Here is a 71,793-nt window from a genome sequence, read left to right as displayed (position 1 = left end):
TACTGCTGTCTACCTTATCAATCGTCTGCCTAGTAAAGTTATTCAACACAAGACACCCTCTGAAATCTTGTTTAAAACAACCCCAGACTACTCTTTTCTTCGTACTTTTGGATGTGCTGTCTGGCCAAATCTTCGTCCCTATAATCAACACAAACTTCAGTTCCGTTCCAAACAGTGTGCCTTCCTTGGTTATAGTGGCCTTCACAAAGGTTACAAATGCTTAGATATCTCCACTGGTCGTCTGTATATCTCTCGTGATGTCACCTTTGATGAGTCTGTTTTCCCTTTTTCCCAGCTTCGCCCAAATGCAGGAGCCTTGCTTAAGGCTGAACTTCTCCTTTTGCCCTCTGTTTTGCGCAACCCCTCAATTTTGGATCAGGAGAATGAACTGCGGCATGATCATATGTCTGTTTCTGCTAATTTTTCTCTTGATGACAGTATGCAGGAGGTTTCTGTTGCAGGAAATCCGGGCCGCAATCCCGGAGTAGATGCACCTGAACATTCTCTGGAGATTCCGATTGGATCAGCGTCGGGATCCGTGCCCTCGCAGCCCGAACCACACGACTCCGCGTCGTCGGGTGTGCCCTCCTCTCCAAGCCAGCCACGTGGTGCCTCCTCCACCGTGGGTTCGCCCGCGCCGGGGTCCCCGCTCCTCTCCCGTGCGGAGGTGGCCGGCAGTCCGTCGTCTAGCGCCGATTCCGCCCGGTGAGGATCCCGAGGCTGGCACTGTCCTCTGCTGCTCCCGATCCCGAGAGATCTTTGCGGCTGGGATCTTCTGTGCCTCCTCCGTCTACAGCAGTTTTACGTGCACGTACAACGAGTTCGTACACGTTCTCGAGTGGTATTGTTCAACCGAAAGCACTCCACGATGGTTTTATTCGCTGGAGTAATTTTTGTGCTCGGTGAACCTTGAAAATCTTCAAGAGGCACTTAGTCATTCTCGGTGGAAGGCAGCCATGGATGAGGAGTTTTACGCACTTATGCACAATAATACTTGGCACTTGGTTCCACCTCCGTCCGGCAGTAATGTTATTATTTGCAAATGGGTCTATAAAGTTAAGCACCATGCTGATGGGTCTCTTGATCGTTACAAAGCACGTTTGGTTGCTAAGGGTTTTAAACAGCGCTATGGGATTGACTATGAAGACACTTTCAGTCCTGTTGTTAAGGCTGCTACTATTCGTCTCATTTTGTCATTTGCTGTTTCTCAAAATTGGGTCATGCACCGAGTTAGATGTGAAGAATGCGTTCCTTCATGGCGTTACGGAAGAAGAGGTCTTTATGAGGCAACCTCCTGGTTATGCGAGTTCTGAACATCCTGACTATGTGTGCAAACTTGATAAAGCACTCTATGGACTTAAGCAAGCTCCTCGTGCATGGTACTCTCGATTGTCCTCTAAGCTTCATGCTCTTGGTTTTAAGGCTTCTAGAGCTGATATCTCATTATTCTTTTATCACAAGCATGGAGTTACGGTATTTATGCTGGTTTATGTGGATGATATTATTGTTGTCGGTTCCTCTAGTCTTTCTTGTCACAGCTCTTCTTCATGATCTGCGCATGGACTTTGCTCTCAAGGATCTTGGATCTCTTCACTATTTTCTTGGCATTGCGGTTAAGCATTTGCCTAATGGTGTCTTGTTGACTCAAGAACAATATATTTCGGATATTTTGCGGCGTGTTGGCATGGGGGAGTGTAAGGCTGTTACCACCCCGCTTTCTACATCCGAAAAAGCTGTCTATGGCGAAGGTGATCCTCTTCTTGCTGAAGATGCAACTCGGTATCGAAGTATAGTAGGTGCTCTTCAATATGTGACTTTAACTTGCCCAGATATCTCCTTTTACATTAAGGTGTGTCGGTTTCTACATGCTCCTACATCTCTTCATTGGGCAGTTGTGAAAAGGATACTTCGATATTTAAAGCACATTATGTCTCTTGGACTGAAACTTGTTAAGTCGAGTCCACATTAGTGAGTGCTTTTTCGGATGCGGTTGGGCAGGTTGCACGAGATGACGGGAGATCTACTTTGGAGGTTTTGCTGTTTTCTTTGGTGGTAATCTTATATCTTGGAGTGCTCGAAAGCAAGCTACGGTGTCCGAGTCAAATCTTGAAGCTGAGTACAAATCCTTGGCAGATGCAGCTGCTGAAGTAATATGGGTACAGGTCTTGTTGACAGAATTGGGAATAAGACATCCAAAGGCAACATCGTTGTGGTGTGATAATGCGGGAGCTACATACTTATCGGCTAATCCAGTGTTCCATGCTAGGACAAAGCATATAGAGGTAGACTATCACTTTGTTAGAAAGAGTTGCTAATAAGCAATTGAATATTAGGTTTATTCCTACGGGTGATCAAGTTCTTGATGGATTCACCAAGCCATTGTCGGTTCGGCAGGTTAGAGGCATTTCGTAACAATCTCAACTTAGATAAGTTTAGATTGAGGGAGGGTGTAAAATAGCGTGTTGTGTTGTATATAGTTTTGGTTATGGACTCTCCTATATCTCCGTGTATAGTTTGGAGAGGATTTGGGAAGTCCTAACCAAACGATCTTACCTTGTAAATTGTCGGTGCGTTTGGCACCTATATTAACACGTACGCGGCTTTGAGGCAAAGGGTATGCTTAACCCTAGCAGTTTTCATACGGTCAACTACCGTCTTTGGCAGTAGTCGTAGTTCCCTCGAAATTTTGGCAAAAGAGACGACCTGCCCCAACGAATTAGCAAAAAAGACCACCTATAAATTAAATTAACAAAAAAACCACTTCTTACTGGCGGTAGTGCCCCAGCTGACACGTGGAGACGTGCTGCCGGAATAGATGGCTGCAGGGGTTGTCGTCGCCAGGCGTGGCGGCACGTTTGCCGGCCAGCGCCAGCCGTCAGTCGTTGTAGGCTTGGCGGCAGGATCATCATCCCTATCTGGTCCATTTGTGTTACATGGCAATCCATATAAATAACATCAATGAGTTTTAGTTTAATTTGAGCCGCCTATTTTGCTTAGGTATATCCAACAGGGAGACGGAAACGGATGCGTCCACGCGGGCTGTAAATGCGTATGTATCATGTTTCAGCGGCCCGACGCATAGTGTTTGGACAATCCACGTAGACCCAAACACGGCTTAAATATGCGGTACATTTGCGTCTGCGCGGATAGAGCGGTCGTCTGCATGCTTCTCGCATGGGCGCCTGGCAGCGACACAGATGTTTCGTCTTCAACGCGGCATGACTTACGGGTGGCGCGGCGCAACTTTCGGGGCCCGGTTACTAGCGCGCCTCGGCTTCCACGCGCGTGCGCTGGTGGGCGGTGGCGTAGTGGCAGGCCATTGAAGGCGAGATGGCGTCCGAGCCTTTAAAGGTCGGCTGGTGGCGCCCAATTTCTCGAGCACAACATTGTCACAGTCCGCCATATCCACCCGACCGACGCCATGGGGAAGAAATCTTGGCCGTTCCGCAAAACCGAGAAAGACCACGAGGATAGCGGCTCGCGGTCCGGCAAGAAGCCGCGGGTTGGGAGGCACGTCCGCATCGAGTTAGCGCGCCGCCTCTGGGCGGGGGGGGGGGTGCGGAAACCGGTCGGTGCCATGGTCGGATGCTAACTTGCCAGGAGGAGGCTGGTACCTAAACTCCAGGCGCTTGTCGGTCCCCCCGTGCCACGCGAGGGTCGAGAGCGCCATGACGATGTGCGCCGCCGCCGAGCCATCTTGCCGGCCGATCTCCGAGAAGACCCAGCCGCCGAACATTAGCTAGGAGGAGGCCATTGCCATGGCACTGGCCAATAGCGAGCTCGAAGGAGCAGGAGTCAGCGCGCGGGCATTGGAACGTGTTGTCGTGGCCAGAGGATTCGCCGGCCTCCCCTGCGCGAGTGCCGACTCGCGAAGCTGGATGGCGAGCCCGTCCCACATAGCGAGCTCGTTGAGCTCGCTTTTGGCCAGTACCATGGAAATGGCCTCCTCCTCGGTAATGTCGGGCGGCGCGCGTCGAACTCTCACGTCCCGAAGGAGATCCAGTTGTAGGAGTGGAGCGCGTACGCCGGATCTTCTCGGAGACCGGCCGGCAAGATGGCTCGGCGGCGGCGCATGTCATCACGACGCTCTCGGCCCTCGCGTGGCACGGGGGGGGGAGGGGGACGTCCTGCCGCTGGAGTTGAGGTACCAGGCCCCTCCGGGCAGGTTAGCGTTCGACCATGGCACCGATCGGTTTTCCTCCCAGAGGCGGCGCGGGAAATCGATGCGGACGTACCGCCCGACCCGCGGCTTTTTGCCTGACCGCGAGCACGACCGTTTGCGTCGATCCGTTGGAGATGCACAAAGCAAAATAGGCGGCTCAAATAAAACCAGGTAGGGATCATGAAGATGATCCTGCCTGCAGGTGGCCTTGACGACACAAACGGGCGGCAGGTCCCACACCGTTTAACGGCGACGGACAGCTGGCGCTGGCCCGTAAACGTGCCGCCACGCCTTGCGACGACAACCCCTGCCGTCATCTACTTCGGCGGCACGTCTCCACATGTCAGCTGGGGGCGCTGCCGTCACTGAGAAGGTGGTTCTTTTTTGTCAATTTAATTCGTAGGTGGTCTTTTTTGCCAATTCGTTGGGGTAGGTGGTCTCTTTTGCCAAAATTTCTAGTCCCCTCCCATGCTTCCACGGTATTGCTAGCCCATATTTAAGCTACTTTTGCCCCTACTTCGAGCATACGGCCCCAAACCTCCCTAGTTCTTTGTAGATTCATTCGCCGAGATGGTCTCTTTTACTGCGAGATGCTCCACATGTTCCAGGCCTACCGCGGCGACCACAAAGGTGCCAATTTCAAGTTCCTCCACGTTTTCTTAAGGATTGAAACGTGTGAGAAGTGGAAAAAGACTCGCTTTGACCCTAGCCAAGACCAAGGACGACGTGTACAAGCCGGACTCCCGTTGCCCCGGCGTCCGAGGCAGGCAGAGCAATCCAAGGGTGGCGAAAAGCCATGGGACCTCTGGCGAGCGGTTGCGAGCTTCAATCGACGCGTGCATAGCAGACGCGCCGAGCCCATGGCGAGCAGAGGCAGGTGAAGGCCGACGAGAGGTCGAAGCTGCATATTACAAAGAATGACGTGACGATCGAGTTGGTCCAGCTCACCGCCACTGCTAATTAGCAGAACACAGATCTACAGTTTCTTACGGGAGAAAACACGGCGGCGTAAGTAGCGCTGGTGTGAACACCGAAACGCTATCGTCGCCCGCTACTGGGAGGCAAAGGGCTGGAGATGCTCTTATCTTGGCGAGACGATCGGTGCTGGCGGTGTTTCGCTTGTGCTTTGGCAAGAAAACGAGGCCGTGCTCACATGCGGAAAAATAAAAAGCAAATGAAGACGGCACATGGAGTGCTGGTTGAATCCAGGAAGCTTGCAAAGACTTCGGGAATCGGCAAGGCGAACCTGTTGCCAAGTTCTTTGAGATGCATCGACCGGTTCGGCGGTGCCCGTCGGGATCGTAATATTCTGTTTCTTCAAGTGGTGCAGTCGGATCTCCTAGAAAGAATACAATACGCAGCGGTAGTCGTCGTGTCTTGCTACGGACCGATTTAAAACCTCATCTCATCTCAACTCTCAAGCGTGTGCACCACCATTGCTATTGGGTCTCCGATCTGCGGCGACAAGGTCAAATCAGCCGCTCTTCCAAGAAAGATTAACCAGCCATGCCTTGCTCCCGGATGAATTGAAACATGTTCAACGAGTTAAGCGGCACTAGTAGAAATGCTGCTTAATCACGCTTTGTCGATGCGTGTGTCGGAGTAAACCACTTGCTTCCAGGATGGTGATATTGCTTCTCGATGCGTCGACGAGACAAGTCCTTATCTGGCCGGAGAATCGGATCGATTCCACGTCACCGGCCTTTGTTTAACAGCCGTTCACTGTCTTTGAAAAGGAGCCTAGTTACCTAACCCCAGCCGTCCAAATCTTCTTAGCAGCCTTCAGAATCGGACACGACACATGTCCCGCCAAGTCAGACTGATCCAACATACGCTGTGACGTGCTAACACAGCGACACCACATCAAGAATTTCAAGATCCCAAACCAGCAGCTTGTTCTACAAGCTTAAGCTGCTCCTCCTTCCTGGCAAAGCAACGCCGCCAATCACAGCACTTCGCCCGCTTGCGTGCACGACGACCCGAGAAAACTAATCGCACCTCGCAATCGATCAACGAGGCCCAAGCAGCCAAGCTCCCTCTATATAAAGAGCGAGAGAGTAGGCAAGCGAAGACCCAACATCTAATCATTGATACACACTAGCGGAGAGTTCGCCAGCCGGCCAACTTATTCAGCCGATCTCTCGCTCGCTCGCCGCCCGGAAGCCATGGAGGACGCCCTCATGATCTCGCCGGAGCTCGGGGACGTGCTGGCCAAGGTGGCCGCGTTCACCTTTCGTCCGAGGGCTGGTCTACCTCATCCTCACCAACTCCTCCGACGTCTTCTCCAAGAACAAGATCCTCAGGTCCCTCAGCTTCAGGACCATGCGCTCCATGAGCGTGCGCCGCCTCCTCGCGCCGCTCTCCGACGTACCCGTCGGCACCGACGACCTGGGCTCCGAGCCGCCTTCGCCGTCGTATTTTTCGAGGTCGTGGTCGTCGCGCCGCGGGGGTATGCGCGAGGACTAGGATAGGACGTCCCTGGAGCGGGTGCTAAAGTTAGTTCTGACGGATGAGTAGTTCTGGACAGTCATGGGATTGCTATTTGGGGTTTGAGATTTCAGAATGATATCTGAACTCTCGCGTAAATTAGAGTAGGTTGGTCTTGTAAATATGTTCATTGAGTATTTGAGCTGAATTGATTATTTGAACCAATACAAATTGTCTGCTTTAGCGATTGTGGATTGGTTAGTTCTTCAAGATTTGAGGCAAAAGCTTTGCTGGTTCCATTGATGATCAATAAAATGAGGGTTGCATGGTTAATTACAAAAGAAAACGGGTGAAAGATAGGAATGGTGTGCCTCCGCGAGGGCTTTATGGGCCTGTTGGGCATGTTGGGTCCAGTCGGATCCAATTAGGACTGGTGTGGCTGCAGCTACTTTCGGTGGACTACCGTCTTTGGCGGTGGAGGTAGTCCCCTCCTGCACGACCACCGTACTGCCGGCCTCGATTCAAGCTACTTTTGCCTCTACCTTGCAGCCCTCGTGACGGTAACCTCGATGAGACGATGATGGCGGCTTCATGACCATAGTGGCGCATGTAAGTGGACGGTGAGTTTGGTGGTGTCGAGGCTCAATCCTCGCAAGGCTCCTATGCATCGGATCGCCCAGGGGTTGTGGATAGGGTTTATTTTTTTGGGAGAAATCCTTGTCAGCTCGCCCGACAACGAAGCGGTGCCGCCCTCAGGTGGCAGCATTCCTTCCTGAAAGGTGTCGTGGCCACCCCTCGTACACTTCCCTCTGTGTCCAGCAACATTCGCTTTTCTTCTTAAAAGTGTTGCTTGGTATGTGAAAATTCGGGGCTAGGAGCGCGGTGGAACTTCTCCAAAGGGTACAGCGGTTGCGGGTTTCCTTTTGTTTCTTGACGGTTTATTTTGGGCATGTGTTTGCTGCCGCCTCCAACATTTTCTTTCGTTTCGAGACTCTCGTGGTTGTATCGGGTGGTTGCTACATTAATATAGCATGGCGAAGACCTATCTGGAGGAGATACAGTCACACAGCAGGAGGTAAGAAATATTTAAGGAATTAAGGTGATAAATTGAGAGAGAAGGGGGTTCTACCAGGGCTTGATGGGGGCCAAAGGGGAAGAGAGGGTCTTTGCCCTTGGCACCGATCTTTGGGGAGAAGATCAGAAGATTTCGGACGACGAAAATTGGGGCGTTGAAGTCGCTTTCACCGCTTTGGAGCTCGACGCGGTCCTGGCGAGTATGAAACGACTCTGCGCCGGGGCGGACGGGCTTCCGGTCCTGTTCTTCAAGCGATTATCGGGAATCTGAGAGAACCTATTCTGCGAATCTTGAATGACTTCGCCCTAGGGAGGGTCGACATTGCCCGGTTGAACTTTGGGATCATCTCTCTCATCCCCAAGGTCAAAGGAGCGGAGCAGATCACACAGTTTAGGCCGATCGCGCTCATTAATGTCATCTTCAAGTTTGTGGCTAAAGCGTATGCGATTAGATTAGCACCGCTAGCTCATAGGACGGTGGACCGGAGCCAATCTGCCTTCATCAAAGGGAGATGTCTGCACGAGGGCGCTCTGGCCCTCCACGAGATTGCACATGAACTCCGAGTGGGAAAGCAAGAGGGCTTGCTTCTCAAGCTGGATTTTGAGAAGGCCTATGACAGGGTCAGCTGGGACTTCTTACAGGAGATTCTCTTACGAAAGGGATTCTCGGCATGGGTTGTGCACCGCCTTATGCAGTTGGTCAAAGGGGGCCAAACGGCGATAAACGTGAACGGGGAAATTGGACCGTATTTTCGGAATGCGAGGGGCGTTCGTCAAGGGGACCCACTCTCCCCGATCCTGTTTGACTTCATTGTAGATGGGCTGGCAGCCATCCTGGCTAAGGCTAACCTGGCGGGACATATCGAGGGTGTGATCCCGCATCTCATCCCGGGGGGGGTGACACATCTACAATACGCCGATGATACGATGGTTCTGATCAGGCCAACAGGCGCAGGGATTGCGAACCTAAAGGCACTACAAGAAAAGTTCTGATAGACAACGTCTCAAAATCGTCCGCTAAGGGGTATTTTTCGTCGCCTATGGGCCTAACCCGACGATATGGGTTCTGTTGTCGAAACTGCGTCAGGCAAAGTCCTACCACATATTTTTCGGTCCGTCGCGCTTGGGTGCCCTTAGCCACGGAAAATCGGACCGTTGCGAAATGTTTCAGGGAGCCCGTTGGCTGCGACGTCATGCAAGCGCCACGTGTGAGGCAGATTAGCGGAAGTTAACGGCGTTAACGCGAAACCCCGTGGTAGATGGCGAGGCCCACACGAGGCCTGCCACGTCTTAAGCGGGCCCGCCCATTAAGTTTGCGGGCCGGGCCAGCTGACTTAGTTTGACCGGTCAACTATATAGCTGGGCTGGTCCATTAGTTACGTGGGCCGGGCCTACCCTCTAAGGTTGACTGGTCAAAACATTAATGGGCCGGCCCACTAAGCATGTGGGCGGGCCGAATGCACTCGTTTGACCGGTCCAACGAGGCAAAGGGCCGGCCCACAAAACATGTGGGCCACTTTCATGTTATTGGGCCGGCCCATTTACCAAGTGGGGTCCACCTTAAAGCAAGTGGGCCGGCCCAAGAAGATATTAGGCCGGCCCAATTAGCAAGTGGGTCCCACTTTCCACGCTATTGGGCTTTGTCCATTTAGTACGTGGGGTCCACATTAGAGCAAGTGGGTGGCCCAACGAGGCCGGTGGGCCGGGCCAAAATCACAGGTGGGTCCCACTTTCCTGTTAAAGGGCCAGCCCATTTAGTATGTGGGGTCCACCAGAAAGCAAGTGGGCCGGCCCAACAAGATAGTGGGCCGGGCCAAAAACACGGGTGGGTCCCACTTTCGTGTTAAAGGGCCGGCCCATTTATTATGTGGGGTCCACCATATAGCCAGTGGGCCTGCCCAACTCGCTAGTGGGCGGGCCAAAAACACAAGTGTGTCCCACTTTCCTCTTAAAGGGCGGTCCATTTAGTATGTGGGTCCACCATGTAGCAAGTGGGCCGGCCCAACAAGATAGTGGGCGGGCCAAAAGCACAGTGGGTCCCACTTTCTGTTAAAGGGCGGCTCATTTAGCATGTAGGGTCCACCTTATAGCAAGTGGGCCGGCCCAACAAGATAGTGGGCCGGGCCAAAAACCCAGGTGGGTCCCACTTTCCTCTTAAAGGGCCAGCCCATTTAGTATGTGGGATCCACCTGAAAAGCATCTGGGCTGGCCCTACTAGTTAGTGGGCCGGCCCAGTAGTGGGTGCGGTCCACCTTAAAGCAAGTGGGCCGGCCCAATTAGAGTGTGGGGTCCTCAAGTAAATCAAGTGGGCTGGCCCAATAAGTAAGTGGGCCAGCCCGTTTAGTTGTTGTTTATATCATAGGCATAATAGGCGCTTTGGGATTTTGCGGGCGGCACATATGTGATTTCGCTTAATTGGGCCGTTTAAGGGATGGGAATTCGTGATTTAGATGCGAGAATATTTACGCAGCAATGATTTACGTCGGATAGCCTCACTTACCACAAGCACCAAAGAAAAAATGCGCGAAAGAACTATAAAAACTAACTAAATATTACATCGTTTGCACGGCTTTGAAAAAATATTACGAGAACCCAGAGAAATTGAATGGTAATTAAACCTAGCAATACAATGAAGCGATCCGGCAATCTTTTAAGTTGTCCATGCGGCACCTATATACGAAACAAAGACATTACAAGTTAAGACAACAACAATGGAAAGGCAAAGACACTACAATATTGTTTGCCAAAGAATTTGGAACTCATCATTTCGTCGTTATAACAAGATCATTGTAATGCGCACAATAAGCAAACAAAGAGAGCATGCCGCATACCAACGACCAATATAACGAGCATGTTAGAATGAAGCGACGAGACTTACTTTGTCGAGTCCCATGCAAACAAACATGTTCGGGGAGTACAAAATTGGCATGAACAACATAGTAGCGAGGCTATAAATTTTGTAACAATGATGAGCAAGATGAAGTTATGATGGCTACATCTACGAGAGCAGGGGAATGTAAACCAAACATAGTAGCGAGGCTATAAATTTTGTAACAACGTTGAGCAAGATGAAGTTACGATGGCAAAAGCTAAAGAGGAGGGAATGTGAACCAACATGTGCCAAGTGCAATTACTTCATTTTGGCCGTGAACTAAATAATACTCCCGAACTTATAGTGAAGGGGATGCAAATCAAGATATTTCGGGATATAAACTTGTAATGAGCAACACATAGAGGATAGTTAATGCTTTGGAGCTTAGGATGGACCAGATCTGAGAATATAGTGGGATCACTGTGAACTTGTATAAGAGGGAATGCAAACCAATATGTTCGGCATTCCATATGTGAGCGTCATGCCAAGTCGGAGAAACAAGTCAATAATGCAGATTTTGAAGAACAAGATGGCACGCAAAATTATTATCTAGTAATACGACAAGTTTATTTGTACTACGAGGCTAGATAGCGAGTGATAGCATGCCAAACTAAGTCCTTACTTTGTTAGCTTACAATGAAGTAGATACAAAACAATGGCATCACACAGCAGTACGGGGAATGCAAGCCAACATGTTCATGGAGTAAAAGATTGGCACAAACAACATAGTAGCGAGGCCATAATTTTTGTAACAACGACCGAGCAAGATAAAGTTATGATGGCTAAATCTACGGAGCGAGGCAATGTAAACCAAATATAGAAGTTACGATGCCAAAAGCTATAGAAGCGGGGGATGCGAACCAACATGTGCAATTACTTAAAATTGGCCATGAACTAAATAATAGCGAGGATGTTACTATAATACCTATAATTTTTGTAACAACGGTGAGCAAGATAGAAGTTATGATAGCTACATCTACTGAGCGGGAATGCAAACCAAAATGTTCAATCGCTTAAAGTTAGCAATGAACTAGAAAATAGCAAGGTGTTTCGGTCATAGCTAGGAATGAACTAAAAGAGCTTCGGACAAACAAGCATACGAACCCGAACATGGCGCTAAAACAAGGGACTTACATTAGGAGAAGCACTCTGTGGGAGTCACAGCAGATCTTCACGGGGTTGATAGATCCGGTGATGAAGTACGCAACATGTGCTACTTGGGGTTGGAGAGACGGCCATTACACTTCATGGTTACCCATCTCATCTGCAAAAACGTAACGGCGCGTCGTTAGCACAAACAGGTTCCCCCAAGATTAAACAAGAACTTGCGGGCAAGCAATAGAAAGCGACGAGTAGAAGAGTTTAGATCATGCACGGCGCCGGTGAAGCAGATCCGATTCATGCACGGCGGTGTCGGTGAGCAAGATCCGATGCGGTGGACGACGGATCCGGCGAAGCGGCTCCGGTGGGGTGGACGATACCGCAGCTGAAGCGGCTGCGGTAGGCTGTTTGGATGAGCATATGGTTTCGAGGTTCGGCGGGGATGATCCGGTCCGGTTGATGACGGCGTCGATGAAGCGGCTCGGCGGGCAGCCGGATGATGAGGATCGCGAGGCCTCGGGTAGGCCAGGGAAGTCCGGCGGGGATGTTCGGTGCGGTGGTCGTGGAGGTGGGAGAGAGGGACTTGGGAAGTTCCGGTGGGTGGTACGAGGAAATGAATTTTTTTTTGGGAGGGTTTCGGGCTAGGGAGGTGGTGATCCAAAAAAAATGACGGGCATACCCCCACCAACCGACTTTCTTTGTCATCTCCACGGGGGTAGAATGGGAATTTGAAAGCGTGTGAAATTTTTGTATTTTGTGGGCGGGAAGATTTGCCGCTATGAGATTTTGAATTTGGCTACCGTCCAAGTATAATGATAAAAAATTGTGACACCGTACTAGTACCTCTGTTCAAGGCCGAGTGCAAAATCAAATCATCATAACATTAAATAACGGTCACTACCATGATCATGTTCTATCTCTGAAATTAGCGTATCCGCTAGATCTTGCAAAGTATAATGATAAAAATAATTGTGAGACCGTACTAGTACTTCTCTTCTAGGCCGAGTGCAACAGCAAATCATCATCACGTTGAAAATTTGTTACCATGATCATGATCTATCTCTAAAATTGGCGCATCCACTATATCTTGCAAAGTATAATGATAAAGAATTTGTGAGACGGTACTTCTGTTCAAGCCCGAGTGCAACATCAAATCATCATCACGTTGAAAATTTGTTACCATGATCATGATCCAAAAAAATGACGGGCATACCCCCCCACCAACCGACTTTCTTTGTCATCTCCACGGGGGTAGAATAGGAATTTGGAAGCGTGTGAAATTTTTGTATTTTGTGGGCGGGAAGTTTTGCCGCTATGAGATTTTGAATTTGGCTAAGGTCCAACTATAATGATAAAAAATTGTGAGACCGTACTAGTACCTCTGTTCAAGGCCGAGTGCAAAATCAAATCATCATCACCTTGAATACCGGTTACTATCATCGTGATCTATCTTCTTATCCCATTCAAAAACCCGTCTGAAATATTTCAGGATTGGCGGGAGATTTTGCCGCCGAGAGATTTGATTTTGAATATGGCTATGGTCAAGTAATATAATATAATACTAATATAAAGACGGTACACCTGGTTAAGTACCGTACTAAGTGCTCTGCTGCGGCAGTCAAGGCCAACAGCCACATCAAGCCATCATCATTACAAACAAAATCAGTCAAATCTAGAAGCTAGTCTAGGAAAAATTCACAGCAGCACAATAAATCCAGAAAACTAAGTACGGAGTATAATACATAAACTACATACGTACAATAGCCAAAAGCAGCCAATAACAATGTTAATGTTCATGACAAACTAATCTGAAAATAATACAAGACACAATGTATGGCCAACATGAAGATTAGGATACCCCAGGATGAATGAATCTGATCTTCATTCAGCATATATTTCTTCGTCCTCCATTCTACGATCTGAAGGAAATATTCATTGAACTCCTTCCGTACGTAGTGTGCAACCAATACATCCTCCAAACGGTATGGCCTTTGTTCATTTCTCATACCGTAGTTTACTAATCTATCCACACGTATTGGCCACTCATCCCAGGCCTTTATATCATCAAAGTACTCTACGATATAACCCAAATCTGCGTAGTAGATGCAGCCAGTCGAAGTGTCGGGTGCACTGCGGTGTCGACGGAGATACACCGGATATAATGGACGAAGAAGGCACATTGCCAATGTTATTGACAGCATGGAGAGAGCGGCTCTCGGTGTCCACACGGTAGACCAATGATTGACCTTCCTCCAAATGCTTGTTGTCCAACAACACAAGCAGCGAGAGCACCATCCGACTTCACAAGGTAGAACTTGTTATTTCCAAGTTACGGAAATGAAAATAGTGTATCCATGTTATTTGTGCTCGCGCTGCTCCAGCTTGGACATTGTTGGTGCACACTAATTTTCGAACTCAAAATTGTTCACAGCTATTGCATACAATTCACCATTGAACGGGGTAATGCAACGCAGAGAATGGTGCTCGGTCGAAAATCTTCCTTCTCCCCAATATTCATCTATACCCTTAGTTGGAGTGCTCTCATCGACCCAAGCAATTTCCGCCGGGTAATCTTTGGAAACGAAAACCATAGTCGGGGACTTCATTACAGCGGTGACTTGAGAATAACATATGGCATATGCGCCTCAAACCCTAGTATTCAATGTCTTTGTGAGTGGGTTCGAAGCCGTATCTTGTGCGGCTGGTTCTTACGGGCAAGCACGATGACGCCACGGCAAAAGCCGACGAAGTAGTATCTAAAATATATTGATGAAGATAACATTCAACACTAAGATGTTTACGATTGAAAATAAAAATAGATTAACTCTATAGATATGGAGGAATTTGAGCCTTGCATGAACTTCCGTTAGATCGATGGTGACGTAGCGGGATGTGCGGAGGTGGAGGAAGGTGAAATCAGCGGCGCGTGGAAGGGCGTGTTCTACCATGATCCATTCGTGCGAGGTGCACGTCGGGCTCGAGTAAACCTGAGCGCCAATTTCTACAAACTTGCCTCAAAGCAGAGTAGGTGTCCATGTACTCCTCGTTCGCCAGTAAGGAGTCCCCGATCTTGTGAAGTGGTCCGTCAGCCCTGAGAGAGGCCCAGTCCACGGAGGCGCGGCGCTTGGAGGCGACGGTCTCGGGGGCGACGGCCGCCGGCGCATTCTTCTTATCCATCGCCGGCGGGAACGCGCGTAGGGCGGTTGGTGTTTTTCATTCGGTTTGGAGAAGTTGATGGGACGTGAGAGGCGTGGTTGCGTGCGTGAGTGAGAATGAGGCTGTGTGCGAGAGGGAGGGACGAGAGGGGCTCTGTACGAGCAACGTGACGGTTGGTCTCGGCGGTTTCTCAAAAAAGCTAGACGTTTGGTCTCAACAAGCGCACCGCCTAACCGCTGCGCACCACGACACGCGTCCGTGGTCTTGCACGTCTGCACCGTTACGTGTACTCAGTTCTACCGTCGAGCCTTACCTTTGGAAAAATATATGTACTCGGTTTTTCCCTCGAGTACTAATCTTGGCTAGTGCAATATACTCAGTTTTACCCTCAAGTGGCTGGTCAACGAGAGAGTCAACAAATGGGATTAAGCTAGTATCTAATTGAGTAATTTAGTGCGAAAAACAATTAAATCATATTTCCTACTACTATTGGAGTCTTGTTAAGAAGAGTAGGACTAACACGTGGAAAACGAGAATAGCACACCACGGGCCGAAATGATGGAAAGGGCTAGGCAATCCACTTATAGATCTCAACAAAAACCACATGGAACTATATTAAACTTATGCGGTAGCCAACGTAACCAAAATTCAGAAGTGCGAGGCTGAGTCCCAACACATTTGCTTCGGTGTCCCCCCTTCGTTCAAACTGTAGTGAACTAAAACATATGAATGGCAAAGATCTCTTTTTAACTCTTCGTAACCAAGGGCGTAATGATTAAAAGTGAATAAAAAGACATAAGTGTAAGCTCTCAAGTAGCGATGCGGTCCATTTGAGTCTATATTGTTCGGTAGTCGAGACACGCGGACAACGTTGTACATTGAAAACCAAAACGTTCGTGGGTAAAATATTTACTTGACCACATTGGCTGTTAGGAACATTAAGTACACCTAGTATATCTATACGATGGTATATAGGGCTTGATATGGGTTTTACGAGGCTAAAAAATGACGGCACATGGAAAAAATTACCCCTTCAAGTTTTGGTGAGGGGGGGACACCGAAGCAAGCCTCGAGTCCCAAAGGCACAACACAATATGGAAACTTGCAAACTTACATAAAAGGGGCTATGCAACCCACTTATACACACATTAACAGCCATCCTCGTGTGTGACAAGAGAAATTCAACAACTGGATTCGGAGGTAGGCACATGAAGCATTACAAGCTACATTGGGGCACCAACAAATTATGGATGAATTGAACCACACCGTCAACAATTCAAACTCGAGACCTTGGCTCTAATACCATTTAAGTTCAAACTGATTGAAAAGGCTAGGCAACCAATTTATAAAACATCCACAGGAACAACTACAAGTTGATCCCAGCCGCGAATAAAATGCATCCACCAACAAAATAGGAACATTGCCTTAGTCTCGGAAAAATTTCACAATACCAAGGTACTCACATGTCAATGTGAGTGTTCATCTCCAATTATCTATGCCATTTTATTAGTCTTTGAGAGATTATAACGAACTTGATTGGCCTCCTGCGTAGGGCATCACATGCTTCGATCTCGATCTCAACATGTCAACTTGGTTTCTTAACACATCTGCTGCAGCTCGTTCTATTTGGAGTTGTTCCTCGAACTTGTGCGAGAAAGACTTGAACTTGGACTTGGACTTGAATTGCAAAAAACCCAGCATTTCGCGGGAAAGTGTTTTTGGTGATATCTTTATTTTTAAGTACCATGGTAAATGTCTCCATACATTCTTCTAGAGTTTTTCCATACCGTCTTTCCGGGTTTTGCCATCTCCAATTTCATATTTGCCTGAAAAGTTTTCAGTCGTGTAAAAATTAAAGTTATTACTGAGAGAAACATGCAAACGGTAGATTTAATGTGTATGAACTACTTTTAATCCTACAAGTTGGTATGCCTGATTACACATCAAATGCATTTTCACAAAAACGTCTACAAGATCATATTGGCATGCCCATTATTGCTCCTACAAATTAGCAAGTGTGTCGTTAAAAAATTTAAATCATAAAGAAGACTTACAATAACACTTCTGCGAGTTCTCCTATCACATTATGTTTGTTCTTCTGGTATGCCTCGAACTGCTCTGCGAGTCATCTCTTTGTCTGGTTGCATGTTGTTTGCATGATCTACTTTCTGCATTTTTGTACAATCATATAGAAATCAAATAACGTGGTTAAAATGGAGGATGCAAATATAACATGCACATGGAGTTCTACACAATTTACGAGTAACATATGTAGCAGTACAGACCGGCGGGGCATTACTTTTTGCGAGAGATGCCCAACCAAGTGACGAGATCTGTACGGCTTGGTAAACATTGTTTCAAGCGGTTAGCTTTGGTTCCTTTTAGACAACGTACGCAAAAGGAAACTAGTGAGACAACGACGCAAAATAAGTATTCGGAATTTAATCTGGTTTCCACGGTCCTCATAAGCCATACCACATTCTTTGGATCAGACCAGTGCTTGACAAGATCTCCCCACTTTGCTCGTCGGTCATACGAGTGCGAGGAGACTTTGTTCGAACATTGGCGATGTCTGCGATGAAGTCTTGATGACCCACAAGTATAGGGGATCGCAGCGGTCTTCGCGGGTAGTATAACCCAATTTATTGATTCGACACAAGGGGAGACAAAGAATACTTGGAGGCCTTAACGGCGGAGTTGTCAATTCAGCTGCACCTGGAAAGCAGACTTGCTCGCAAGAGTTTATCGATAGTAACAATTTTATAGCGATGGCAGCGGTGAAATAACGACGAGTAACGAGAGACAGCGGTAGTGATTATAGTAAACAGCGGGATTAAAATACGTAGGCACGGGGATGGATAACGGGCGTTGCATGGATGAGAGAAACTCATGTAACAATCATAGAAGGGCATTTGCGAGATAATAATAAAATGGTGTCCAAGTACAAAGCAATCAATAGGCATGTGTTCCAATTATAGTCGTACGTGCTCGCAATGAGAAACTAGCACAACATCTTTTGTCCTACCAGCGGTGGCAGCCGGGCCTCAAGGAATCTCTTGGATATTAAGGTACTCCTTTTAATAGAGTGCGGAGCAAAGCATTAACACTCCGTGAACACATGTGATCTCACGTCACTACCATCCCCTCCGGTTGTCCCGATTCTTGTCACTTCGGGGCCATTGGTTCCGGACAGCGACATGTGTATACAACTTGCAGGTAAGATCATAAAACAATGAATATCATGATGAAACAATAACATGTTCAGATCTGAGATCATGGCACTCGGGCCCTAGTGACAAGCATTAAGCATAACAAGTTGCAACAATATCATCAAAGTACCAATTACGGACACTAGGCACTATGCCCTAACAATCTTATGCTATTACATGACCAATCTCATCCAATCCCTACCATCCCCTTCGGCCTACAGCGGGGGAATTACTCACACATGGATTGGGGAAGCATGGCTGGTTGATGGAGAGGCGTCGGTGGTGATGATGGCGATGATCTCCTCCAATTCCCCGTCCCGGCGGAGTGCCAGAACGGAGACTTCTGGCTCCCGAGACGGAGTTTCGCGATGTGGCGGCGTTACGGAGGCTTTACGGCGACTTCGACTTCTCTCCGTGCGTTTTTAGGTCGAAGGCAATATATAGTCCGAAGGAGGGCGTCGGAGGCCGGCTGAGGGCCACACCACGGGGCCGCGCGGGCCCCCTGGCCGCGCCGCCTTATGGTGTGGGGCCCTCGGGCCTCCACGACTTGTCCTTACAGCTCCGTCGGTATTACGTGAAAATAGGGCCTTGCATAAATTCGAGGATTTTCACGAAAGTTGGATTTCTGCACAAAAACGAGACACGGAAGCGATTCTGCTGAAAACAGCGTTAGTCGTGTTAGTTGCATCCAAAATACACAAATTAGAGGCAAAACAATAGCAAAAGTGTTCGGGAAAGTAGATACGTTTTGGACGTATCAACTCCCCCAAGCTTAGCTTATTACTTGTCCTCAAGCAATTCGATTAACAAGCGAGCGATAAAAAGAACTTTCACGAACACATTTGCTCATATGATGTATGTATTCTCATGCTATGGCTAATACTTAAGCAGTTCATAATGAGATGCATACAAATAAGATCATCTAACAGCTATGTCAATCATGGAGAGGTACCAACAATTAATAATAAGCATCATGAATCATGTATATAAGCGGGATTGCAATGTTCATAAGAGAGTATGATAAAGTGGTATCTCGCTTGCCCATATTTGATCAGCAAAACATAAATGCTCAGGCACCTCTGAAGTTCATAGAAAGACTAGAAATAGAGATTGTCAAAGATAAAAGCATCAAAGTTATACCACAATCAATCTTATTTTGAGACAAGCATATTATACTAAGAATGACAGTTGTGCTCTCAAGATAGTGTTCAAAGAAAGAATGGAGACACAACACAAAAGTAAAAGATTGACCCTTCGCGAGAGAGACGAGGGATTAACATGCGCTAGAGCTTTTCATTTTTAAAACAGGAGTAAAATTATTTTGAGAGGTGTTTGTTGTTGTCAACGAATGGTAATGGGTACACTAACCACCTCGCCAACCGGACTTTCAAGAGCGGCTCCCATGAATTATTTTTATGTTTATGTGGCACTCCTTCCAACCTTCTCTCACAAACCATGGCTAACAGAATCCTCGGGTGCCTGCCAACAATCACATACCATGAAGGAGTGCCTTTTTATTTTAGTTTTATTATGATGACACTCCCCCCAACCTTTGCTTACACAAGCCATGGCTAACCGAATCTTCGGGTGCCGTCCAACGATCACATACCATGGAGGAGTGTCTATTTAAGTTAATTAATTTGGAATGGGAACCCCATTGCCGGCTCTTTTTGCAAAATTATTGGATAAGCGGATGTGCCACTAGTCCATATGAAAGTCCGTCAAAAGTAAATGACAAGGTTGAAAGTTAAACACCACATACTTCCTCATGAGCTATGAAACATTAACACAAATTGAGAAGCATTTTGAAGGTTTTAAAGGTAGCGCATGAGAATTTACTTGGAATGGTTTGAAATGCCATGCATAGGTATTTATGGTGGACAATCTGGAACAACTTGGTTTTCAGGTGTTTGGAAGCACGAGCAGCGTTCCCGCTCAGTACAAGTGAAGGCTAGCAAAAGACTAGGGAGCGACAAATCAAGAGAGCGAAGCTTGTCATAATCATGCTTGCGGCAAAATAAATTAACGGAGGCATAAAAGTGATACAAGAACTACGAAGCAATATAAATCATCGAGGCTTAATTGACTTTTGTTCAGTCATATGCATGCGTGAGCATGTGCCAAGTCGATATAAATGAATTATTCAGAGGAGGTGTTATCACCAGAATTTGACCGAGTCAGAGGTGGGCCGCGATCAAGATGGATTTGAAGAATATATATATGGAAGAAATACGTGAATCGGCCTGTTATGCAAAGTTTGGGCTAGTTGGCCCGTGTATCTGTAATATAGTAGGATACGTGTCGGTTAGTTAGAGTTTGTCTCGTGCACGGTGGGGATTATTCCCACGTTAGAAAGTCTCCTGGACTATAAATATGTATCTAGGGTTTATGGAATAAACAACAACCAACGTTCACCACAAATCAATCTCGGCGCATCGCCAACTCCTTCGTCTCGAGGGTTTCTACTGATACGTCTCCGACGTATCGATAATTTCTTATGTTCCATGCCACATTATTGATGTTATCTACATGTTTTATGCACACTTTATGTCATATTCGTGCATTTTCTGGAACTAACCTATTAACAAGATGCCGAAGTGCCGATTCTTTGTTCTGCTGTTTTTGGTTTCAGAAATCCTAGTAAGGAAATATTCTCGGAATTGGACGAAATCAACGCCCGGGGGCCTATTTTGCCACGAAGCTTCCCGGAAGTCCGAAGACGAAGCGAAGAGGGGCCACGAGGCAGCCGAGCATAGGGCGGCGCGGCCCCTGCCCTGGCCGCGCGGCCCTATGGTGCAGGGCCCTCGCGCCGCCTCTTGACCTACCCTTCCGCCTACTTAAAGCCTCGTGACGAAACCCCCGGTGCGAGAGCCACGGTATGGAAAACCTTCAGAGACGCCGCCAACGCCGATCCCATCTCGGGGGATCCGGAGATTGCCTCCGGCACCTGCCGGAGAGGGGAATCATCTCCGGAGGACTCTACGCCGCCATGGTCGCCTCCGGTGTGATGTGTGAGTAGTCTACCCCTGGACTATGGGTCCATAGCAGTAGCTAGATGGTTGTCTTCTCCCCATTGTGCTATCATTGTCGGATCTTGTGAGCTGCCTAACATGATCAAGATCATCTATCTGTAATTTTATATGTTGCGTTTGTTGGGATCCGATGAATAGAGAATACTTGTTATGTTGATTATCAAAGTTATATCTATGTGTTGTTTATGATCTTGCATGCTCTCCATTACTAGTAGATGCTCTGGCCAAGTAGATGCTTGTAACTCCAAGAGGGAGTATTTATGCTCGATAGTGGGTTCATGCTGCATTGACACACAGGACGGTGTGAGAAAGTTCTAAGGTTGTGTTGTCTGTTGCCACTAGGGATAAAACATTGATGCTATGTCTAAGGATGTAGTTGTTGATTACATTACGCACCATACTTAATGCAATTGTCTGTTGCTTTGCAACTTAATACGGAAGGGGTTCGGATGATAACTTTGAAGGTGGACTTTTTAGGCATAGATGCGGTTGGATGGCGGTCTATGTACTTTGTCGTAATGCCCAATTAAATCTCACTATACTCATCATGATATGTATGTGCATGGTCATGCTCTCTTTATTTGTCAATTGCCCAAGCTGTAATTTGTTCACCCAACATCTTGTTTGTCTTATGGGAGAGACACCTCTAGTGAGCTGTGGACCCGGTCCAATTCTCTTTCTTGAAATACAATCTACTGCAATACTTGTTCCACTGTTTTCTGCAAACAATCATCTTCCACACAATACGGTTAATCCTTTGTTCTGACAAGCCGGTGAGTATATCCTACATAATGGATCAAAAGAAAGCAAGCATGATACAAGTATAAACAAATTACATATAAGCATGCACCAAAACCTTTAAAGATCCAAGAAAGATATACTTTGGACAAAACACCAAAAGAATTAGATAAGGCATAGAGGTGCCACAAAACAAATTTGTTGTCCAAGTTATATCTAAGAAGCAAATCTCAAAAGATTTGTTCAACAAAGTTCAACAAATGAACTAAGAAGAAACCATTGAGCATAAAGGATGAAATAAAGCAAACATGCTCAAGGATTTATCTCATTCAAGCAAATAAATCATGTAAGAAAGAATGAGATAGCAAACTCCCCCAAAGAGCAAGGTTCAAACAAAATAAACCAAACCCTATACACTTTTCACAATGGCACAATGTACCGTAAGGAAAAGGTTTGTCTTCCAAAACAAACACTTGATATGAATCAAGAGAATTTATCAAAAGATTTTTCAAAGGGACAAAGGAAGACACATGGGAGCAACAAGGATTTGTTGGAAATAAAATAAGGCAATAAGAAACAATCCAAGGTGAAGATGATCCAAAAATTCAACCACATACAAGGTTATCAATTGTCAACGACAATGAGTATATTGGAAATAATTTCCGGTGGAGTATTCACAATGTTAGTAAGGATCAACTTCACAATAAAAGGCATAGGATAAGTATATAGAATTGAGCACTATGCACGGATGAAGATTCTTGATAGCTTCAACTAGTCACACAATCACACACGGCAATGATTAGAATAACTTGAAGCAAACGGTGTCCCAAATAAGATATAGAGATATGTATTTGAGGAAAAACCGCACCAAGAATTTCATATTCAAACAAAAGCCCACAAGATGAGTAATAAAATATTTTTATTAGGAATGGAGCTTGTTTGAGCAAACATGCCACCTAGGAACAAGATAATTAAGAGCATCAACTCTAAGTGGCATAACCTCATATGTTCACATTTTCTAGGCTTGTGATATGTACAAAACATATTACTCCCCCATAATGTGATAAAACATTTCTTCTAAATAAGAGGCAACTAAAATTCAACTAGAGATGATTAATGGATATTTAGAATTTGAATTTCTCATGAGTATTGCACACCACATAGTGACTAGATAATCTTGCAATATCAATGCTAAGTGGTGGTACCCATGTACACACATTTTAAAGAAAGAGAGATGCACAAAGCATATCACTCCCCCAAAATGGGATGTTCCATTAATCACTTCAAAGAGAGCCAAATAAGATATCATCAAGGTGCATTAGGCTCAAAACAATACACAAGTATATGGTGAGTCAAACAAACATACTTGAATACACAAGATAAGCAAGTAAGACACAACACATACATACATATATTTGGTACAAAACCAAACATGCAAAGGGGCAAGTAACTTACAATAAACATGAAGAGTTGAAGTATAAGTTACCGCAAGGAGGAACATTGGATTATAAGATATAGACGATAATCCATACGACTTGGCTTGGTCAAAATATAATATATGAAGGTCCCTTAATTCTTCATGAAGTAGCCAAGTCTCCAATGACCTCCACTTGTACCTATTGATCAAGTTTGAGATTGTTGGTCCCCAACCAAGTTGGGTCCAAAGAGGTTAATCACAATAGGCTTGGCAACCCAAATGGTTCTTTTCTTGAAACCACTTTGAGTTCCAACAAACTTGGCAAACACATTGCCATTCTTATCCTTCCCTAGAGAATAATCATCATCAACAATTATAGGGTTAGATAAGGTACCACCTAAGCAAGAAGAAGCAAAGTGCCCCTTCTCCACGACATAAGTAGCAAGTGTTCCCCTTTCTCTTCTTTATTGATTTCTTCTCTTGGGGAACAATATCTTGATTCTTCTTGGGAAGTGGCCTATCTTCAACTTGAGGTCGAGCATGAGCTTGACCTTGACCTTGTGGCCGTTTCCCTTGTTGTTTCTCACTCAAGTGCTTCTTCTTCTTCAATGGGCATGATTTAACATGATGCCCTTCAACCTTGCACTTGAAGCAAACCAACTTGGCCGGATCCTTGACTTTGTCTTGGCCCTTCTTCTTGTTGCTCTTGCTCTTGGACTTGTTCTTGTTATTGGAGTTGAATCCAAGTCCACTCTTGTCATTGGGGGATTGTTGCATACTCAACATCTTGTCAAGTGCGGATTTCCCTTCATGACGCTTTTCCAAGTCTTTCTTCAAAGAAAGAACTTGAGCCTCGAGCTCTTTTATTTCCTCTACATGGTTAGTAGAAATACAAGTACTAGAGGAAGTAGAAGCTTCATTGTTAGAGCAACAAGGCAAATCAAGTAATCCAACACAAGGTGTATCACTAGTTTGACTAGATGGATTACAAGGACTAGCACATGGCAATATAACATTTTGGGTAGAGATTGTGCTAATGTCCATATGAGGCTCACAAGATGTTACCTTAGTGATACTTGCCTCATGAGCTAACTTTAGCCCATCATAGGAAATTAGAAGTTCATCATGAGAGCTTGAGAGCTTTTTATGACTTTCTTCCAATTCCCTATAATTGCTAGTTAGCAACTCAAGTTGAGCCCTTAGCTCAACATTCTCCTTTAAGGTCGATGCTTCACAAGAATTAGAGTTAGTAGCACAAGCATCAACAATAGTTTTCTCATTTTCATGCATATAGGATTCAATTTTTTGTGTAAGCATGAAATTAGCATGCTTCTCATCTTTTAGCTCATGCTTGAGGAGAGTGAATCTCATTTCCTCATTTTCAACATGGGACTCCAACTTCACTATGGTTTCCTTATATTTATTCAAGATATCCATAGAGTGTTCGAGATTAGCACGAGCCTTTTTATTACCATGAAGAGAAGCATATATCGTTGCCATATTATGCACCAAGGTATTATATTCTTCATCATTATCATCATCATCACTCTCATCATTAGAGGAAGTGTTAGGAGTCAAAGTAGGAGATACCTTTGATCCATTTGCCATAAGGCACATGTGCATACCGAGAATGAAGATGAAGATATTCTTGAATCCTCATTTGAAAACATGTCTTGATCCATAGAGTGTTCGGTTTCCTCTACAATGTTAGTCAACAAGCAACTAGAGGAAATAGAAACATTTTGATTATGGGAGCAAGACAAGGCAAACATATCCTCATGAGATCTATGTAAGCAATTTACACATGATATGCAAGGACTATCAACACAAGCATGTAGATTATTTTCAATGCAAGATGTGTTTAAGTCCAAAGAGGAAACATTGCAATGAGATAGAGATGAAGAGTCATCACTATTGAGCACAATATCAACATTGCAATTTCCCTCACCACTCACCATATCGTTACCTTGTGTCTTGCAACACGTTGGTGAAGTGGAAGAAGATGATGACTCATCACGGCCGGAGGTGGAAGCAACTTGGAGCTCTTCATGATGTGAAGAAGAAGAGAGCTCCTCGGAGTCACCACCGACCAAATGAGAAGTGGATCCACCAAACATTTCCTTAAGCTTGATCCACATCTCATGAGACGACTTTCGCTTTATATATATCAAGAACCTACGAAAATCGGGTCTCAAGGAGAATAAAAGCTCATTAGATACTTGAGCTTCAAGATGTAAGTTTTTCTCATCCTTTAAAGATAGATTTTGAGGATCCATCGGAGGAGAAAAACCTACATCTAGAAATTGCTCAATGTTTGGACACAAGGTCAAAGTTTACAAAGCAAGCAATTTCGCCACAAACGATAATTTGTGCCAACAAAGATAATTGTGTCATTGTGCACTAAATTACTAGCCGACATCTTTACTCTCAAGGCGGTGAAGCCTAAAACAAGGAGAGACCTTGCTACGATACCAATTGAAAGATCGAGATGTCGCCTAGAGGGGGGTGTGAGAATAGGCAATTACAAACTCTTGCGGATTTGTCTTGTATGAATGCGGAATTAAACTATCGTTTAGTTTACAAGCACAAACCCTAAATATGCTAAGCTCAACTAAGTGTAACAATAGCAACTAGAGCTAAGCAAGATAGGCACAAGATATATGTAGCACAAGTGATAGCAAGATATATGTACTTCAAGCACGATGGCTATCACAAGGAAAGAGAGCTCGGGTATAGAAATAACCGAGGCACGCGGAGACGAGGATGTATTCCCGTGTTCCCTTGCTTTGCAACAAGGTACGTCACGTTTGGAGGAGTGGAGGTCCCACGAAGGATTCCCCGCGCCACGAAGGCTCACCCTATTCTCCGAACCACACCCACGAAGGATAATGGCCCTTTCCTTATGGTTAGCTTTTCCTCCGCTCGGAGATGGCAAGCTCCACAACCACTTCACAAGCTCCACGAAGGAGAAGCCCGGGCCTCTTCACAATCTTCTTGAAGAGATCACCGGAGCACCAATCACCAAGCCAACTAGGAGGTCACCCTCCAAGAGTAACAAGCTCACGGTCTCTCACTCGAACAAATCGTGGTGGAGAGCTCAACACTATGCAATGATGCAAAGCAAGAACACCGGAGGTGTTCAAGTTCTTCACACTCAAATCCCACCAAAGCAACAAATGCTAGGATGAGATTAGAGAGGAAGAACAAGGGGAAAAGTCAACCAAAGACTCCAAGATCTAGATCCCAAGAGTTTCCCTCACTTAGAGAAGAAATCGATCGGTGGAAGTGTAGATCTAGATCTCCTCTCCCAAATCCTCAAATATGAGCAAGAATGATTGGAGGAATCAAGGGGGAGAGCAAGTTCTTCAAATAGTAGCAATGGAGGAGAGAGAATAGGAAGAACTAATTGCTCAAGGTGGAAGAAGGGTCTATTTATAGCATGGGAGAAAATATAACCGTTGGAGAAAAAACTGTGTGCAAATCGCATAAAAACGCATACGAAAAAGAGCCCGGCCGGTTGCAGGCCGGCCGACCGGCCTGGCAACGAGGAGCCCGGTCGGTGGCCCGGTCGGTCCGGCCAGCCGGGAGCGGCCGGAGGCGCAGGCGGCGGACAGGCTGAGGCCGCGCGGCGAGCGGCCCAGCGAGGGAGCAGCGGCGCGCGGGCGGGCAGGCGGCGGCCCATTACCGCGTGGGCGGCGCGGAGGCAGGCCGCGCGGGGAGGCGGCGGCGTGGGCTGGGGAGGCCGTGTGGGCCGAGTGGCGGTGGCGGCCCCGGGGAGGCGCCGGTCGGACCGGGGTGCGGCCGGGCAGGCCGGTCGTGGGCCGGGCCTGCAGCCGGTCATGGGCCGAGATGCCCTGGATCCGGCCGGATGGCACCGGTGCCGGGCCGGTCTTCGACCGGGTGGGCCGGCGGCTGGGCCGGTCCGGCCGGCTGCCCCATTCCCCTTTTTTCTTTTATTCTTTTCTTTTCTCCTTTTTCCTTTTCCTTTAATAACAATTGCTCCAGAACCCCGAATGACATGAAACCAATTTTGTTGGAAAGGTAACGACGAATAGAACCCCAACAAAAACTGGAAATATGGAGACTCCTCACATAACATTTTTAGATGATTTTAGAGAGGAGTCTCCACCGTCAGAAAGCGGTGAAGACGTCCAAACTCGAAAACGCAATAGAAGATGCATGCGGATTCCGTTTTCGATGAACTTGGGCTTGTTGTAAAGCTAGCAACAAGCACAAGAACCTCACACAGAGAAACACCAAGAAGCAATAAGGATATGCAAAGTATGCAAAGGATTGAGCTCCCTAAGACGATGTGATCAAGTTACTCAGCCGAAAGCCCCTCTTAATAGTGCGGCTATCTATCCTATAATCCGGTCTCCCAACAACCACCTTGAGACCGGTAAAAGGAAAACCTAGCAAGGCCATACCTTTGCCTTGCGCATCCCATGATCTTGATGATAGCTCTTCAAGCTCTTCTCAAGCTGGAATGCCTCAACTTGATCATCGTTGCTTCGTGAAGACTCACAAATGCTCCCCCATACATCATGATGGGAAAGCTCCATTGATGCACATCTTCACATGTCCATTATTACCAAATGGACGGCAAGCTTCAAGCATGTGATCCACTTGAGATGCTCATCTTGAACTTGCACGACTCAACCTTGTATCTTCTCATACTCACTTAAGATAGAGCATGGCTAATATTGAGTTCCACATAAGAACTCCATCTTCATTTCTTCTTGTTGATCATATCACATATTTATCTTCAAACCGATGATCATGATGCCAATACACAAGATATATCTTTATCTTCATGGCATCCATACTTGAATCAACACATGGAGTACAAGTAGTACCTATGGAATATTCCTTCATATAAACTCAATGAAAACATTAGTCCATAGGGGTTGTCATTAATTAACAAAACCACACATAGGGGCAATGTACCCTTACAGAGCGACGCGAAGCTCTATTCTGTGTTGACAGCAAGTGACATTTTGGTCCATGGTGAAGTCAGAAGAAGAGAATATCATTAAGGCCGGATCGGAGGACTAGCTAATGGAGGTTCAAGTCTCCGTTGTTGATGGACTGGCTTGGTGTTCCGGGCCGCAACGGTGGTATGAAAGCGGGGATGTCGGCACATGTGAAGTTCGAGTTCTACCTTTTCGGTGAAAATCCAATGTCTGGTCTTAACTGGTTGTACCTGGCAATGACCTTGTTGGAGGCATTGTTTTGAGAGCGGGGACTATCTTCAGGGTGAAAACCTAAGATCTTTGGTCGGGCGACGACGGTGTTGGTGCACTGTTTCCTTTTTGGAGGCGTCGCTTTTGGAGAGTTTGTATTTCAGGTGTTGTACTAGTGGTGGATGTATTGCTGTTGCTAGGCCTAGAATACTGTAGCGGGATTTTTATTTCTTAGTTTTATTTTCTCTTTTTTGGCTGTGTGCATCAAATGCTGCCACTAGGGTGGGGCGTTGTTGCGAGAGGTTAGGTGTAATTGGTATCTTTCGATATTAATATCTGCCTTTATCGAAAAAAATGCACCCGCGAGCTGAAATGAATATCTATACTAAAATATCTTATTAATCTTTTGCAGATGAAGTATTATGGAAAATATAGCTCTCACCAAGGTACCAACGAACATTAACAGGCGATGAAGCGCATCATCAGTTGTGTGTGAATGAATTGATGTACTATGTGTTTCCTTTCCCTTCCCGATACTTCAGTGTCGCTATCCTACTGCCATGGGAAGAATGCAAAATGATCGAACCATCTACCGGTTCATTGATTTCACGAGGTTTCATTCTCAAAGTCCTCTAGAAACGAGTGATGTGATGATGGAGTACCAGACAATTTCAGATGTGGCAAAATTTATGCGTGACGTCTCATTATGAAAAGTTCAATGTGCCAGTTGACATTTTGTAGCGTTCAGTTGACAGTTTGATTTGCAGTGCAAACAGACCAATGATCACCATTAACGATATGAAATATTTTTTTAAAAAAAGCATAAACTTTTTTTAAAAGGAAGAGACTCGAATCTTCCTTCTTGTTTAGTCCTGACCATCTCAAACCGGGAGGCGTGACCTTTGCCGCTGGGATTCACAGTTGACATTGGATGAGACCCCTCCGTTCCATCCCCCACGCCGCCGCTAGCTGCAGGTCACCGGCCGCCGGAGACCCGTCGTCGCCGATGACCACCCCGGCGCGGCCACGCCCCACGCTTCAAGCGAACCTCCCCCAGGAAGAAACTGCAGCCCCACAGCCGCCGCCTCGCCATTAACGTTGCCGCCGGAGAGGCCGAGGCTGCGCGGGCGTCCGTGGCGGCCAGGGCCACGCCATTGCTCCCCGCAACGCTGGTGGTGCCCGCGCAGTCGCTTGGAAGTATTCCGTTGCCTCGCGAGTTCTTCGAGGTGGACGCGCTCGACCTCGCCCCACGCCTCCTCGGCAAGCTCCTGCGCCGCGACCAAGTCGTCCTCCGCATCACCGAGGTGGTTGTGCTTTTGATTCTTTGGGAGGAGAGATATTTGTACTTGAAAAATGCCTCATTTTGTTTGATCAAGCTTATACACTACTACAGCTAGCATCAGGATCATGTTTTTGTTGCCCATTTTAGCATATTTCTTCCTTTGACAGCTAAATGTACTAGCATCATATTGTGAAATTCTACTAACATACATTCGTTTATTTCAATCAACACCCGAGTTTAGCACCATTTTCATCCTTCTTAAAGTTAGCAAAGTAGTAGTTGGCCAAGTTGTGCCAATTTTAAATTTATTGTTTACATTGGGTTCAGGTGGAGGCTTACAGGCCAAACGATTCCGCGTGCCATGGCCGATTCGGCGCCACGGCAAGAACTGCTCCCATGGTAGGCCGGTGCTTCCTTGCGCTGTCGAGCTTGATGAATGTTAATTGTGAAGTATTTTCAATTTTGATGTTGGCTGAGGTCTTCCCCATTGTCGGGGTGTAGTTTGGACCAGGAGGGCATGCATATGTGTACCTATGCTATGGGCTCCACATGATGCTCAATGTTGTTGCCGACAAAGAGGGTGTCGGGGCTGCTGTTTTGATCCGATCATGTGCTCCAGTTAGCGGTATGCGTTGCTCATTCATTCCATATAGATATATGCCAACAAATACTTTTGTACATGCACAGATGTACTAACACTAACAAGAGAAATATATAAGGATTTGAGGTGATATCTGTGAACCTTGACTGAAATGTGGTGCTTATTTTGTTTTGATTAGAAGATATATTGATTAAAGAGAAATCCCGTTGGAGTCGCCGGCTGGGCCTATGGCTCTTGCTTTGTTCGTTATTCCTGATTTTTTTTCACCGAAGCATTTCTGAATCATGCTTCTTATTTGAGAAACTATACTAATCCGAATTGTAGAGTGTGAGTTCTTGGAAGCATCTGAGTTATATTTAGAATATGTTTAAGTTTACTTTTGCCACCTCGCTGCCAAATGGTGGTAGTTGACGAGAAATAAAATATGTGAGCAAGAGTAGGAGCCGTGGCCATCTATTATCATGTGTTTCCCATTTCCATTGTAACTTGAACTCCATCCTCTATTTGTCCTAACGTTAGAAAATAAATCAAAGAAGTTTCTATCATTAGACAAGTGTAGTAGAACACCATATACAAATCAAGTTACTTTTACATGTTTGCACCATGAAATGGTATTCCTTTGTAGCCAACTGTTAATGCATGTGTTTGTCTGTGCAAGGATAGCCAATTTATCCCCCACTCCTTTCTAAGATCTAGTTTGAGCTGAATGTTGCACTTAATTGCTGTAGGACTAGATATCATTCAGCAGCGTCGAGGCCAACAAACCGAGAAACCAATCCTACTTACAGGACCAGGAAAGGTCTAGACCACTCGACATCAAGGCTTTTATTTTCTGAATGATGGTTGTTCCTACAACACTGTATCATAGCTGTTCTTGCCTTCTTATTCAGGTCGGCCAAGCTCTGGGGCTTTCCACTGATTGGTCGAACCATCCACTATATACCCCGGTACGATTATATATTTCCAGTATTGCCGGAAACTGTCAGTGTCAGATGGTATTGTCTGAAACTGTTAGATGTCTTCGATGCATATTTACCCACCAATTTGTTTTGTGTATCAGGTGGATTGGAAGTACTGGATGGGCCAGAACCAGAGAACATTTTAGTTGGCCCCCGTGTCGGCATCGACTACGCATCATCCGAGCATGTCACAGCGCCGTGGAGGTTCGCGATCGCGGGCACTCCGTGGATCAGTGCTCCAAAAAACACTCTCAGGCCGCGGTGAAGAACTGGATGTGAGGAGAAGGGTGGCCCAGATGCACATAAACTGTACTTGTAACAGATAGAAGAGGGCGCACTGAAACATTTGACAACTATTCAGTTATCGTGCTATTGGAGCATCACTGTCCCTTGTTAACAACACTGCTCGTGTACATATATACCAGAGAACAAGCATTCTCCTCTGATAAATGGAGAGGGGTCAATATCTCCTGATCACGTTTCATTACTGTGAACCTGGAATTTGATACAGATTAAAGAAGAGTTGCTGTATTAAGCATATTTACACGCTTTGTTTTGGTAAACATCCTCGTGTAGCGACAATTGCGGCTCTATTGATCTTCTCTCCTTCTCCTTCTCCTTCCCCACTGGCGTGCGAAGGAGGTGGTGCCTGGTGCGAGGTAGCGATGGCTGCGCCAGGTGCAAGCGACTACAGATGATCCAGCTTCGACACCTCACTATACCAACATATCATACTCCCTCCGTTTTTATTTGCGTTCTAGCTTTTTTCAAAATCAAATTTTCTCAAGTTTGACCAAAAATATTTGGAAAACTATCAACAACCATAATACCGAATGCATATAATATGAAAATATAGCTTATGCTGATTCTAGTACTACAACTTTTACATCGTCCATGTTAATGTTTTTCCTGAATATTTAGTTAAACTTTATAAAGTTTAACTTTGACTACACTTAAAACACAAACAAATTTTGAACGGAGGGAGTATGTCTCCTCTTCATCAGTGTCGTTATTCGACTATAGAAAATCCAGCTTCGATACCTCACTACCAAGTACCAATATATCATATGTCTCCTCCTTCTCGGTATCATCATTGTCCAAAACACAAGGAAATCTTTTTCTCCTTTTTATTACTTCCTCTTTTCTATTAGGACCATATTCATTTTTAGACACCTATTTTAGACGACTTAGATCTAACTAAATCTCAGTCAAGTGGCAGAGCTACCCTGCCGACGACGCCAAGGCCATTGGAGTGGGATTAATTCGAGCGAAAGAAGATGCCATAAAACTAACTGCTGGGCTGGGCTGGGCTGGGCTGGGCCCATTCTTTTTTCGTTCATTAAATCGGAAGGGGCCCAAAAAAGGACAGGGAGGGGGAGAGAATGTCGCCGGCGGCGTGGGCGAGGAAGACGCTCTTAGTCGCCGCCGGCCGCAGATCCGCCCTGCCCTTTCAAAGCCACCGGTAAGTAGCCATCTCTATTTCTAATCCCAATAGTCATACACTCAGTAAGAGAGCTCTGTTGCAGCACCTACTCCGCCGGAGAAAGCGTCGCCGGCGGGCGGAAGAAGAGATCGGTGGGGCGGAGGGTGGTGGCTATCGGGGCCATCAGCCTCGCTGGCGGAGTGGCCCTCAGTGGAATCAACGACCTCGCTATCTTCCATGGATGCACCAGGTCTGCTCCCTGCTGATCTCTTGCAAACCTAGAGTAAATTACAGTTAAGACTAATCGTCATGCTCACTACCTAACCTAGCTACTACCTCCTACAGCACCATTTGCATATGCTGAAGATTCAAGGCTGCCAAGCTTAATTAGTGTTTAGCCAATTCCGAGGAGCTCATCATGCCAATTTCGTTGTGTCACAATTTGTTTCCATCATCATATATACGGACTAAAAACACTAGTTTACTCTTATGTGATCATGTAGCATATGTAGGATGTAGCCAATCCGTTCATTTCCTATTGTTCTATCTGTTCAGTGGATGGACTATCATTTGGTGAATGCAAACTTTTCTAGTTAATAATCCCCGCACATTAAACTCAGCTATCGTGTTGTTCATTATTTTTCTACCAAGAGGATTCCTTCTTTCATGCTTTAGCTATATGTTGTGCCTAATCCACATGAATACCACTATACCAGTGTTGTTTCATTTATTTTTTGCTTTAATTTTGTAGCTCACTAGACTCTGCTACCTTAATCATAATGTTCCGCTGTGTGTTCCCGGTATACCTTTGGACCTTTTCTCTGGATAGACTGTTTAGGATACGTATTATTCCCTTTTGTGATTAGCGCATGATACCTACAAGTGTGAATGTTGCTTACAGGAAGGCGATAGAGACGGCTACTGAGAACCGAGAGGTTGCAGAAGCGATCGGGGCACCTATACTAAGAGGACCATGGTATGATGCTTCAGTTGTTCTGGGCCATCGGCGGAGGTCCGTGTCGTGCACATTCCCCGTAACTGGGCCACAGGGGTCGGGGCTGTTTCAGATCGAGGCCATCCGGAATGGAGGTTAGTACTGCTTTTCCACTTGTTGTCGTGTCGGTTAAACAAGTGAATCATCGGTAGCAAGCACGAGAGCAAGCGATCGAAAAGGAGGAGAAAGAACCACGATAACCGGATGTTGTAGCCTGCTTTCCTGATTGAGATTCACATTTGGAATAAAAGGTCACTAGAGCTCGGGCTGTTGAAATTGGTCCAAGGTAGGGGAAGACATCAGTGGCAGTAGAATTGGCCTTAGCCCTTGTTTTCTACTAACAACTTGAGGCTTTGACCCTGTCATCGATCTCCTACATTCCTCTATTCCTTGCCCCTGACTAGCTTCTCTACACTCACAAAGATGGATCTTATTAGAAAAATGATAGTTGTAGCTTAGTTGCCAAAGGAATTTCGAATGTGGTCTTTATGTTCCTGTTACCCTGGTGTCTCAGTTCTAAAGTAAGGCTTGCTTACATGTGAAACAGGGGATGGCGTGCTCTCGTTTCTGCGGCACCATGACTGGGAGATACGTTCCATGGATGCTCATCTGGAAGTAGCTTCAGATGACGGCGAACTGAAAAAGGTTACCATAAACCTGGTGAGCAGCAGCGATGATCAGAGTAGTGGTGGGCAGTGTGAAGCAGAGGGTTTGAGCTGCTAGGATCACTTCATTTGGGAAAGAAGGAAGAATTTTGAGGTGGCAATAATTAAACATGAATTTCGTGTAATGCAACTTACTACTATCTATAGATAGTATCTCTGCTAGTGAATTGTCTATTCATAGCCTAGCGTAAGGTCGCCCTTACACAGATAACAATATCCAGTTAACCTGTTTTGAACAAGAAAGAAAAATGTATTGTCCAGAAGATTTAGGAGGAGACAGTGCTGGGCGATGGTTTGTACCATTTGCAGCCAGCTGTTTAGTTTGAGGATGGCAAGCATGCATGGTTTCCGGGCAATTGTGTAATACCTGAGCTAATAATCCCCGAATTCCTATACAATCGCAGCAGGAGGTGAGAAATTCAGAGGGAAGGGGTTGAGGGCCGAGCAGATTGATCCACTTGATTTTCCACTGTATGACTAGTTCCGCACCCAATAGAAATAAAAAGCTCGAGAAAGAATGACAATATAGCGACATAAGGCGTTAAAATGTTGAGCCTACAACCAAGCACAAGTCCTTGCCTGTAGCCTCGGGGGCTACTCCCATCGGAAACGCTGTTCGCGTGCCCGATGAAATGATAAAAAGTATAGTGAGCATATTTCGAGTTATACAAATAACTCTACATATACTCCCATCGGGAGGACAAGATAAGTCATCCGTTGACTCAATAAAATGTGCTAGGCTAACCCGTTTGCCCAGAATTTCTTCAGGTGCTACTCTGATGTTCTCCTGAGTCTATCAGTGGCAGCTCTAGATTAGGAATAGCTTTTGCTCCAAGATGTTTTTTTTTTCAATTTACTTACATGGAAAACTGGATGCAATTGAGCACCTTAGGGAGCACCTTGAGGGAACAGCAGTACATATGCTACTTCTCGAATTCTCTTCAACACTCTAAATGGGCCATCGAATTTGGAATGTAGTTTGAGTGATCCTTGGAGACTGAGAGCCTGTAGGGTTGTATCTTCAGATGCAACATATCTCCTTGGGAGTCAGGGTGGGCATAAAAACCGTGAAACCGAAAACCGAACCGAAGCTGAAACCGAACTAACCGAAATCTCGGTTTTTTCCATTAACCGCTATTTTTTCGGTTTCCATTTATACTAACCGAATTAAATTTGGTAGAATTCGGTTTTTAGCCCCACCAACCGAACAAGACCGAATAGACCGAATTGAGTAACCTACCATCAATTTGTGCATAAACCGATCATTCCATAGAAGCCCAATTGCGTTTGATGTTCCAAAAATTGTTCATTCAATGTATGACTTTAGTCTTTGACGTACTAGCTTTTTCTGAATATAGCGTGAAACCTGCATAATAGAACACGTCGCTCGAAGTCTTAGCTACCCCTTTTAATCGCTCACGAGTGATGCACCTGTACCACGAGTGCCGCAGCCTACCAAATAGCATCCCTCCACGATTGGTTCTCATTTGTCGATTTCTTGCGCAGTTGATGCTTTTTCTGTTGATATGTCAATCACTATTTGCTTTCTTCGGTGATGCCTACTATTTGTTCAAGTGAGTAGGTTCATTCGGTTTTAACCGAAAACCGAACCGAATTTGTCGGTTAACCGAATCTTCGGTTTCCTAAATTTTCATGCCAATTTCGGTTACCATTTTTGAAAACCGAATTTGTTCAAAAACCGCAAAAACCAGACCGAAATTTTGGTTAAAACCGAATGCCCACCCTGACTTGGGAGTTCCCTCTCTTTACTCTTGTAATCATATTTCTTGATTCTATCCTGGGCTTTGATCATTTTTTCCTTGATTGTTTGTGTTGCATGTTGCCTATCCTGTAAAATGCCTTGAGCTTCTTCACTTATGTGTCCAAGCAATACAATTTCAATTACTACTTGGAGTGGAGGAAAGCATGCAATGCCTGAAATGGAGTTCCAAAGATGCGTGATTTTGTAAACATTGGTTAACCCTCTCTGTTTGACCGGGTGATAGGATCCATGTGCTCATATTCATTCCTATATCTGCACCTTTTAGCAAGTTCTTGTCATGGAACACTAGTAAAAACCATCTCTCTGCCGAAGACAATGATTGAGGGCGAGCCATGTAATTTGTAAACACGGTCAATGCAAGCTGAGCTACTTGTTTCAGTCTATAGGGATGGCTAGGACTGATAGTGTGTAGGGATGGCTAGGACTGATAACATGGACAATGCAAGCCGGCGCACGTTTGCTTGGCTTCCAAACCGCGTCATAAAATTAAGACCTTATCTGGTGCTGCCGTGCTTAGCTTTGAGGTGCCGACCTTATCTTGGTGGGATAGTCGGTGCCGGCGGTGTCTCGCTTGCGCAGGCAAGAAAACGAGGCCGTGCTCACATCTATCTCGAAGAGAAAAACAGCAGATGAAGATGTCACATGGAGTGCTGAATCCAGGAAGCTTCTCACGACCAGCAAAGACTTGCGGGAATCGGCGAGGCGAACGTGTTGCCAACTTGCTGAGATGCATCGACCGGTGCCCGTCAGAATCGTCATATTCTGTTTCTTCAAGTGGTGCAGTTGTCAGATCTCTAGAAAGAATACAATACGCAGCAGTAGTTGTCTCGTCTTGCTGCTGACCATTTCAAAACAGCATCTCAACCCTCAACTCTCTAGCGCATGCACCACCATTGCCATTGGGTCTCCGATCTGCGGCGACAGGGTCAAATCAGCCGCTCTTCCAAGAAAGATTAACCAGCACCCAGATGAACTGAAACGTGTTCAACGAGTTAAACTGGCACTAGTAGAAATGCTGCTTAATCACGTCTGTCGGTCTGTGTATCGGAGAAAACCACTGCTTCCAGGATGGTGATCCTGCTTGTCGATGCGTAGACGAGACAAGTCCTTATCTGACTGGAGATTAAAGCGGATCGATTCCATATCCACGTCACACTGTCTTCGAAAGGGAGCCTAGTTACCGAACGCCGTCCAAATCTTCTTAGCAGCCTTCAGAATCAGACACGACACATTTCCCGCCAAGTCAGACCGACCCAACATACGCTGTGACGTGCTGACATAGGGACACCATATCAAAAATTTCAAGATCACAAACCAGCCAAAAATTCAGGAGTTGTTCTACAAGCTTAAGCTGCGCCTCCTTCCTGGCAAAGCAACGCGGCCAATCACAGCACTTCGCCCGCTTGCGTGCACGGCGACCGAGAGAAAACTAATCACCCCTTGCAATCGATCAACAGGCGAAAGCTCCCTCTATATAATGAGCAGAGAGTAGGCAAGCAAAGACCAAAACATCGGATCATTGATACACACAGAGCAACCTCATCTGCATTCTGCCACAAGCTCGTTCGCCAGCCAGCCAGCTTCTTCACTCAACCGATATCTCGCTCGCTCGACACCGGAAGACATGGAGGATGCCCTCATGATGTCGCCAGAGCTCCGCGACGTGCTGGCCAAAGTGGTCGCGTTCATCCTCGTGCAGGGGCTCGTCTACCTCATCCTCACCAACTCCTCTGACGTCTTCTCCAAGAACAAGATTCTCAGGTCCCTCAGCTTCCGGACCATGCGCTCCATGAGAGTGCGGCGCCTCCTCGCGCCGCTCTCCGACGTCCCCGTCGGCACCGACGACCTGGGATCCGCGCCGCCGCCTTCTCCGTCGTATCTTTCCAGGTCGTGCTCGTCGCGCCGCGGGGGTGACCGCCAGGACTAGGATAAGAGGTGCCTGCATTGGAGCTAGCGAGTGCTAAAATTAGCTCTGACCGGATGAGTAGCTTTGGTAGTTCCGAACTGTCACTTCCATTGATGATGTTCATTGAGTATTTGTGTTGAATTGGGAGGATGGATCATTTGACCCAATACATCTTGTCTGCTTCAACGATACTGGATTGGTTAGTTCTTCAGAATCTACAGCAAAAACTTTGCCACTTCCATTGATGATGTTCTATTTTTTTTGAAACGCCAGACAAAAGCTTTGCCCGTTTTATTGATTAGGACGAAAGATGTCCGATTAATTACGAAAAACCAAGCGAAAACCAAATTTCATTAATGACCAATAAAACAAGGGTTGCGTTGTTAATTACAAAAGGCGAAAACTAAGAGTCGTGTGCCTCCGCGGTGGCTTCATAGGCATGCTGGCCCGGCCGAAACCCAGCTAGAATTGGTGTGCATGCCGATGCGTCCGGTCTGTAAAATAGCGTGTTGTGTTGTATATAGTTTTGGTTATGGACTCTCCTATATCTCCGTGTATAGTTTGGAGAGGATTTGGGAAGTCCTAACCAAACGATCTTACCTTGTAAATTGTCGGTGCGTTTGGCACCTATATTAACACGTACGCGGCCTGAGGCAAAGGGTACGCTTAACCCTAGCAGTTTTCATATGGTATCAGAGCCATCTTCTTCCTAAAAACACATCTACAATCTGGTCGTGATCCATGGCGGCGTCGTCAAGCTCTCTCGCCGGCAACTCCCTTAGCCGTGATGTGTCAGAGAAGCTCACGCCGGACAACTTCCTGGTATGGAAGGCTGTGGTTCTACCTGCGGTTCGCGGTGCTCGTCTGTTTGGGTACCTCGATGGATCTGTCAAAGCACCACCGGAGAAGATCATCGTTGAGAAGCTCATCAATGGGAAGACGGTGGAAGAAGAGGAAGAGAACGCCCTTTATGCGGCGTGGATAGAGAAGGATCAGCAGGTTCTGGCCTATCTCCTCAACTCAATTTCTCGAGAAGTGTTGATACAGCTTACTGAACATCAGACAGCACATGAGACCTGGAAGGCGATCCATGTAATGTTTGCCTCGCAATCTCGCGCACGAGTTCAAAATCTCCGTCGACAGTTGAACGAGCTGAAGAAGAGGGAGATGAGCGCACCAGTATACATCGGCAAGTTAAAGGCTATTGTTGATGAACTGGCTATGGCCGGGAAAAAGCTGGATGACGATGATGTCATCGATGCAGTTGTTCATGGACTGGATGCGGAGTATAATCCGCTTGTAGAGGCGATCAACGCCCGAATTGCATCTACTGGAATCAGTCTAAGTGAGGTCTACTCCATGTTGCTCTCGACAGAAGCCCTGATTGCATCGCAGAACGAGGACGGTGGTACTGGCTTCTCTGCTAACCTGGCCTCCAGTGGTGGTGGCAGCGGTGGCTCTGGTCACCGAGGCGGATATGGAGGAAATCGTGGAGGCTACGGCTCTGATCGCGGTGGCTACAACAATTACAATCACTACAACAATCGTGGTGGCTATCAGGGCTACGGTGGTGGTCGCGATGGACAAAGGGGGCGTGGAGGTTACAATGGAGGAGGAAACAACTCGCATCAGCAGCAAGACAATCGCCCCAGGTATACTGGTCCGCCGTGTCAGATCTGTAGCAAGCTTTGGTCATCCGGCCTACAAGTGCTTTAAAAGGTTCAATAGAAACTTTGTCACACCCGAGCCACAAGTAAATGCTGCAACGACCGGCTCGCATGGAGGAGACCCACAACTGGTACATTGACACGAGCGCATGGCCCAGTCATATCACGGGGGAGCTTGAGAAACTAGCTGTCCGTGACCGCTACAATGGCAATGAACAAGTCCACACAGCTAGTGGACAAGGTATGGCAATTCAACATATTGGTCATGCAACTTTTCATACTCATGATCGTCCCATACATCTTAAAAATGTTTTACATGTTCCGCAAGCAACTAAGAGTCTTATCTCTGCATCCAAACTTGTCTCTGATAATGATTCCTATGTCGAAATTCACCCTCGTTTCTTTGCTATTAAGGATCAAGCTTCGGGGAGAACTCTTCTTCACGGCGCGAGTAGGAATGGCCTCTACCCTCTTCATGATGCATCTCCACCAAATACCAAACAAGTTCTTAGCACAAGTGCTTCATCCGCTCGGTGGCATGCACGCCTTGGTCATCCTTCTTCGGCTATAGTTCAGCAAATCCTTAGTAGCAATAATATTCCATGTTCCAGTAAACATGATGAGTCAGTTTGTGATGCGTGTCAAAAAGGCAAGATGCATCAATTGCCTTATCCTAGATCTTCTAGTGTGTCTAGTGCTCCTTTGGAGCTTATTTTCTCAGATGTTTGGGGTCCTGCTCCTATTTTTGTTGGTCGCTATAAGTACTATGTGAGTTTTATTGATGATTTCAGCAAATTTACATGGATTTACTTGCTCAAAAATAAGTCTGATGTGTTTCAGAAATTTCGAGAGTTTCAACAACATGTGGAACGTCTTTTTGATCGAAAAATTCTAGCTCTACAATCTGATTGGGGTGGAGAGTATCAAAAACTCAACTCCTTTTTCTCCCGGATTGGGATTTCCCATCACGTGTCTTGCCCTTATGCCCATCAGCAAAATGGGTCTGCGGAGCGCAAACATCGTCACATAGTAGAGGTTGGTCTTTGCCTCCTAGCTCATGCGTCTATGCCTCTTAAATACTGGGACGAGGCTTTCCTTACTGCTGTCTACCTTATCAATCGTCTGCCTAGTAAAGTTATTCAACACAAGACACCCTCTGAAATCTTGTTTAAAACAACCCCAGACTACTCTTTTCTTCGTACTTTTGGATGTGCTGTCTGGCCAAATCTTCGTCCCTATAATCAACACAAACTTCAGTTCCGTTCCAAACAGTGTGCCTTCCTTGGTTATAGTGGCCTTCACAAAGGTTACAAATGCTTAGATATCTCCACTGGTCGTCTGTATATCTCTCGTGATGTCACCTTTGATGAGTCTGTTTTCCCTTTTTCCCAGCTTCGCCCAAATGCAGGAGCCTTGCTTAAGGCTGAACTTCTCCTTTTGCCCTCTGTTTTGCGCAACCCCTCAATTTTGGATCAGGAGAATGAACTGCGGCATGATCATATGTCTGTTTCTGCTAATTTTTCTCTTGATGACAGTATGCAGGAGGTTTCTGTTGCAGGAAATCCGGGCCGCAATCCCGGAGTAGATGCACCTGAACATTCTCTGGAGATTCCGACTGGATCAGCGTCGGGATCCGTGCCCTCGCAGTCTGAACCACACGACTCCGCGTCGTCGGGTGTGCCCTCCTCTCCAAGCCAGCCACGTGGTGCCTCCTCCACCGTGGGTTCGCCCGCGCCAGGGTCCCCGCTCCTCTCCCGTGCGGAGGTGGCCGACAGTCCGTCGTCTAGCGCCAGTTCCCGCCCAGCTGAGGATCCCGAGGCTGGCCTGTCCTCTGCTGCTCCCGATCCCGAGAGATCTTTGCAGCTGGGATCTTCTGTGCCTCCTCCGTCTACAGCAGTTTCTGTGCCTGTACAACGAGTTCGTACACGTTCTCAGAGTGGTATTGTTCAACCGAAAGCACTCCCTGATGGTTTTATTCGCTGGAGTAATTTTTGTGCCTCGGTGAACTTTGAAAATCTTCAAGAGGCACTTAGTCATTCTCAGTGGAAGGCAGCCATGGATGAGGAGTTTTCTGCACTTATGCACAATAATACTTGGCACTTGGTTCCACCTCCGTCTGGCAGTAATGTTATTGACTGCAAATGGATCTATAAAGTTAAGCACCATGCTGATGGGTCTCTTGATCGTTACAAAGCACGTTTGGTTGCTAAGGGTTTTAAACAGCGCTATGGGATTGACTATGAAGACACTTTCAGTCCTGTTGTTAAGGCTGCTACTATTCGTCTCATTTTGTCATTTCTTTGTTTCTCAAAATTGGGTCATGCACCAGTTAGATGTGAAGAATGCGTTCCTTCATGGCGTTCTGGAAGAAGAGGTCTTTATGAGGCAACCTCCTGGTTATGCGAGTTCTGAACATCCTGACTATGTGTGCAAACTTGATAAAGCACTCTATGGACTTAAGCAAGCTCCTCGTGCATGGTACTCTCGATTGTCCTCTAAGCTTCATGCTCTTGGTTTTAAGGCTTCTAGAGCTGATATCTCATTATTCTTTTATCACAAGCATGGAGTTACAGTATTTATGCTGGTTTATGTGGATGATATTATTGTTGTCAGTTCCTCTAGTGCTGCTGTCACAGCTCTTCTTCATGATCTGCGCATGGACTTTGCTCTCAAGGATCTTGGATCTCTTCACTATTTTCTTGGCATTGCAGTTAAGCATTTGCCTAATGGTGTCTTGTTGACTCAAGAACAATATATTTCGGATATTTTGCAGCGTGTTGGCATGGGGGAGTGTAAGGCTGTTACCACCCCGCTTTCTACATCCGAAAAACTGTCTATAACTGAAGGTGATCCTCTTACTGCTGAAGATGCAACTCGGTATCGAAGTATAGTAGGTGCTCTTCAATATGTGACTTTAACTTGCCCAGATATCTCCTTTTCTGTTAAGGTGTGTCAGTTTCTACATGCTCCTACATCTCTTCATTGGGCAGCTGTGAAAAGGATACTTCGATATTTAAAGCACACTATGTCTCTTGGACTGAAACTTGTTAAGTCAGAGTCCACATTAGTGAGTGCTTTTTCAGATGCAGACTGGGCAGGTTGCACAGATGACAGGAGATCTACTGGAGGTTTTGCTGTTTTCTTTGGTGGTAATCTTATATCTTGGAGTGCTCGAAAGCAAGCTACAGTGTCCAGGTCAAGTACTGAAGCTGAGTACAAATCCTTGGCAGATGCAACTGCTGAAGTAATATGGGTACAGGTCTTGTTGACAGAATTGGGAATAAGACATCCAAAGGCAGCATCGTTGTGGTGTGATAATCTGGGAGCTACATACTTATCAGCTAATCCAGTGTTCCATGCTAGGACAAAGCATATAGAGGTAGACTATCACTTTGTTCGAGAAAGAGTTGCTAATAAGCAATTGAATATTAGGTTTATTCCTACGGGTGATCAAGTTGCTGATGGATTCACCAAGCCATTGTCAGTTCGACAGTTAGAGGCATTTCGTAACAATCTCAACTTAGATAAGTTTAGATTGAGGGAGGGTGTAAAATAGCGTGTTGTGTTGTATATAGTTTTGGTTATGGACTCTCCTATATCTCCGTGTATAGTTTGGAGAGGATTTGGGAAGTCCTAACCAAACGATCTTACCTTGTAAATTGTCGGTGCGTTTGGCACCTATATTAACACGTACGCGGCCTGAGGCAAAGGGTATGCTTAACCCTAGCAGTTTTCATACGGTCAACTACCGTCTTTGGCAGTAGTCGTAGTTCCCTCGAAATTTTGGCAAAAGAGACGACCTGCCCCAACGAATTAGCAAAAAAGACCACCTATAAATTAAATTAACAAAAAAACCACTTCTTACTGGCGGTAGTGCCCCAGCTGACACGTGGAGACGTGCTGCCGGAATAGATGGCTGCAGGGGTTGTCGTCGCCAGGCGTGGCGGCACGTTTGCCGGCCAGCGCCAGCCGTCAGTCGTTGTAGGCTTGGCGGCAGGATCATCATCCCTATCTGGTCCATTTGTGTTACATGGCAATCCATATAAATAACATCAATGAGTTTTAGTTTAATTTGAGCCGCCTATTTTGCTTAGGTATCTCCAACAGGGAGACGGAAACGGATGCGTCCACGCGGGCTGTAAATGCGTATGTATCATGTTTCAGCGGCCCGACGCATAGTGTTTGGACAATCCACGTAGACCCAAACACGGCTTAAATATGCGGTACATTTGCGTCTGCGCGGATAGAGCGGTCGTCTGCATGCTTCTCGCATGGGCGCCTGGCAGCGACACAGATGTTTCGTCTTCAACGCGGCATGACTTACGGGTGGCGCGCTGCAACTTTTCAGGGCCACGTTAATAGCGCGCCTCGGCTTCCACGCGCGTGCGCTGGTGGGCGGTGGCGTAGTGGCAGGCCATTGAAGGCGAGATGGCGTCCGAGCCTTTAAAGGTCGGCTGGTGGCGCCCAATTTCTCGAGCACAACATTGTCACAGTCCGCCATATCCACCCGACCGACGCCATGGGGAAGAAATCTTGGCCGTTCCGCAAAACCGAGAAAGACCACGAGGATAGCGGCTCGCGGTCCGGCAAGAAGCCGCGGGTTGGGAGGCACGTCCGCATCGAGTTAGCGCGCCGCCTCTGGGCGGGGGGGGGGGGGGGCGGAAACCGGTCGGTGCCATGGTCGGATGCTAACTTGCCAGGAGGAGGCTGGTACCTAAACTCCAGGCGCTTGTCGGTCCCCCCGTGCCACGCGAGGGTCGAGAGCGCCATGACGATGTGCGCCGCCGCCGAGCCATCTTGCCGGCCGATCTCCGAGAAGACCCAGCCGCCGAACATTAGCTAGGAGGAGGCCATTGCCATGGCACTGGCCAATAGCGAGCTCGAAGGAGCAGGAGTCAGCGCGCGGGCATTGGAACGTGTTGTCGTGGCCAGAGGATTCGCCGGCCTCCCCTGCGCGAGTGCCGACTCGCGAAGCTGGATGGCGAGCCCGTCCCACATAGCGAGCTCGTTGAGCTCGCTTTTGGCCAGTACCATGGAAATGGCCTCCTCCTCGGTAATGTCGGGCGGCGCGCGTCGAACTCTCACGTCCCGAAGGAGATCCAGTTGTAGGAGTGGAGCGCGTACGCCGGATCTTCTCGGAGACCGGCCGGCAAGATGGCTCGGCGGCGGCGCATGTCATCACGACGCTCTCGGCCCTCGCGTGGCACGGGGGGGGGGGGGAGGGGGGACGTCACACGCCTGGAGTTGAGGTACCAGGCCCCTCCAGGCAGGTTAGCGTTCGACCATGGCACCGATCGGTTTTCCTCCCAGAGGCGGCGCGGGAAATCGATGCGGACGTACCGCCCGACCCGCGGCTTTTTGCCTGACCGCGAGCACGACCGTTTGCGTCGATCCGTTGGAGATGCACAAAGCAAAATAGGCGGCTCAAATAAAACCAGGTAGGGATCATGAAGATGATCCTGCCTGCAGGTGGCCTTGACGACACAAACGGGGCGGCAGGTCCCACACCGTTTAACGGCGACTGACAGCTGGCGCTGGCCCGTAAACGTGCCGCCACGCCTTGCGACGACAACCCCTGCCGTCATCTACTTCGGCGGCACGTCTCCACATGTCAGCTGGGGGCGCTGCCGTCACTGAGAAGGTGGTTCTTTTTGTCAATTTAATTCGTAGGTGGTCTTTTTTGCCAATTCGTTGGGGTAGGTGGTCTCTTTTGCCAAAATTTCTAGTCCCCTCCCATGCTTCCACGGTATTGCTAGCCCATATTTAAGCTACTTTTGCCCCTACTTCGAACGCACGGCCCCAAACCTCCCTAGTTCTTTGTAGATTCATTCGCCGAGATGGTCTCTTTTCTGCAGATGCTCCACATGTTCCAGGCCTACCGCGGCGACCACAAAGGTGCCAATTTCAAGTTCCTCCACGTTTTCTTAAGGATTGAAACGTGTGAGAAGTGGAAAAAGACTCGCCTGACCCTAGCCAAGACCAAGGACGACGTGTACAAGCCGGACTCCCGTTGCCCCGGCGTCCGAGGGCAGGCCAGAGCAATCCAAGGGTGGCGAAAAGCCATGGGACCTCCTGGCGAGCGGTTGCAGGCTTCAATCGACGCGTGCATAGCAGACGCCAGAGCCCATGGCGAGCAGAGGCAGGTGAAGGCCGACGAGAGGTGGAAGCTGCATTTTCAAAAGAATGACGTGAAGATCGAGTTGCTCAAGAGCACCGCCACTGCGACTAAGAAGAACACAGATCTACAGTTTCTTCTGGGAGAAAACACGGCGGCCGTAAGTAGCGCTGGTGTGAACACCGAAACGCTATCGTCGCCCGCGCTGGGAGGCAAAGGGCTGGAGATGCTCTTATCTTGGCGAGACAGTCGGTGCTGGCGGTGTTTCGCTTGTGCTGGCAAGAAAACGAGGCCGTGCTCACATCTGGAAAAATAAAAAGCAAATGAAGACGGCACATGGAGTGCTGGTTGAATCCAGGAAGCTTGCAAAGACTTCCGGGAATCGGCAAGGCGAACCTGTTGCCAAGTTGCTGAGATGCATCGACCGGTTCGGCGGTGCCCGTCAGGATCGTAATATTCTGTTTCTTCAAGTGGTGCAGTCAGATCTCCTAGAAAGAATACAATACGCAGCAGTAGTCGTCGTGTCTTGCTACGGACCGATTTAAAACCTCATCTCATCTCAACTCTCAAGCGTGTGCACCACCATTGCTATTGGGTCTCCGATCTGCGGCGACAAGGTCAAATCAGCCGCTCTTCCAAGAAAGATTAACCAGCCATGCCTTGCTCCCGGATGAATTGAAACATGTTCAACGAGTTAAACTGGCACTAGTAGAAATGCTGCTTAATCACGCCTGTCGGTCTGTGTGTCGGAGTAAACCACTGCTTCCAGGATGGTGATATTGCTTCTCGATGCGTCGACGAGACAAGTCCTTATCTGGCCGGAGAATCGGATCGATTCCACGTCACCGGCACTGTTTAACAGCCGTTCACTGTCTTTGAAAAGGAGCCTAGTTACCTAACCCCAGCCGTCCAAATCTTCTTAGCAGCCTTCAGAATCAGACACGACACATGTCCCGCCAAGTCAGACTGATCCAACATACGCTGTGACGTGCTAACACAGCGACACCACATCAAGAATTTCAAGATCCCAAACCAGCAGCTTGTTCTACAAGCTTAAGCTGCTCCTCCTTCCTGGCAAAGCAACGCCGCCAATCACAGCACTTCGCCCGCTTGCGTGCACGACGACCCAGAGAAAACTAATCGCACCTCGCAATCGATCAACAGGCCCAAGCAGCCAAGCTCCCTCTATATAAAGAGCAGAGAGTAGGCAAGCGAAGACCCAACATCTAATCATTGATACACACTAGCAGAGAGTTCGCCAGCCAGCCAACTTATTCAGCCGATCTCTCGCTCGCTCGCCGCCGGAAGCCATGGAGGACGCCCTCATGATCTCGCCGGAGCTCAGGGACGTGCTGGCCAAGGTGGCCGCGTTCCTGCTCGTCCAGGGGCTGGTCTACCTCATCCTCACCAACTCCTCCGACGTCTTCTCCAAGAACAAGATCCTCAGGTCCCTCAGCTTCAGGACCATGCGCTCCATGAGCGTGCGCCGCCTCCTCGCGCCGCTCTCCGACGTACCCGTCGGCACCGACGACCTGGGCTCCGAGCCGCCTTCGCCGTCGTATTTTTCGAGGTCGTGGTCGTCGCGCCGCGGGGGTATGCGCGAGGACTAGGATAGGACGTCCCTGGAGCGGGTGCTAAAGTTAGTTCTGACGGATGAGTAGTTCTGGACAGTCATGGGATTGCTATTTGGGGTTTGAGATTTCAGAATGATATCTGAACTCTCGCGTAAATTAGAGTAGGTTGGTCTTGTAAATATGTTCATTGAGTATTTGAGCTGAATTGATTATTTGAACCAATACAAATTGTCTGCTTTAGCGATTGTGGATTGGTTAGTTCTTCAAGATTTGAGGCAAAAGCTTTGCTGGTTCCATTGATGATCAATAAAATGAGGGTTGCATGGTTAATTACAAAAGAAAACGGGTGAAAGATAGGAATGGTGTGCCTCCGCGAGGGCTTTATGGGCCTGTTGGGCATGTTGGGTCCAGTCGGATCCAATTAGGACTGGTGTGGCTGCAGCTACTTTCGGTGGACTACCGTCTTTGGCGGTGGAGGTAGTCCCCTCCTGCACGACCACCGTACTGCCGGCCTCGATTCAAGCTACTTTTGCCTCTACCTTGCAGCCCTCGTGACGGTAACCTCGATGAGACGATGATGGCGGCTTCATGACCATAGTGGCGCATGTAAGTGGACGGTGAGTTTGGTGGTGTCGAGGCTCAATCCTCGCAAGGCTCCTATGCATCGGATCGCCCAGGGGTTGTGGATAGGGTTTATTTTTTTGGGAGAAATCCTTGTCAGCTCGCCCGACAACGAAGCGGTGCCGCCCTCAGGTGGCAGCATTCCTTCCTGAAAGGTGTCGTGGCCACCCCTCGTACACTTCCCTCTGTGTCCAGCAACATTCGCTTTTCTTCTTAAAAGTGTTGCTTGGTATGTGAAAATTCGGGGCTAGGAGCGCGGTGGAACTTCTCCAAAGGGTACAGCGGTTGCGGGTTTCCTTTTGTTTCTTGACGGTTTATTTTGGGCATGTGTTTGCTGCCGCCTCCAACATTTTCTTTCGTTTCGAGACTCTCGTGGTTGTATCGGGTGGTTGCTACATTAATATAGCATGGCGAAGACCTATCTGGAGGAGATACAGTCACACAGCAGGAGGTAAGAAATATTTAAGGAATTAAGGTGATAAATTGAGAGAGAAGGGGGTTCTACCAGGGCTTGATGGGGGCCAAAGGGGAAGAGAGGGTCTTTGCCCTTGGCACCGATCTTTGGGGAGAAGATCAGAAGATTTCGGACGACGAAAATTGGGGCGTTGAAGTCGCTTTCACCGCTTTGGAGCTCGACGAGGTCCTGGCTAGTATGAAACCTGACTCTGCGCCGGGGCCGGACGGGCTTCCGGTCCTGTTCTTCAAGCGATTCTGGGGAATCCTGAGAGAACCTATTCTGCAGATGCTGAATGACTTCGCCCTAGGGAGGGTCGACATTGCCCGGTTGAACTTTGGGATCATCTCTCTCATCCCCAAGGTCAAAGGAGCGGAGCAGATCACACAGTTTAGGCCGATCGCGCTCATTAATGTCATCTTCAAGTTTGTGGCTAAAGCGTATGCGATTAGATTAGCACCGCTAGCTCATAGGACGGTGGACCGGAGCCAATCTGCCTTCATCAAAGGGAGATGTCTGCACGAGGGCGCTCTGGCCCTCCACGAGATTGCACATGAACTCCGAGTGGGAAAGCAAGAGGGCTTGCTTCTCAAGCTGGATTTTGAGAAGGCCTATGACAGGGTCAGCTGGGACTTCTTACAGGAGATTCTCTTACGAAAGGGATTCTCGGCATGGGTTGTGCACCGCCTTATGCAGTTGGTCAAAGGGGGCCAAACGGCGATAAACGTGAACGGGGAAATTGGACCGTATTTTCGGAATGCGAGGGGCGTTCGTCAAGGGGACCCACTCTCCCCGATCCTGTTTGACTTCATTGTAGATGGGCTGGCAGCCATCCTGGCTAAGGCTAACCTGGCGGGACATATCGAGGGTGTGATCCCGCATCTCATCCCGGGGGGGGGGGGGGGTGACACATCTACAATACGCCGATGATACGATGGTTCTGATCAGGCCAACAGGCGCAGGGATTGCGAACCTAAAGGCACTACAAGAAAAGTTCTGATAGACAACGTCTCAAAATCGTCCGCTAAGGGGTATTTTTCGTCGCCTATGGGCCTAACCCGACGATATGGGTTCTGTTGTCGAAACTGCGTCAGGCAAAGTCCTACCACATATTTTTCGGTCCGTCGCGCTTGGGTGCCCTTCCGCCACGGAAAATCGGACCGTTGCAGAAATGTTTCCGGGAGCCCGTTGACTGCTGACGTCATGCAAACTGCCACGTGGCAGACGCCGTTAACTGGAAGTTAACGGCGTTAACCGCTGAAACCCCGTGGTAGATGGCAGGCCCACACGAGGCCTGCCACGTCTTAAGCGGGCCCGCCCATTAAGTTTGCGGGCCGGGCCAGCTGACTTAGTTTGACCGGTCAACTATATAGCTGGGCTGGTCCATTAGTTACGTGGGCCGGGCCTACCCTCTAAGGTTGACTGGTCAAAACATTAATGGGCCGGCCCACTAAGCATGTGGGCCGGGCCGAATGCACTCGTTTGACCGGTCAACAGGCAAAAGGGCCGGCCCACAAAACATGTGGGCCACTTTCATGTTATTGGGCCGGCCCATTTACCAAGTGGGGTCCACCTTAAAGCAAGTGGGCCGGCCCAAGAAGTTATTGGGCCGGCCCAATTAGCACGTGGGTCCCACTTTCCTGCTATTGGGCCTGTCCATTTAGTACGTGGGGTCCACATTAGAGCAAGTGGGCTGGCCCAACAGGCCAGTGGGCCGGGCCAAAAGCACAGGTGGGTCCCACTTTCCTGTTAAAGGGCCAGCCCATTTAGTATGTGGGGTCCACCATATAGCAAGTGGGCCGGCCCAACAAGATAGTGGGCCAGGCCAAAAACACAGGTGGGTCCCACTTTCCTGTTAAAGGGCCGACCCATTTAGTATGTGGGGTCCACCATATAGCAAGTGGGCCGGCCCAACACGCTAGTGGGCCGGGCCAAAAACACAAGTGTGTCCCACTTTCCTCTTAAAGGGCCGGTCCATTTAGTATGTGGGTCCACCATGTAGCAAGTGGGCCGGCCCAACAAGATAGTGGGCCGGGCCAAAAGCACAGGTGGGTCCCACTTTCCTGTTAAAGGGCCGGCTCATTTAGCATGTAGGGTCCACCTTATAGCAAGTGGGCCGGCCCAACAAGATAGTGGGCCGGGCCAAAAACACAGGTGGGTCCCACTTTCCTCTTAAAGGGCCAGCCCATTTAGTATGTGGGATCCACCACAAAAGCAACTGGGCTGGCCCAACTAGTTAGTGGGCCGGCCCAGTAGTGGGTGCGGTCCACCTTAAAGCAAGTGGGCCGGCCCAATTAGAGTGTGGGGTCCTCCGTAAATCAAGTGGGCTGGCCCAATAAGTAAGTGGGCCAGCCCGTTTAGTTGTTGTTTATATGCCGGCATAATAGGCGCTTTGGGATTTTGCGGGCCGGCACATATGTGATTTCGCTTAATTGGGCCGTTTAAGGGATGGGAATTCGTGATTTAGATACTGAGAATATTTACGCAGCAATGATTTCTGTCGGATAGCCTCACTTACCACAAGCACCAAAGAAAAATGCGCGAAAGAACTATAAAAACTAACTAAATATTACATCAATTTGCACGGCTTTGAAAAAATATTACAGAACCCAGAGAAATTGAATGGTAATTAAACCTAGCAATACAATGAAGCGATCCGGCAATCTTTTAAGTTGTCCATGCAGCACCTATATCTGAAACAAAGACATTACAAGTTAAGACAACAACAATGGAAAGGCAAAGACACTACAATATTGTTTGCCAAAGAATTTGGAACTCATCATTTCGTCGTTATAACAAGATCATTGTAATGCGCACAATAAGCAAACAAAGAGAGCATGCCGCATACCAACAGCCAATATAACGAGCATGTTAGAATGAAACAATGAGACTTACTCTGTCGAGTCCCATGCAAACAAACATGTTCAGGGGAGTACAAAATTGGCATGAACAACATAGTAGCGAGGCTATAAATTTTGTAACAATGACTGAGCAAGATGAAGTTATGATGGCTACATCTACGAAACGAGGGAATGTAAACCAAACATAGTAGCGAGGCTATAAATTTTGTAACAACGACTGAGCAAGATGAAGTTACGATGGCAAAAGCTAAAGAGGAGGGAATGTGAACCAACATGTGCCAAGTGCAATTACTTCATTTTGGCCGTGAACTAAATAATACTCCTGAACTTATAGTGAAGGGGATGCAAATCAAGATATTTCAGGATATAAACTTGTAATGAGCAACACATAGAGGATAGTTAATGCTGGAGCTTAGGATGGACCAGATACAGAATATAGTGGGATCACCTATGAACTTGTATAAGAGGGAATGCAAACCAATATGTTCAGCATTCCATATGTGAGCGTCATGCCAAGTCAGAGAAACAAGTCAATAATGCAGATTTTGAAGAACAAGATGGCACGCAAAATTATTATCTAGTAATATGACAAGTTTATTTGTACTACAGGCTAGATAGCAGAGTGATAGCATGCCAAACTAAGTCCTTACTTTGTTAGCTTACAATGAAGTAGATACAAAACAATGGCATCACCTGTAGTACAGGGAATGCAAGCCAACATGTTCATGGAGTAAAAGATTGGCACAAACAACATAGTAGCAGGCCATAATTTTTGTAACAACGACTGAGCAAGATAAAGTTATGATGGCTAGATCTACAGAGCAGGCAATGTAAACCAAATATAGAAGTTACGATGCCAAAAGCTATAGAGCAGGGGATGCGAACCAACATGTGCAATTACTTAAAATTGGCCATGAACTAAATAATAGCAGGATGTTACTATAATACCTATAATTTTTGTAACAACGACTGAGCAAGATAGAAGTTATGATAGCTACATCTACAGAGCAGGGAATGCAAACCAAAATGTTCAATCGCTTAAAGTTAGCAATGAACTAGAAAATAGCAAGGTGTTTCGGTCATAGCTAGGAATGAACTAAAAGAGCTTCAGACAAACAAGCATCTGAACCCAGAACATGAAGATAAAACAAGGAACTTACATTATGAGAAGCACTGTGGGAGTCACAGCAGATCTTCCTGGGGTTGATAGATCCGGTGATGAAGTACGCAACATGTGCTACTTGGGGTTGGAGAGACGGCCATTACACTTCATGGTTACCCATCTCATCTGCAAAAACGTAACGGCGCGTCGTTAGCACAAACAGGTTCCCCCAAGATTAAACAAGAACTTGCAGGCAAGCAATAGAAAAGCGACAGTAGAAGAGTTTAGATCATGCACGGCGCCGGTGAAGCAGATCCGATTCATGCACAGCGGTGTCGGTGAGCAAGATCCGATGCGGTGGACGACGGATCCGGCGAAGCGGCTCCGGTGGGGTGGACGATACCGCAGCTGAAGCGACTGCGGTAGACTGCTGGATGAGCATATGGTTTCGAGGTTCGGCGGGGATGATCCGGTCCGGTTGATGACGGCGTCGATGAAGCGGCTCCGGCAGGCAGCCGGATGATGAGGATCGCGAGGCCTCGGGTAGGCCAGGGAAGTCCGGCGGGGATGTTCCGGTGCGGTGGTCGTGGAGGTGGGAGAGAGGGACTTGGGAAGTTCCGGTGGGTGGTCTGAGGGAAATGAATTTTTTTTGGGAGGGTTTCCGGGCTAGGGAGGTGGTGATCCAAAAAATGACGGGCATACCCCCCACCAACCGACTTTCTTGTCATCTCCACAGGGGTAGAATGGGAATTTGAAAGCGTGTGAAATTTTTGTATTTTGTGGGCGGGAAGATTTGCCGCTATGAGATTTTGAATTTGGCTACCGTCCAAGTATAATGATAAAAAATTGTGACACCGTACTAGTACCTCTGTTCAAGGCCGAGTGCAAAATCAAATCATCATAACATTAAATAACGGTCACTACCATGATCATGTTCTATCTCTGAAATTAGCGTATCCGCTAGATCTTGCAAAGTATAATGATAAAAATAATTGTGAGACCGTACTAGTACTTCTCTTCTAGGCCGAGTGCAACAGCAAATCATCATCACGTTGAAAATTTGTTACCATGATCATGATCTATCTCTAAAATTGGCGCATCCACTATATCTTGCAAAGTATAATGATAAAGAATTTGTGAGACGGTACTTCTGTTCAAGCCCGAGTGCAACATCAAATCATCATCACGTTGAAAATTTGTTACCATGATCATGATCCAAAAAAATGACGGGCATACCCCCCCACCAACCGACTTTGCTGTCATCTCCACAGGGGTAGAATAGGAATTTGGAAGCGTGTGAAATTTTTGTATTTTGTGGGCGGGAAGTTTTGCCGCTATGAGATTTTGAATTTGGCTAAGGTCCAACTATAATGATAAAAAATTGTGAGACCGTACTAGTACCTCTGTTCAAGGCCGAGTGCAAAATCAAATCATCATCACCTTGAATACCGGTTACTATCATCGTGATCTATCTTCTTATCCCATTCAAAAACCCGTCTGAAATATTTCAGGATTGGCGGGAGATTTTGCCGCCCGACTGAGATTTGATTTTGAATATGGCTATGGTCAAGTAATATAATATAATACTAATATAAAGACGGTACACCTGGTTAAGTACAGTACTAATTGCTCTGCTCCGGCAGTCAAGGCCAACAGCCACATCAAGCCATCATCATTACAAACAAAATCAGTCAAATCTAGAAGCTAGTCTAGGAAAAATTCACAGCAGCACAATAAATCCAGAAAACTAAGTACGGAGTATAATACATAAACTACATACGTACAATAGCCAAAAGCAGCCAATAACAATGTTAATGTTCATGACAAACTAATCTGAAAATAATACAAGACACAATGTATGGCCAACATGAAGATTAGGATACCCCAGGATGAATGAATCTGATCTTCATTCAGCATATATTTCTTCGTCACTCCATTCTCTGATCTGAAGGAAATATTCATTGAACTCCTTCCGTCTGCAGTGTGCAACCAATACATCCTCCAAACGGTATGGCCTTTGTTCATTTCTCATACCGTAGTTTACTAATCTATCCACACGTATTGGCCACTCATCCCAGGCCTTTATATCATCAAAGTACTCTCTGATATAACCCAAATCTGCGTAGTAGATGCAGCCAGGTCGAAGTGTCGGGTGCACTCTGGTGTCGACGGAGATACACCGGATATAATGGACGAAGAAGGCACGACTGCCAATGTTATTGACAGCATGGAGAGAGCGGCTCTCAGTGTCCACACGGTAGACCAATGATTGACCTTCCTCCAAATGCTTGTTGTCCAACAACACAAGCAGCAGAGCACCATCCGACTTCACAAGGTAGAACTTGTTATTTCCAAGTTCTGGAAATGAAAATAGTGTATCCATGTTGACTGTGCTCGCGCGCTGCTCCAACTGGACATTGTTGGTGCACACTAATTTTCCGAACTCAAAATTGTTCACAGCTATTGCATACAATTCACCATTGAACGGGGTAATGCAACGCAGAGAATGGTGCTCGGTCGAAAATCTTCCTTCTCCCCAATATTCATCTATACCCTTAGTTGGAGTGCTCTCATCGACCCAAGCAATTTCCGCCGGGTAATCTTTGGAAACGAAAACCATAGTCGGGGACTTCATTACAGCGACTGACTTCAGAATAACATATGGCATATGCGCCTCAAACCTAGTATTCAATGTCTTTGTGAGTGGGTTCAGAAGCCGTATCTTGTGCGGCTGGTTCTTCTGGGCAAGCACGATGACGCCACGGCAAAAGCCGACGAAGTAGTATCTAAAATATATTGATGAAGATAACATTCAACACTAAGATGTTTACGATTGAAAATAAAAATAGATTAACTCTATAGATATGGAGGAATTTGAGCCTTGCATGAACTTCCGTTAGATCGATGGTGACGTAGCGGGATGTGCGGAGGTGGAGGAAGGTGAAATCAGCAGCGCGTGGAAGGGCGTGTTCTACCATGATCCATTCGTGCAGGTGCACGTCGGGCTCAGGTAAACCTGAGCGCCAATTTCTACAAACTTGCCTCAAAGCAGAGTAGGTGTCCATGTACTCCTCGTTCGCCAGTAAGGAGTCCCCGATCTTGTGAAGTGGTCCGTCAGCCCTGAGAGAGGCCCAGTCCACGGAGGCGCGGCGCTTGGAGGCGACGGTCTCGGGGGCGACGGCCGCCGGCGCATTCTTCTTATCCATCGCCGGCAGGGAACGCGCGTAGGGCGGTTGGTGTTTTTTCATTCGGTTTGGAGAAGTTGATGGGACGTGAGAGGCGTGGTTGCGTGCGTGAGTGAGAATGAGACTGTGTGCAGAGGGAGGGACAGAGGGGCTCTGTACAGGCAACGTGACGGTTGGTCTCGGCAGTTTCTCAAAAAAGCTAGACGTTTGGTCTCAACAAGCGCACCGCCTAACCGCTGCGCACCACGACACGCGTCCGTGGTACTGCACGTCTGCACCGTTACGTGTACTCAGTTCTACCGTCGAGCCTTACACTGGAAAAATATATGTACTCAGTTTTTCCCTCGAGTACTAATACTGGCTAGTGCAATATACTCAGTTTTACCCTCAAGTGGCTGGTCAACAGAGAGTCAACAAATGGGATTAAGCTAGTATCTAATTGAGTAATTTCATGCGCAAAAAAATAAAATCATAGTGCCTCCTACTCATGGAGTCTTGTTAAGAAGAGGAGGTCTAACACGTGGAAAACAGAATAGCACACCACAGGCCCGAAATGATGGAAAGGGCTAGGCAATCCACTTATAGATCTCAACAAAAACCACATGGAACTATATTAAACTTATGCAGTAGCCAACGTAACCAAAATTCAGAAGTGCAGGCTGAGTCCCAACACATTTGCTTCGGTGTCCCCCCCCCCTTCGTTCAAACTGTAGTGAACTAAAACATATGAATGGCAAAGATCTCTTTTTAACTCTTCGTAACCAAGGGCGTAATGATTAAAAGTGAATAAAAAGACATAAGTGTAAGCTCTCAAGTAGCCAGTACGGTCCATTTGAGTCTATATTGTTCAGTAGTCAGACACGCAGACAACGTTGTACATTGAAAACCAAAACGTTCGTGGGTAAAATATTTCGCCAGCCACATTGGCTGTTAGGAACATTAAGTACACCTAGTATATCTATACGATGGTATATAGGGCTTGATATGGGTTTTTACAGGCTAAAAAATGAAGGCACATGGCAAAAATTACCCCTTCAAGTTTTGGTGAGGGGGGGACACCGAAGCAAGCCTCGAGTCCCAAAGGCACAACACAATAAGGAAAACTTGCAAACTTACATAAAAGGGGCTATGCAACCCACTTATACACACATTAACAGCCATCCTCGTGTGTGACAAGAGAAATTCAACACTGGATGCGGAGGTAGGCACATGAAGCTTTACAAGCGCCAATGGGGCACCAACAAATTATGGATGAATTGAACCACACCGTCAACAATTCAAACTCGAGACCTTGGCTCTAATACCATTTAAGTTCAAACTGATTGAAAAGGCTAGGCAACCAATTTATAAAACATCCACAGGAACAACTACAAGTTGATCCCAGCCGCAGATAAAATGCATCCACCAACAAAATAGGAACATTGCCTTAGTCTCAGGAAAAATTTCACAATACCAAGGTACTCACATGTCAATGTGAGTGTTCATCTCCAATTATCTATGCCATTTTATTAGTCTTTGAGAGATTATAACGAACTTGATTGGCCTCCTGCAGTAGGGCATCACATGCTTCTGATCTCGATCTCAACATGTCAACTTGGTTTCTTAACACATCTGCTGCAGCTCGTTCTATTTGGAGTTGTTCCTCCAGAACTTGTGCAGAGAAAGACTTGAACTTGGACTTGGACTTGGATCGCAAAAACCCGGCATTTCGCAGAAAGTGTTTTTGGTGATATCTTTATTTTTAAGTACCATGGTAAATGTCTCCATACATTCTTCTAGAGTTTTTTCCATACCGTCTTTCCCGGGTTTTGCCATCTCCAATTTCATATTTGCCTGAAAAGTTTTCAGTCGTGTAAAAATTAAAGTTATTACAGAGAAACATGCAAACGGTAGATTTAATGTGTATGAACTACTTTTAATCCTACAAGTTGGTATGCCTGATTACACATCAAATGCATTTTCACAAAAACGTCTACAAGATCATATTGGCATGCCCATTATTGCTCCTACAAATTAGCAAGTGTGTCGTTAAAAAATTTAAATCATAAAGAAGACTTACAATAACACTTTCTGCGAGTTCTCCTATCACATTATGTTTGTTCTTCTGGTATGCCTCGAATCGCTTCCGCTGCAGTCATCTCTTTGTCTGGTTGCATGTTGTTTGCATGATCTACTTTCTGCATTTTTGTACAATCATATAGAAATCAAATAACGTGGTTAAAATGGAGGATGCAAATATAACATGCACATGGAGTTCTACACAATTTACGAGTAACATATGTAGCAGTACAGACCAGCGGGGCATTACTTTTTGCCAGAGATGCCCAACCAAGTGACGAGATCCTGTACGGCTTGGTAAACATTGTTTCAAGCGGTTAGCCTGGTTCCTTTTAGACAACGTCTGCAAAAGGAGACTAGTGAGACACTGACGCAAAATAAGTATTCGGAATTTAATCTGGTTTCACGGTCCTCATAAGCCATACCACATTCTTTGGATCAGACCAGTGCTTGACAAGATCTCCCCACTGCTCGTCAGTCATACAGGGTGCAGGAGACTTTGTTCGAACATTGGCAGTAATCTGGCCAGTGAAGTCTTGATGACCCACAAGTATAGGGGATCGCAGCAGTCTTCGCGGGTAGTATAACCCAATTTATTGATTCGACACAAGGGGAGACAAAGAATACTTGGAGGCCTTAACAGCGGAGTTGTCAATTCAGCTGCACCTGGAAACAGACTTGCTCGCAAGAGTTTATCAGTAGTAACAATTTTATAGCAGTAGCAGCAGTGAAATAACAGCAGCAGAGTAACAGAGACAGCAGTAGTGATTATAGTAAACAGCAGGATTAAAATACTGTAGGCACAGGGATGGATAACGGGCGTTGCATGGATGAGAGAAACTCATGTAACAATCATAGAAGGGCATTTGCAGATAATAATAAAATGGTGTCCAAGTACAAAGCAATCAATAGGCATGTGTTCCAATTATAGTCGTACGTGCTCGCAATGAGAAACTAGCACAACATCTTTTGTCCTACCAGCCGGTGGCAGCCGGGCCTCAAGGGAATCTACTGGATATTAAGGTACTCCTTTTAATAGAGTACCGGAGCAAAGCATTAACACTCCGTGAACACATGTGATCTCACGTCACTACCATCCCCTCCGGTTGTCCCGATTCTTGTCACTTCGGGGCCATTGGTTCCGGACAGCGACATGTGTATACAACTTGCAGGTAAGATCATAAAACAATGAATATCATGATGAAACAATAACATGTTCAGATCTGAGATCATGGCACTCGGGCCCTAGTGACAAGCATTAAGCATAACAAGTTGCAACAATATCATCAAAGTACCAATTACGGACACTAGGCACTATGCCCTAACAATCTTATGCTATTACATGACCAATCTCATCCAATCCCTACCATCCCCTTCGGCCTACAGCGGGGGAATTACTCACACATGGATTGGGGAAGCATGGCTGGTTGATGGAGAGGCGTCGGTGGTGATGATGGCGATGATCTCCTCCAATTCCCCGTCCCGGCGGAGTGCCAGAACGGAGACTTCTGGCTCCCGAGACGGAGTTTCGCGATGTGGCGGCGTTCTGGAGGCTTTCTGGCGACTTCGACTTCTCTCCGTGCGTTTTTAGGTCGAAGGCAATATATAGTCCGAAGGAGGGCGTCGGAGGCCGGCTGAGGGGGCCACACCACAGGGCCGCGCGGGCCCCCCCTGGGCCGCGCCGCCTTATGGTGTGGGGCCCTCGGGCCTCCACCTGACTTGTCCTTCTGGCTCCGTCAGTATTCTGTGAAAATAGGGCCTTCTGCATAAATTCCGAGGATTTTCCTGAAAGTTGGATTTCTGCACAAAAACGAGACACCAGAGCAGTTCTGCTGAAAACAGCGTTAGTCCGTGTTAGTTGCATCCAAAATACACAAATTAGAGGCAAAACAATAGCAAAAGTGTTCGGGAAAGTAGATACGTTTTGGACGTATCAACTCCCCCCAAGCTTAGCTTATTACTTGTCCTCAAGCAATTCAGTTAACAACTGAGCGATAAAAGAACTTTCACGAACACATTTGCTCATATGATGTATGTATTCTCATGCTATGGCTAATACTTAAGCAGTTCATAATGAGATGCATACAAATAAGATCATCTAACAGCTATGTCAATCATGGAGAGGTACCAACAATTAATAATAAGCATCATGAATCATGTATATAAGCAGGATTGCAATGTTCATAAGAGAGTATGATAAAGTGGTATCTCGCTTGCCCATATTTGATCAGCAAAACATAAATGCTCAGGCACCTCTGAAGTTCATAGAAAGACTAGAAATAGAGATTGTCAAAGATAAAAGCATCAAAGTTATACCACAATCAATCTTATTTTGAGACAAGCATATTATACTAAGAATGACAGTTGTGCTCTCAAGATAGTGTTCAAAGAAAGAATGGAGACACAACACAAAAGTAAAAGATTGACCCTTCGCAGAGGGAAGCAGGGATTAACATGCGCTAGAGCTTTTCATTTTTAAAACAGGAGTAAAATTATTTTGAGAGGTGTTTGTTGTTGTCAACGAATGGTAATGGGTACACTAACCACCTCGCCAACCGGACTTTCAAGAGCGGCTCCCATGAATTATTTTTATGTTTATGTGGCACTCCTTCCAACCTTCTCTCACAAACCATGGCTAACAGAATCCTCGGGTGCCTGCCAACAATCACATACCATGAAGGAGTGCCTTTTTATTTTAGTTTTATTATGATGACACTCCCCCCAACCTTTGCTTACACAAGCCATGGCTAACCGAATCTTCGGGTGCCGTCCAACGATCACATACCATGGAGGAGTGTCTATTTAAGTTAATTAATTTGGGACTGGGAACCCCATTGCCAGCTCTTTTTGCAAAATTATTGGATAAGCGGATGTGCCACTAGTCCATATGAAAGTCCGTCAAAAGTAAATGACAAGGTTGAAAGTTAAACACCACATACTTCCTCATGAGCTATGAAACATTAACACAAATTGAGAAGCATTTTGAAGGTTTTAAAGGTAGCGCATGAGAATTTACTTGGAATGGTTTGAAATGCCATGCATAGGTATTTATGGTGGACACTTTGGAACAACTTGGTTTTCAGGTGTTTGGAAGCACGAGCAGCGTTCCCGCTCAGTACAAGTGAAGGCTAGCAAAAGACTAGGGAGCGACAAATCAAGAGAGCAGTAACTGTCATAATCATGCTTGCGGCAAAATAAATTAACGGAGGCATAAAAGTGATACAAGAACTCTGAAGCAATATAAATCATCGAGGCTTAATTGACTTTTGTTCAGTCATATGCATGCGTGAGCATGTGCCAAGTCGATATAAATGAATTATTCAGAGGAGGTGTTATCACCAGAATTTGACCGAGTCAGAGGTGGGCCGCGATCAAGATGGATTTGAAGAATATATATATGGAAGAAATACGTGAATCGGCCTGTTATGCAAAGTTTGGGCTAGTTGGCCCGTGTATCTGTAATATAGTAGGATACGTGTCGGTTAGTTAGAGTTTGTCTCGTGCACGGTGGGGATTATTCCCACGTTAGAAAGTCTCCTGGACTATAAATATGTATCTAGGGTTTATGGAATAAACAACAACCAACGTTCACCACAAATCAATCTCGGCGCATCGCCAACTCCTTCGTCTCGAGGGTTTCTACTGATACGTCTCCGACGTATCGATAATTTCTTATGTTCCATGCCACATTATTGATGTTATCTACATGTTTTATGCACACTTTATGTCATATTCGTGCATTTTCTGGAACTAACCTATTAACAAGATGCCGAAGTGCCGATTCTTTGTTTTCTGCTGTTTTTGGTTTCAGAAATCCTAGTAAGGAAATATTCTCGGAATTGGACGAAATCAACGCCCAGGGGCCTATTTTGCCACGAAGCTTCCAGAAGTCCGAAGACGAAACGAAGAGGGGCCACGAGGCAGCCAGAGCATAGGGCGGCGCGGCCCCTGCCCTGGCCGCGCGGCCCTATGGTCTGGGCCCCTCGCGCCGCCTCTTGACCTACCCTTCCGCCTACTTAAAGCCTCCGTGACGAAACCCCCAGTACCGAGAGCCACGGTATGGAAAACCTTCCAGAGACGCCGCCAACGCCGATCCCATCTCGGGGGATCCAGGAGATTGCCTCCGGCACCCTGCCGGAGAGGGGAATCATCTCCCGGAGGACTCTACGCCGCCATGGTCGCCTCCGGTGTGATGTGTGAGTAGTCTACCCCTGGACTATGGGTCCATAGCAGTAGCTAGATGGTTGTCTTCTCCCCATTGTGCTATCATTGTCGGATCTTGTGAGCTGCCTAACATGATCAAGATCATCTATCTGTAATTTTATATGTTGCGTTTGTTGGGATCCGATGAATAGAGAATACTTGTTATGTTGATTATCAAAGTTATATCTATGTGTTGTTTATGATCTTGCATGCTCTCCATTACTAGTAGATGCTCTGGCCAAGTAGATGCTTGTAACTCCAAGAGGGAGTATTTATGCTCGATAGTGGGTTCATGCCTGCATTGACACTCGGGACAAAGGATGAAAAGTTCTAAGGTTGTGTTGTGCTGTTGCCACTAGGGATAAAACATTGATGCTATGTCTAAGGATGTAGTTGTTGATTACATTACGCACCATACTTAATGCAATTGTCTGTTGCTTTGCAACTTAATACTGGAAGGGGTTCGGATGATAACCTGAAGGTGGACTTTTTAGGCATAGATGCAGTTGGATGGCGGTCTATGTACTTTGTCGTAATGCCCAATTAAATCTCACTATACTCATCATGATATGTATGTGCATGGTCATGCTCTCTTTATTTGTCAATTGCCCAACTGTAATTTGTTCACCCAACATGCTGTTTGTCTTATGGGAGAGACACCTCTAGTGAACTGTGGACCCCGGTCCAATTCTCTTTACTGAAATACAATCTACTGCAATACTTGTTCCACTGTTTTCTGCAAACAATCATCTTCCACACAATACGGTTAATCCTTTGTTACAGCAAGCCGGTGAGTATATCCTACATAATGGATCAAAAGAAAGCAAGCATGATACAAGTATAAACAAATTACATATAAGCATGCACCAAAACCTTTAAAGATCCAAGAAAGATATACTTTGGACAAAACACCAAAAGAATTAGATAAGGCATAGAGGTGCCACAAAACAAATTTGTTGTCCAAGTTATATCTAAGAAGCAAATCTCAAAAGATTTGTTCAACAAAGTTCAACAAATGAACTAAGAAGAAACCATTGAGCATAAAGGATGAAATAAAGCAAACATGCTCAAGGATTTATCTCATTCAAGCAAATAAATCATGTAAGAAAGAATGAGATAGCAAACTCCCCCAAAGAGCAAGGTTCAAACAAAATAAACCAAACCCTATACACTTTTCACAATGGCACAATGTACCGTAAGGAAAAGGTTTGTCTTCCAAAACAAACACTTGATATGAATCAAGAGAATTTATCAAAAGATTTTTCAAAGGGACAAGGAAGACACATGGGAGCAACAAGGATTTGTTGGAAATAAAATAAGGCAATAAGAAACAATCCAAGGTGAAGATGATCCAAAAATTCAACCACATACAAGGTTATCAATTGTCAACGACAATGAGTATATTGGAAATAATTTCCGGTGGAGTATTCACAATGTTAGTAAGGATCAACTTCACAATAAAAGGCATAGGATAAGTATATAGAATTGAGCACTATGCACGGATGAAGATTCTTGATAGCTTCAACTAGTCACACAATCACACACGGCAATGATTAGAATAACTTGAAGCAAACGGTGTCCCAAATAAGATATAGAGATATGTATTTGAGGAAAAACCGCACCAAGAATTTCATATTCAAACAAAAGCCCACAAGATGAGTAATAAAATATTTTTATTAGGAATGGAGCTTGTTTGAGCAAACATGCCACCTAGGAACAAGATAATTAAGAGCATCAACTCTAAGTGGCATAACCTCATATGTTCACATTTTCTAGGCTTGTGATATGTACAAAACATATTACTCCCCCATAATGTGATAAAACATTTCTTCTAAATAAGAGGCAACTAAAATTCAACTAGAGATGATTAATGGATATTTAGAATTTGAATTTCTCATGAGTATTGCACACCACATAGTGACTAGATAATCTTGCAATATCAATGCTAAGTGGTGGTACCCATGTACACACATTTTAAAGAAAGAGAGATGCACAAAGCATATCACTCCCCCAAAATGGGATGTTCCATTAATCACTTCAAAGAGAGCCAAATAAGATATCATCAAGGTGCATTAGGCTCAAAACAATACACAAGTATATGGTGAGTCAAACAAACATACTTGAATACACAAGATAAGCAAGTAAGACACAACACATACATACATATATTTGGTACAAAACCAAACATGCAAAGGGGCAAGTAACTTACAATAAACATGAAGAGTTGAAGTATAAGTTACCGCAAGGAGGAACATTGGATTATAAGATATAGACGATAATCCATACGACTTGGCTTGGTCAAAATATAATATATGAAGGTCCCTTAATTCTTCATGAAGTAGCCAAGTCTCCAATGACCTCCACTTGTACCTATTGATCAAGTTTGAGATTGTTGGTCCCCAACCAAGTTGGGTCCAAAGAGGTTAATCACAATAGGCTTGGCAACCCAAATGGTTCTTTTCTTGAAACCACTTTGAGTTCCAACAAACTTGGCAAACACATTGCCATTCTTATCCTTCCCTAGAGAATAATCATCATCAACAATTATAGGGTTAGATAAGGTACCACCTAAGCAAGAAGAAGCAAAGTGCCCCTTCTCACGACATAAGTAGCAAGTGTTCCCCTTTCTCTTCTTTATTGATTTCTTCTCTTGGGGAACAATATCTTGATTCTTCTTGGGAAGTGGCCTATCTTCAACTTGAGGTCGAGCATGAGCTTGACCTTGACCTTGTGGCCGTTTCCCTTGTTGTTTCTCACTCAAGTGCTTCTTCTTCTTCAATGGGCATGATTTAACATGATGCCCTTCAACCTTGCACTTGAAGCAAACCAACTTGGCCGGATCCTTGACTTTGTCTTGGCCCTTCTTCTTGTTGCTCTTGCTCTTGGACTTGTTCTTGTTATTGGAGTTGAATCCAAGTCCACTCTTGTCATTGGGGGATTGTTGCATACTCAACATCTTGTCAAGTGCGGATTTCCCTTCATGACGCTTTTCCAAGTCTTTCTTCAAAGAAAGAACTTGAGCCTCGAGCTCTTTTATTTCCTCTACATGGTTAGTAGAAATACAAGTACTAGAGGAAGTAGAAGCTTCATTGTTAGAGCAACAAGGCAAATCAAGTAATCCAACACAAGGTGTATCACTAGTTTGACTAGATGGATTACAAGGACTAGCACATGGCAATATAACATTTTGGGTAGAGATTGTGCTAATGTCCATATGAGGCTCACAAGATGTTACCTTAGTGATACTTGCCTCATGAGCTAACTTTAGCCCATCATAGGAAATTAGAAGTTCATCATGAGAGCTTGAGAGCTTTTTATGACTTTCTTCCAATTCCCTATAATTGCTAGTTAGCAACTCAAGTTGAGCCCTTAGCTCAACATTCTCCTTTAAGGTCGATGCTTCACAAGAATTAGAGTTAGTAGCACAAGCATCAACAATAGTTTTCTCATTTTCATGCATATAGGATTCAATTTTTTGTGTAAGCATGAAATTAGCATGCTTCTCATCTTTTAGCTCATGCTTGAGGAGAGTGAATCTCATTTCCTCATTTTCAACATGGGACTCCAACTTCACTATGGTTTCCTTATATTTATTCAAGATATCCATAGAGTGTTCGAGATTAGCACGAGCCTTTTTATTACCATGAAGAGAAGCATATATCGTTGCCATATTATGCACCAAGGTATTATATTCTTCATCATTATCATCATCATCACTCTCATCATTAGAGGAAGTGTTAGGAGTCAAAGTAGGAGATACCTTTGATCCATTTGCCATAAGGCACATGTGCATACCGGAGAATGAAGATGAAGATATTCTTGAATCCTCATTTGAAAACATGTCTTGATCCATAGAGTGTTCGGTTTCCTCTACAATGTTAGTCAACAAGCAACTAGAGGAAATAGAAACATTTTGATTATGGGAGCAAGACAAGGCAAGCATATCCTCATGAGATCTATGTAAGCAATTTACACATGATATGCAAGGACTATCAACACAAGCATGTAGATTATTTTCAATGCAAGATGTGTTTAAGTCCAAAGAGGAAACATTGCAATGAGATAGAGATGAAGAGTCATCACTATTGAGCACAATATCAACATTGCAATTTCCCTCACCACTCACCATATCGTTACCTTGTGTCTTGCAACACGTTGGTGAAGTGGAAGAAGATGATGACTCATCACGGCCGGAGGTGGAAGCAACTTGGAGCTCTTCATGATGTGAAGAAGAAGAGAGCTCCTCGGAGTCACCACCGACCAAATGAGAAGTGGATCCACCAAACATTTCCTTAAGCTTGATCCACATCTCATGAGACGACTTTCGCTTTATATATATCAAGAACCTACGAAAATCGGGTCTCAAGGAGAATAAAAGCTCATTAGATACTTGAGCTTCAAGATGTAAGTTTTTCTCATCCTTTAAAGATAGATTTTGAGGATCCATCGGAGGAGAAAAACCTACATCTAGAAATTGCTCAATGTTTGGACACAAGGTCCGAAGTTTACAAAGCAAGCAATTTCGCCACAAACGATAATTTGTGCCAACAAAGATAATTGTGTCATTGTGCACTAAATTACTAGCCGACATCTTTACTCTCAAGGCGGTGAAGCCTAAAACAAGGAGAGACCTTGCTCTGATACCAATTGAAAGATCGAGATGTCGCCTAGAGGGGGGGGGTGAATAGGCAATTACAAACTCTTGCGGATTTGTCTTGTATGAATGCGGAATTAAACTATCGTTTAGTTTACAAGCACAAACCCTAAATATGCTAAGCTCAACTAAGTGTAACAATAGCAACTAGAGCTAAGCAAGATAGGCACAAGATATATGTAGCACAAGTGATAGCAAGATATATGTACTTCAAGCACGATGGCTATCACAAGGAAAGAGAGCTCGGGTATAGAAATAACCGAGGCACGCGGAGACGAGGATGTATTCCCGTGTTCCCTTGCTTTGCAACAAGGTACGTCACGTTTGGAGGAGTGGAGGTCCCACGAAGGATTCCCCGCGCCACGAAGGCTCACCCTATTCTCCGAACCACACCCACGAAGGATAATGGCCCTTTCCTTATGGTTAGCTTTTCCTCCGCTCCGGAGATGGCAAGCTCCACAACCACTTCACAAGCTCCACGAAGGAGAAGCCCGGGCCTCTTCACAATCTTCTTGAAGAGATCACCGGAGCACCAATCACCAAGCCAACTAGGAGGTCACCCTCCAAGAGTAACAAGCTCACGGTCTCTCACTCGAACAAATCGTGGTGGAGAGCTCAACACTATGCAATGATGCAAAGCAAGAACACCGGAGGTGTTCAAGTTCTTCACACTCAAATCCCACCAAAGCAACAAATGCTAGGATGAGATTAGAGAGGAAGAACAAGGGGAAAAGTCAACCAAAGACTCCAAGATCTAGATCCCAAGAGTTTCCCTCACTTAGAGAAGAAATCGATCGGTGGAAGTGTAGATCTAGATCTCCTCTCCCAAATCCTCAAATATGAGCAAGAATGATTGGAGGAATCAAGGGGGAGAGCAAGTTCTTCAAATAGTAGCAATGGAGGAGAGAGAATAGGAAGAACTAATTGCTCAAGGTGGAAGAAGGGTCTATTTATAGCATGGGAGAAAATATAACCGTTGGAGAAAAAACTGTGTGCAAATCGCATAAAAAACGCCCTGAAAAAGAGCCCAGCCGGTTGCCAGGCCGGCCGACCGGCCTGGGCACTGAGGAGCCCGGTCGGTGGCCCGGTCGGTCCGGCCCAGCAACCGGGAGCGGCCGGAGGCGCACTGGGCGGCGGACAGGCCTGAGGCCGCGCGGGCGAGCGGCCCAACCAGGGCAGCGGCGCGCGGCGGGCAGGCGGCCCATTACCGCGTGGGCGGCGCGGAGGCAGGCCGCGCGGGGAGGCGGCGGCGTGGGCTGGGGAGGCCGTGTGGGCCGAGTGGCGGTGAGCGGCCCAGGAGGCGCCCGGCCGGACCGGGTGCGAGCCGGGCAGGCGGTCGTGGACCGGGCTCGCAACCGGTCATGGGCCGATGCCCCCGGATCCCGGCCGGATGGCACCGGTGACAGGGCCGGTCTTCGACCGGGTGGGCCGGCGGCTGGGCCGGTCCGGCCGGCTGCCCCATTCCCCTTTTTTTCTTTTATTCTTTTCTTTTCTCCTTTTTCCTTTTCCTTTAATAACAATTGCTCCCGAACCCCGAATGACATGAAACCAATTTTGTTGGAAAGGTAACGACGAATAGAACCCCAACAAAAACTGGAAATATGGAGACTCCTCACATAACATTTTTAGATGATTTTAGAGAGGGAGTCTCCCACCGTCAAGAAACGGTGAAGACGTCCAAACTCGAAAACGCAATAGAAGATGCATGCGGATTCCGTTTTCGATGAACTTGGGCTTGTTGTAAAGCTAGCAACAAGCACAAGAACCTCACACAGAGAAACACCAAGAAGCAATAAGGATATGCAAAGTATGCAAAGGATTGAGCTCCCTAAGACGATGTGATCAAGTTACTCAACCGAAAGCCCCTCTTAATAGTGCGGCTATCTATCCTATAATCCGGTCTCCCAACAACCACCTTGAGACCGGTAAAAGGAAAACCTAGCAAGGCCATACCTTTGCCTTGCGCATCCCACTTGATCTTGATGATAGCTCTTCAAGCTCTTCTCAAACTGGAATGCCTCAACTTGATCATCGTTGCTTCGTGAAGACTCACAAATGCTCCCCCATACATCATGATGGGAAAGCTCCATTGATGCACATCTTCACATGTCCATTATTACCAAATGGACGGCAAGCTTCAAGCATGTGATCCACTTGAGATGCTCATCTTGAACTTGCACGACTCAACCTTGTATCTTCTCATACTCACTTAAGATAGAGCATGGCTAATATTGAGTTCCACATAAGAACTCCATCTTCATTTCTTCTTGTTGATCATATCACATATTTATCTTCAAACCGATGATCATGATGCCAATACACAAGATATATCTTTATCTTCATGGCATCCATACTTGAATCCAACACATGGAGTACAAGTAGTACCTATGGAATATTCCTTCATATAAACTCAATGAAAACATTAGTCCATAGGGGTTGTCATTAATTAACAAAACCACACATAGGGGCAATGTACCCTTACAGAGCGACGCGAAGCTCTATTCTGTGTTGACAGCAAGTGACATTTTGGTCCATGGTGAAGTCAGAAGAAGAGAATATCATTAAGGCCGGATCGGAGGACTAGCTAATGGAGGTTCAAGTCTCCGCGCTGTTGATGGACTGGCTTGGTGTTCCGGGCCGCAATGCTGGTGGTATGAAAGCGGGGATGTCAGCACATGTGAAGTTCAGAGTTCTACCTTTTCAGGGTGAAAATCCAATGTCTGGTCTTAACTGGTTGTACCTGGCAATGACCTTGTTGGAGGCATTGTTTTGAGAGCGGGGACTATCTTCAGGGTGAAAACCTAAGATCTTTGGTCGGGCGACGACGGTGTTGGTGCACTGTTTCCTTTTTGGAGGCGTCGCTTTTGGAGAGTTTGTATTTCAGGTGTTGTACTAGTGGTGGATGTATTGCTGTTGCTAGGCCTAGAATACTGTAGCGGGATTTTTATTTCTTAGTTTTATTTTCTCTTTTTTGGCTGTGTGCATCCGTACTGCCACTAGGGTGGGGCGTTGTTGCAGAGGTTAGGTGTAATTGGTATCTTTCGATATTAATATACTGCCTTTATCGAAAAAAATGCACCCGCGAGCTGAAATGAATATCTATACTAAAATATCTTATTAATCTTTTGCAGATGAAGTATTATGGAAAATATAGCTCTCACCAAGGTACCAACGAACATTAACAGGCGATGAAGCGCATCATCAGTTGTGTGTGAATGAATTGATGTACTATGTGTTTCCTTTCCCTTCCCGATACTTCAGTGTCGCTATCCTACTGCCATGGGAAGAATGCAAAATGATCGAACCATCTACCGGTTCATTGATTTCACGAGGTTTCATTCTCAAAGTCCTCTAGAAACGAGTGATGTGATGATGGAGTACCAGACAATTTCAGATGTGGCAAAATTTATGCGTGACGTCTCATTATGAAAAGTTCAATGTGCCAGTTGACATTTTGTAGCGTTCAGTTGACAGTTTGATTTGCAGTGCAAACAGACCAATGATCACCATTAACGATATGAAATATTTTTTTAAAAAAAGCATAAACTTTTTTTAAAAGGAAGAGACTCGAATCTTCCTTCTTGTTTAGTCCTGACCATCTCAAACCGGGAGGCGTGACCTTTGCCGCTGGGATTCACAGTTGACATTGGATGAGACCCCTCCGTTCCATCCCCCACGCCGCCGCTAGCTGCAGGTCACCGGCCGCCGGAGACCCGTCGTCGCCGATGACCACCCCCGGCGCGGCCACGCCCCCACGCTTCAAGCGAACCTCCCCCAGGAAGAAACTGCAGCCCCACAGCCGCCGCCTCGCCATTAACGTTGCCGCCGGAGAGGCCGAGGCTGCGCGGGCGTCCGTGGCGGCCAGGGCCACGCCATTGCTCCCCGCAACGCTGGTGGTGCCCGCGCAGTCGCTTGGAAGTATTCCGTTGCCTCGCGAGTTCTTCGAGGTGGACGCGCTCGACCTCGCCCCACGCCTCCTCGGCAAGCTCCTGCGCCGCGACCAAGTCGTCCTCCGCATCACCGAGGTGGTTGTGCTTTTGATTCTTTGGGAGGAGAGATATTTGTACTTGAAAAATGCCTCATTTTGTTTGATCAAGCTTATACACTACTACAGCTAGCATCAGGATCATGTTTTTGTTGCCCATTTTAGCATATTTCTTCCTTTGACAGCTAAATGTACTAGCATCATATTGTGAAATTCTACTAACATACATTCGTTTATTTCAATCAACACCCGAGTTTAGCACCATTTTCATCCTTCTTAAAGTTAGCAAAGTAGTAGTTGGCCAAGTTGTGCCAATTTTAAATTTATTGTTTACATTGGGTTCAGGTGGAGGCTTACAGGCCAAACGATTCCGCGTGCCATGGCCGATTCGGCGCCACGGCAAGAACTGCTCCCATGGTAGGCCGGTGCTTCCTTGCGCTGTCGAGCTTGATGAATGTTAATTGTGAAGTATTTTCAATTTTGATGTTGGCTGAGGTCTTCCCCATTGTCGGGGTGTAGTTTGGACCAGGAGGGCATGCATATGTGTACCTATGCTATGGGCTCCACATGATGCTCAATGTTGTTGCCGACAAAGAGGGTGTCGGGGCTGCTGTTTTGATCCGATCATGTGCTCCAGTTAGCGGTATGCGTTGCTCATTCATTCCATATAGATATATGCCAACAAATACTTTTGTACATGCACAGATGTACTAACACTAACAAGAGAAATATATAAGGATTTGAGGTGATATCTGTGAACCTTGACTGAAATGTGGTGCTTATTTTGTTTTGATTAGAAGATATATTGATTAAAGAGAAATCCCGTTGGAGTCGCCGGCTGGGCCTATGGCTCTTGCTTTGTTCGTTATTCCTGATTTTTTTTTCACCCGAAGCATTTCTGAATCATGCTTCTTATTTGAGAAACTATACTAATCCGAATTGTAGAGTGTGAGTTCTTGGAAGCATCTGAGTTATATTTAGAATATGTTTAAGTTTACTTTTGCCACCTCGCTGCCAAATGGTGGTAGTTGACGAGAAATAAAATATGTGAGCAAGAGTAGGAGCCGTGGCCATCTATTATCATGTGTTTCCCATTTCCATTGTAACTTGAACTCCATCCTCTATTTGTCCTAACGTTAGAAAATAAATCAAAGAAGTTTCTATCATTAGACAAGTGTAGTAGAACACCATATACAAATCAAGTTACTTTTACATGTTTGCACCATGAAATGGTATTCCTTTGTAGCCAACTGTTAATGCATGTGTTTGTCTGTGCAAGGATAGCCAATTTATCCCCCACTCCTTTCTAAGATCTAGTTTGAGCTGAATG

The 71,793-nt window shown here is 46.3% G+C and overlaps 5 protein-coding genes across 5 annotated transcripts in view; all 5 read left to right on the top strand.

The window, feature by feature from the left end:
- Positions 1 to 29,390: 29,390 nt before the first annotated feature.
- LOC127306033 (DNA-3-methyladenine glycosylase-like) lies at positions 29,391 to 31,478 on the top strand (the record flags this gene model as incomplete). The annotated part of the gene is made up of 6 exons (XM_071822455.1): positions 29,391 to 29,675; positions 29,981 to 30,052; positions 30,155 to 30,278; positions 30,983 to 31,053; positions 31,145 to 31,220; positions 31,315 to 31,478. Coding segments are annotated over 6 exons (792 nt in total), but the record flags the coding sequence as incomplete, so codon positions are not given.
- Positions 31,479 to 32,550: 1,072 nt separating this feature from the next.
- Positions 32,551 to 34,651, top strand: LOC139829775 (uncharacterized). The gene is made up of 4 exons (XM_051336634.2): positions 32,551 to 32,675; positions 32,740 to 32,886; positions 33,538 to 33,725; positions 34,178 to 34,651. Exons 1-4 carry the CDS (start codon positions 32,596 to 32,598, stop codon positions 34,351 to 34,353), a joined length of 591 nt encoding a protein of 196 aa, XP_051192594.1. The 5' UTR covers positions 32,551 to 32,595; the 3' UTR covers positions 34,354 to 34,651.
- A 2,751-nt stretch (positions 34,652 to 37,402) lies between these two features.
- LOC127306038 (uncharacterized) lies at positions 37,403 to 38,198 on the top strand. Its single transcript, XM_051336639.2, has one exon. The coding sequence runs from the start codon at positions 37,703 to 37,705 to the stop codon at positions 38,003 to 38,005; it is 303 nt and encodes a 100-aa protein (XP_051192599.1). The 5' UTR covers positions 37,403 to 37,702; the 3' UTR covers positions 38,006 to 38,198.
- An 8,698-nt stretch (positions 38,199 to 46,896) lies between these two features.
- LOC127306039 (uncharacterized) lies at positions 46,897 to 47,607 on the top strand. Its single transcript, XM_051336640.2, has one exon. The coding sequence runs from the start codon at positions 47,077 to 47,079 to the stop codon at positions 47,374 to 47,376; it is 300 nt and encodes a 99-aa protein (XP_051192600.1). The 5' UTR covers positions 46,897 to 47,076; the 3' UTR covers positions 47,377 to 47,607.
- Positions 47,608 to 70,083: 22,476 nt separating this feature from the next.
- The window catches only part of LOC127306031 (DNA-3-methyladenine glycosylase), a 2,445-nt gene continuing 735 nt past the window's right edge, over positions 70,084 to 71,793 (top strand). The window contains exons 1-3 of the mRNA XM_051336631.2: positions 70,084 to 70,503; positions 70,809 to 70,880; positions 70,983 to 71,106. Of these exons, the coding sequence (XP_051192591.1) occupies positions 70,129 to 70,503; positions 70,809 to 70,880; positions 70,983 to 71,106 (571 nt within the window). The 5' untranslated portion in view covers positions 70,084 to 70,128. The remainder of the gene's footprint in view (positions 70,504 to 70,808; positions 70,881 to 70,982; positions 71,107 to 71,793) is intronic.

Source organism: Lolium perenne, chromosome 6, assembly GCF_019359855.2.
Source record: "Lolium perenne isolate Kyuss_39 chromosome 6, Kyuss_2.0, whole genome shotgun sequence".
NCBI classification, from domain to species: Eukaryota; Viridiplantae; Streptophyta; class Magnoliopsida; order Poales; family Poaceae; genus Lolium; species Lolium perenne.
Note: the sequence above shows the minus strand (reverse complement) of the source record. Positions and strands in the feature narration are given on the sequence as shown.

Excerpts from the sequence above, each read along its gene's own strand:
- LOC139829775 (XM_051336634.2), top strand. The coding sequence starts at position 32,596 with ATGTCGCCGGCGGCGTGGGCGAGGAAGACGCTCTTAGTCGCCGCCGGC. Across the intron at positions 32,887-33,537 it reads ATCTTCCATGGATGCACCAG|GAAGGCGATAGAGACGGCTA; the intron begins GTCTGCTCCCTG and ends TGTTGCTTACAG. Across the intron at positions 33,726-34,177 it reads CGAGGCCATCCGGAATGGAG|GGGATGGCGTGCTCTCGTTT; the intron begins GTTAGTACTGCT and ends CATGTGAAACAG.
- LOC127306038 (XM_051336639.2), top strand. The coding sequence starts at position 37,703 with ATGGAGGATGCCCTCATGATGTCGCCAGAGCTCCGCGACGTGCTGGCC.
- LOC127306039 (XM_051336640.2), top strand. The coding sequence starts at position 47,077 with ATGGAGGACGCCCTCATGATCTCGCCGGAGCTCAGGGACGTGCTGGCC.